The sequence below is a fragment of the Pleurodeles waltl genome, chromosome 9, assembly GCF_031143425.1.
Source record: "Pleurodeles waltl isolate 20211129_DDA chromosome 9, aPleWal1.hap1.20221129, whole genome shotgun sequence".
Lineage (NCBI taxonomy): Eukaryota > Metazoa > Chordata > Amphibia > Caudata > Salamandridae > Pleurodeles > Pleurodeles waltl.
The window spans coordinates 329,546,460-329,607,407 of NC_090448.1; the positions used below are offsets into that span (position 1 = coordinate 329,546,460).

At 41.6% G+C, this 60,948-nt stretch overlaps 1 protein-coding gene across 1 annotated transcript; it reads left to right on the forward strand.

Moving 5' to 3' along the window:
- The first annotated feature begins 775 nt into the window (after positions 1 to 775).
- TCTA (T cell leukemia translocation altered) lies at positions 776 to 54,783 on the forward strand. The gene is made up of 3 exons (XM_069206856.1): positions 776 to 1,093; positions 19,929 to 19,983; positions 52,632 to 54,783. The coding sequence occupies exons 1-3, from the start codon at positions 883 to 885 to the stop codon at positions 52,672 to 52,674; spliced, it is 309 nt and encodes a 102-aa protein (XP_069062957.1). The 5' UTR covers positions 776 to 882; the 3' UTR covers positions 52,675 to 54,783.
- The last annotated feature ends 6,165 nt before the right edge of the window (positions 54,784 to 60,948 follow it).

Here is a 60,948-nt window from a genome sequence, read left to right on the forward strand (position 1 = left end):
CGACCTAATGAAGTAAATAAGAAACCGCAGGCTTACGCTCGACCTAAAGACGCAGCATGGCATACGGCGGCTGCACTCGTAATTGTGCGACCTGCGCTAGCGTTTTCAAGCGGATTAAATATTCTGCCTCCCCAATTTTTTCAAGGCCCCCACCAGTCGATGGCAAATCTAATGGTGATTCCATGCTAAATGTTCATACGTATGACCAATGGATATATTCTGAATCAGCTACGGAGATAATAAGTTACTTGATTTCGAAAACAATTGCAAACTAATGTTTGATCAATTATCTCGGGTGTAGTAGCCCTTGGACACGTGCCATACTTCCCGTCAAAGGGAGTAGGACTAAAACCTTTTTGCGACATACAAAAGGGACCAAACCAACCGAATATCCTTAAAATAAATCTCTGAGTTTAGCCCCAAAGTTCAAGATATTTTCCGAAAGCGACTAGGTTTACCTAACTGAATAGAATAATGTTGCAAGCAAGGCAGACATCTTGGAATGGGGCATTGTATGTGAAATGCACATGTAGCGCTGTCAGAAAGTGGAAGAGGCGCCTCATTTCGTAATTATCTATATTTACCAGATCCGTCCGCAATTATCCGCAGACACTGAGAAACAAGCCATTTATTGTATTTATCTACACGTATGTTTGTGAAGTTGCCTAGATAGATACTGTGGTTGTGTCACCGCCACGCTTTCTTTCTAAAACAAACCAAAGGTGTATTAGCATTTCATTGTAGTCCTCTCTCTGTGTTTGCCATTGTCAAGTTAGTCCTCTCTTCGTGTTTATGCTAAGACACTGTCGCACTGATGGGCGTTCCTCCGTAGCAGCTGGCGGCTGGGAGTAGTGGCCCAACTGACTGCCAGTGTTGCTGGCGATGGAGGAGCCTTGGAACTTCGAGCTGGGATCCAGGATGCTGGAGTACCTGTCCTCGCTGGGCACGGAGTTTCTGCAAGACTGGGACCAAAATGATATGAGGGTTGCCATCTTCAAGTTGCTATTGGGCTGGCTCTTACTCAGCCTGCTGGCCATTCACCTGGCTTGGAGGGTGTACGGCTCCACCGTCAACAACATGTACTACCGTCAAGGTGAGCAAAGGCAGCATCCAGGTTTGGGCAATTATATCTTTCTGTTGGAACACTGTGCCCGGGGCATGTATTCTGCAGAGTATCCTAGAGGCGAGAGCTGTTTAAAAATACTGTCTAGTTATCTCAAGTATTAGTTTCAGGTTTTAGGCTGTTGAACGGACACAGCTCCAGATCAGACGCTGAGAACGCTTTAGATTTAAAAAGGAGACCATACAAGGCAGAAGCTATTTTACAGGACATTTTAGGGATTTTCTGCATTCGAGAAGTCCAACAATGCATACCAGAGTGAGCCAAGTAAGAGCTAATCTACCTGTGGCCCCAAGGGCCTGCGAAATTTGAGGCGACATGTGACAAAAAAAGTTGGGAGACCGAGGAGAAAAATAAATAAATGACAGAAGAGTACAGCTCTGCTGACAGTGGTTGGACTTTCCTTACTGTTGCAAAGTAATGCTTCTTGTCTTCTCCCGAGATCTTTAAGCTACTATCAAGAGACATAAATGTACATAATAACAACGGTATTTAGCAAGGGCAGACTGTTGCGTTAATCTTTAAGGCATTGAGCAGAGGACATGAATCAGGTGCGTTTATTCTTTACCCTGATAAATGGAAATTTATGCCAGAAATAACTGGCAGACTCATCCTGTCTGTTCATTTCTTGGCCGAGTTCAGAGCCTTAAGTCTATGCTTGTGCTGTAGCTTTATCCTAGAGATCACAAAACTGGGATTTTGGCGTAGAGATACCTTTAGTTTTACCAAATTCCAGTATTTCACAAAAATAATTAACAATTTATAGTGGGACATTGAGTCAGCTCTCTTTATCCACCAGTCTCTTAAATGTTCACTCGTATATCTCGATTCTCTTATTCAGAAGCTGCCCAACACATCAGCATAAGATTCTCATATGGCAAGAGAGGACTTAACCCTCGCATTCCCTGCTTCTCTATATCTCCATCAGCAGCCCATAATCTATTATATTAGGAAATACGTAGCCGAGCACACAACGCAATGTTTTGAAAAAATAGAGACCTATGAATTGAGCCCACAGGGAGAAAAAGTACTACAGCAGAGTTGACTCTGTTTCAGCTGGCACACCCAGACATTTAGAGTAAAAAAGTATGCTCTGAATTGATATGAGACCCGAGGATTAATCTGGGCTACATACGTTTGTTGTTTTTTGCTCACTGTACCGCTTGTGATGGCGACCAACTTTATGTAATTTAACTTAACTACCAGCCCCCCTTCTCTCTGACTGAGACCAAAAGCAATCCAGGACCAGCTAAGGCCTGTGAGGCTTCATGCGTTAAATGCAGCTAAAGTCCTCTATATGACACATGGAACCTACGTTTAGACATACCTATTGCACTTGCTCCTTTTCAGTGAGAAAAATACAAAAGTGAATAGTGCGACAGAAACGAAGGCACGGCAAAAACCTTTCATTACAATAATATCAGGGTTCCTAATTCTGAAAGAAATTGTAAATTGGAACACAAAATGCTGCCATTGAGACAGCGTGCGATCGACAGCCACCCCACACTTACTTAAATTAAGCACGAACACCAAACAATTTCCTCTTTAGAAAAAAACAAGAATACCATCAACACGTTTATATTCGCTCAGGTCAGTAAAAAGTGCTTGTTTGAAATGCGCTAAGCAGTGGTTCCCAACCTGTTGTCCGTGGACCCCTGGGGGTCCGCGGCTAATTAAAAAAAAAATATATATATATTAATAGATTAGGTCCCCAGCTTTCAGTAATGGCTAATTGGGGGGTCCCCGGATTCCAATAAAGAGTCATTGGGGGTGCCTGGACTTCAGTAATGATAAACTGGTAGTCCACAGAAGTCAAAAGGTTGGGAACCACTGAGCTAACGGATTAACTTCCTGCATGTTTTGCAATCTTTACACATGGATCACTTCTAAGTTCAGTTATCAGTTTACATGTAGATGTGATTTTCTATTGTAGAATTAATATTGAGCTTCATACCGCACACGGAGGTTCAAAGCAATCTAATTTGTAGCTGATTGATATTCACCCTTTTGATTTTATGATTGAGAAGATCCTAACTATAGTTTGCTGTATAAGGGTGGTGTTTGGTGAGGCTCAAGGACCTGCTTCAAGCATGGCATGACATGTCTCTTGCAGAATATGAATGCAGTGTTGCAGAGGGTATTCAAAGAAGCAAATTCATACACACCTCATTTCTGATTTATTATTACAATGTAATCAGACATTGTATTGTGTGATGATGTGGATGGGCAAAGGCAAGTTTTAGTGCTCTTTGAAATTTGAGGTGATGGCCAGTTCTTATTCTTGTGAGAGGGAAATCCCAGAACGTGGCCTTTTGGAACAAGCTTCTGTCAGTTGGCAAACCTTTGAAGTTTGGGATGCTCAAAAGAGGGGCCATCTTGAATCATGTTGGCCTGTTCTGGCAATACTGGAGAGTTAGTGTTATAGGCAGCGTGGCAGAACCCTTTGGATTAATTGATGTGCGATGCACCTTGCTTTGAAGGTGATCTGTCTAGCTAGGTATGGGAAGCAGCCTTTATCACGAAGGCTAATCACCGATAAGCCTTTACAACGAAGACTTTATAACGAAAATGCCTTTAAAACAAAAGGCTTTTGCAACACATTTTTTTACAACGATTATGCCTTTACAAGGATGCCTTTTTAGAACTAAAATCGTGGTAAATGTAAGTATATTGCAGGTAAGTAAACAGCTTTTAAATATATATGTGTGTGTGCCGGTCGCCACTAGGCAGTTATAGTCAGGACCATATTTTCTAGAAAAAGCGTTTTTAGACTTGCTTATATCTTTTGGCACTGTTTGACAAATCTTAACAAACTTTTTCCAAAAAAGGGCTCCTGTGATTCTTGTTGCGCACTGAAAGTTTCAGGGTGATCTGCCAAGCAGGGGGTAGGAAAAAAAAGGGCGAGGTAAAAAAAGTTGTGTTTACCATGTTAATTCCCATAGAACCTTTAGACACAACTACAGCCCGAACCACTGGACGGAATTACACCAAATTTGGCAGAGAGCTAGCTTTCGGTACGCAGATTACACTTTAGCATATTTCACACATTTGTATATCTAGGGCCGCTGAGCCTCCCTGACAACTTCATGAATAATGACGAACTTTGCAGGGAATTCACAGCTCTGAGTGTCTGTCAACATTTCAACCAGGAAGTGTTAGCAGCCATCTTGTGTCTCTGCTTCAGCTGAGGCCCTCAAAGAAAGAAAAAAAAAAGGGTAAAAAAGGGGGCCAGGCAGGTTTGAGACACTCTGCCCCCTTAGTTCTGGTGTTGGGGTCACAGACGGATCCCTCTAGGGCAAAAAGCATTTTTTTTCCTGTGAATTCTCAGCAAAACAAGAACGGGCTGGCTACCACACTTGTGTTTTTTTTTTTTTTTCTTCTTCTTCTTTTTTTAAGATCCCTGGGGGCATGTGATAAATGAGGAGGTGGTGCTCTGGGCCCCCTCTTGGGCTTTGTATAGCCCCGGGACAAACACCTCACTGGGGCTTTCATGTATTTGTATGCGGGGGGTGGAGCCCCAGGGACCACCACCTCCCCGAGCATTTATGTAATTATGACCGAGGTATACATTAAGAAAAGGAGTGTTTGTTTTGGACCCTTGCAGCCCGGAAGACCACCACCTCTCCTTAGCTGTTTTAGTTGGAGGCCCCCCCTTGAGGAGCCACAGATGGTCCTGGTGACCACCAGCCCCCTGGGCCGGCTCCTGCTATGTCCCGAGGTGCCCACCCCGGGACATAGCTGGTTGCTGTGGCTTGGCAAGTCACAGCAAGCACTCTGTTTGCAGCAAGGGAGAGCTGTCAAACAGCTCTCCCACGCTGCGAGAAGAGGTTTCCTCTTGTCTCCCTGCCCGGGGCGATGCAGGCAGGAAGACAGAGGAAACAATTGCTCTCACGTAGAGGGAGTTGCTTTAGCAGCTCCCTCTCTGTGACAGCAGTGCTGGCTTCCACAGGAGGTGGGGAGCCAGCTGGGACAGTGGAGGCCCTAAGGTACCATGGGCTCCTTCAGGTCCCCAACATTGTGACTCAGTGCCCTGGGGTTCACCCAGGTCACATGGCCGGGCCCTGTGTGGTGGGGTCCCTGGGGCCTAGATTGGCCAGGGAAGGGGAGCCATGTGGTCCTCCTTACCCACCTTCCCCCAAATTAAATGTTTAGGCCTGGCCTGAGGGGATGGGATCTCCGGGGCTGAGGTCGGCCTAGGGTGGCGCATGCCCCCCCCCTCCCAATTTTTTAAAAAATATTTAGGCTGGGTCCCTGGGGCTGAATTCGGCCTGGGGAGGGGGGCTATCCGGGGTTGGGTTGGTCACGTCCTGTGGCCAGTCCCTGCTTTGAATGGCCCAAGGCCGTGCGCAGGGTTGAGTGGTTATAGGGTTTGGCTGCAGTGCAAGGTTCTGTGATGGGTGGATTAACGTATAGTAATAAAAATTACTTCAGGTTAAAAAAAAAAAAAAAAAAAGTAATTCATTGAAAAAAATCAAAGGTTAAAGGCACGTTGTTGTTAGGTTCGTAACTTAATCATACAAACCATAGAAATTCAGCAGTTATAGTTAGAGTTCTTTCAAGTAACTATTACTCGCGCCCTAAGGTAACTATAACTCGCACTCTCACTATGCACTGATAATTTTCACAGATATTACAGCAGTCATGACAACTTCTATAACGTCCTTAAAAGTATAAATGGAACATTAACAATCATATTTGTGAGGAATAAGCTGTGTATGGCGAGGGCACAAGTTATGGTTACCTTAGGGCATGAATTTAAGTGGTAAGACAACTTGTAGGTTCTATGCTGGGTATGGGTGTTTGGGTGGAATTTTTAGGGTTTAGGGAGGGTAAATGGTTAGGGAATTTTTTGAGGGTTTTGTGTGGGTACAGGTTTTTGGGTGGTAAGGGAAATTTTAGGGTGGGTATGGGTTTTTGGGTGGTAAGCAGATTTTTAGGGTAGTTATGGGTTTTTTGGGTGGTAAGGGAATTTTGAGGTGGGAAGGATTTTTTTTTTAGGGTTCAGGGGTTAATGGTTAAAAGGGGTGTGTATGTGTGTGTGTGTGTGTGTGTGTGTGTGTATATCTATATATATATATATATATATATATATATATATATATATAATATATACATACCCACATGTATTTTTACAACAAAAAATTAACCCATTTTATGTGTGTGTGTGTGTGTGTGTGTATATATGTATGTATATATATATATATATATATATATATAGATAACCAATTAAACTTTTTCTCACCACTCTTACAGTATGGAAAAACAAGTAAGTCTGGATTTTGCTAATTTGTGAAGCAAGTTTATTATTTTCTTGGCAGACAATACAAATATATATATTGGTTGCCACTGGGTAGTTTGATGAATTTTCCCCAAAAAATGCAATGCTCACTTCAGCATCTGCCTGGAAAGTTTCGTGGTGATCTGTCAAGTGGCGGCTGAGAAAAGGGTGGGGTCCCAAAACACTTTTTCCATAGAGATGGTGAACAGGAGCTGTGCCCGAACCACTGAGGGAATTACACCAAATTTGGCAGAAATGTAGCTCTTTGTTCCGAAAGCGACCTTTTATGTTATTTGTTGTATATCTCTTCAGTAGTTTTTGAGTAATTAAAGAAAAACACATTTGTGTATACATATGGACGCAAAAGCTCTGCAAACCCTCCTGATCTTGTGCTGAGATCTGATTGACTGCCAGCACTTCCACAATGAAGTGTTGGCAGCCATGTTGGGACTCCGCTTTAGACATGCACTACTAATTACCCCACAAATTACGGCACTCATTACATCATTGATAATATCAATATAATATTTGCAGTAATTCTTTGACGAAAAAAATGTGCATATATATATGTGTGTGTGTGTATGTATATATATATATATATATATATATATATATATATACACACACATAGGTTTATACTTTTCAAATACTTAACTTTTGTGGTAAAGGCTTTCGTTCTAAAGGCATATTCGTTGTAATAAATGTAGCTGTAAAGGCAATTTTGTTATAACGCTTGCGTTATGAAGCCATTCATTATAATGGCATTTGGTTTTCCTTCATACATCGCCAGGGACAGCCAGTGTAAGCATATAATGCCTGATGTGCTCTGAGCCTAGCTGCTTGGGTTGAGGGCAGCTTTTTTCTGAATTTTCTGTAACTGTAGTATTAAGAAAGGTGTTTGTGGCTATAGTATGTGTCACCCTTAAAGGGAAGTCTTGCTTGTGAGGGGTGCTCTTCCCTTGAACACTTCTTCTAGAACAAAATTACCAGTCCAGGCCTTCAAACGCCTAAATAGGTGTACAAATTGTACAGCCAATTTATTTTTGCACTATTTATTCAGTTGTGATATGTAACATGAAATGCTCCATTCTAACGAATCAATTACAAAGAAAGATTGGTGGAGAGTAAACATGCAGTTTCTATTTATACATATTTGACATAAATGCCTAGTGAGTGTCATTCTTCATAGCAGTAGGAACACGTTCTGTATTTTGTAAACAAACACGTGCTATTGAATCCGTTAACATTATTCTGTGCAGTTAGTAGAATGGGAGTTAACCTACTGTCTGCAGCACAGCGCTGGTTTTAAATCTGGGTTCCAGTGGAAGCGCATTAAAACATTCATGGTCTAATGACAGTCAAAACCTTATTTGATGGGTTATAATGATAAGAACCTCCACTTTCTTAACTATTACGATGTAGAAGAAATCACAAGTTCTGCTTATTTAGCTTAAATAAAACGTTGTGTGGAATAATTAAACACTTACAATCAGATTTAAAGTAATACAACCAAAAGCGCCAACACTTAACTTGATCTGCATTTTGTGCAGTCTCTGTCCCCAGGAGAGATTTGGTGAGTTTCCGTCTCTGTACCAAGGATCCCAGATTTTACTGTCCAGCAGTGGCTGCTGCTATCACTACACCGGCCACTTTCCATCTCAGTCTCCTCAATGACCAGCATCTTCTGTTCCCTGTTCCAGACACTGTGGCTTTTCAGAAGCAAATGTCGCTTTTTTACGTTGCATGCCTCTAAAGTCAATTATTGAGCTGCTGGTGCTTATTACTGAACTGTTGGTATTGACAGACTAGCAGTGATAATTCCCTTCCCTGGCAATGTGCAGTCATCAGTGGACTGGGATGCATCTCATTGATCGACAGATATAGCACCATGATGATTGTTGTACTGACCACTGAGCCATAAAACCTAACAATTAAAATGAAAATCCCTAGCAACTCCACATTTCAGTAATGATAGTTGAGAGAGAGCCTTCCTAGGAACCGGTGACGTTGCTCCTGGTGTCCTCTGAGATCCATTAGAAGCATGGGTAGTAGCAGGGCCTCCTATGACTTCAGTGTGCCTGCTGTGGTACTTTATTTATTTAGATAAGATATAGAGCAAGCATCACCCTTTGGTACCTTCACTGGGGCAGAATTGGAGTTGCCATTGTCTCCTGAACCTTTGTTGCCTTCACTAAAAGGAAGCAATAGCTGTAAAGCCCACCAGGACCTAGGGCCTTATTACGAGTTTTGTGGTCGGATTGCCGGACCACCATGGTGACAGTCTTTCGAAAGGCGCCAGCCCAACGGTCCCAAGATCGCCAGATTACAAGTTCCCCCCTATGGCTGGTGTGACTAGCGGGGGAAGGCAGTGGGCTGTATGATGGAGCTACTGCCAGCCGTTCATCCCTGCCTGTTAGTACGACGGACAGACTGTGCCTATGCACCATGTCGTGCATGGGACACAGTGCGCCTGAACCCAAAAAGGTTTGGAGGGCCCCTGCCTTACTGTCTATAGGGCCCTACCCCCTGGCGCTCCCTGATTTGGGCCCATTACCTGCCTGACTGCCAGGTTTTCATGGCGGTGGGATCACCATTGAAAGCTTGGCAGTCCTGCAGGTCATAATGACCACGGCGGCCCCAATGCCGGGATCTCCAACATTGGCCGTGGTGGTCCCTCCACACTGACTATGGCAGTGCTGGTGGTGCACTGGTGGTCTTCTGGTGGTCCGAGCGCCAAACTCATAATTTGGTGGTCCGAGTGCCAAAATAGTGACGGTTTGACCAATACCATGGCTTTCTACGGACCTCCAAACTCCTAATGAGGCCCATAGATGGATAAGGTAGCACTGGCAAAGGAAGAGATCCCTAAAAGCTCTTTTTCTAGAGTGAGGTGATGGAATCAGCAAAACCAGTGTAACCTGTTCTGTAGTTGAGGTGATTGCAGCGCAGTTCTTCATTTGTGAAGTGGCTGCAAGTCACCGTGTGGGCTGGTAACAAATAAATAAGAGAGATAACTGCAATGAGGGAATCCAGTTACAAAGAAATTTCACTTTTTATATGGTTTAAGTGAAAAATGCTGTTCAATAGAAAGGTCAAAATGCAAAAAAAAAAAAGAAAATAAGCTTGCTTCAGACAGTAATTATTTAAGAAGAAAGCTATATTTGGAGTTGCATACACATTTTAATAGTTTCTAGAGTTGGATAGACGATTTAAGAAACTCAGGTCCTCATTATGACCGCTGTACGCCCATGTCTTACTGCCATCAGGCCACACGGGCTGCCTGAATGAACCCCACCGGCCCTATTTTGAGTTCCCCACTGGGCCGGCGGGCGGAAACAGGGACAGGGCAATATGTGGTGGAGCATCAACACCCTTCGTGAATTCCACTGCCCGTAATCCGGGCAGTAGAATGCACGATGGGTCTGTGCATGGGGGGCCCCGTGCCTGGGCAGTAGCTGGTGGCAGCCTGGCGGTGTCAGCGGTTGGACCGTGGCAGCTCCGCCACGGTCATAATGCGGCGGTCGGACCACCACGACTGCGGCGGTCCGACCGCCAGGGTCATAATGACCCCTTCAATATCGCTTAATTAGTTTTTCATTATCGTTAAAGAAAACCACATAAGCTCATCTTTCATTCCCTTTTGAAATGTAAACGATTATGAAGGTGCCATTGCATAGGTTTATCAATGGTAGTAAGAACATAATCACACATGACTAGAGAACTAATTTAACAAGTAAGTATTTTAATAAAGTAACAGGAGCTGTGACTGAACAGCTGCTAACCTTACCTGAAAACTATCGACTTTGTTATAGGATTTATTGTATGCTGTCTTTCTTTTTGCTTTTTTTCCTACCCAACTCTTAACTTTGAAATTCATGGTCACTTTAGAGTGTTTCAAAGGAATAACTAAGTATAAATAGGCTATACACTTATATCCACAAATGCAGATACAATTGTGACTCAAATGGATGGAAAGATGTATTAGCCAATACATTTATTGAAACGTGCAACTTATACATCTGACAAATTCAGCAGACAGTACTGTCAGTCACACTCACTGTTTCATAGTATAATAAATCAAAAGCATACCAGGAAGGTCAAATGCCTCTTAAGCACTTAGAACTTTCTTCTTATACAGTGCTTTATTTAGGAAGAAAGTAGGGGCTTAACTCCAACAAAGAATTGCATCATCAAATCAAGCCTACTCCAAAAAGAGTACTTCAAACTCACTTCCAGATATGGGCAGCTCGTTTAACTGTTGGCTGCACAGAAGACCGTCAAACGGAGGCCCCACCATCTCCTTACCTCTCCCTCTGTAGAGAGGTCAAATAAAATTCTGCTGCTTCCACTTGGGAAAGTTAAAAACACTTCCATTATTCACTACCCACAAGCATGATGGGGACAGGATGGAGTCCACAATACCTAGTTTCATTAAGTCATTATGCACTCCTGGTAGTTTCCATCTCTTGTCAAAAGACTATAGGCATAAATTGGAGGACATTTGAATTTGGTGTCTTTGAAAGAACGCCTTTTTCTGAAATGCAGCCCTTAAAATCATTTTTTGCAGGCCTTCCTCCAGTAGTAGTGCTGAGAGAGTTCTGCGGTCATTGACCTCCACCCTGCATTTCTAAGTGATGAGTCTCATTGCCTTTTCCAATGTTCCAGCTCAAACAATGTTCAAGTGTGTCCCCTAACATTTGGAATTCCTTGCCGCTCCATTTTTTTCAGGTGATATGAGCGGCAGGCATTTTTTTCAGCATTCCATTTGCTCTTTCAGGCATGCTAGAGTGGGAAATGCACAGTTCTATAATTCCGTAACCGAGAGTTATCCTCACTCATCTGCTACAGCGTCATCTCTAACTTCACCACCCTTTTTTTCTCTGCTTCTCCTACTTTATTTTGTGCCACACTTGTCGACATTTGGCCTCATAAGTGACCATCCTCTATTCCTTTTGTTAAAATTTGCTGTGCATTTCCTTCATTGCCCTCTCTCCCCTTATCATGTCTTCAACACCCACCCCAGTGCTCCAGGGTTGCTTCGACATGTGCTGATATCATCCTTCTAAAAAAGAGTTCAGGGGTTGTGTGTGGAATCCCTTAAGTTATTTTGGCAAGGTCCCACTTGCTCCCATTGTTAGCTCCTTGTGAGCTTTCCTTCATTGCCCAAAGTAAAATGCACCCATCAGCAATACCCTGTTGGAATTCCAGTGTCACCCACACCTCATTAGTGGAATGCTGCAGATCACTGGCCCATCTCCATAGGTAGTTGCAGCGGGCTTCTTCCCCTCGGTCAACGAAGGGCAATTTCTTTCTTACAGGATCAACCCATATTTCTGTGGTCCAGAATGGTGGCTGCTATCTCGATCCTTTGCATACAGGGGTAGGGTGCCTCTGCCAACCCGTATGTTATCTGCTCACCCAAGATGCAGACCTGATTAACAGCACCCTAGTTTATATCTCTACATTCGCGACAGTCGAACTATGGAGACTCATTCTGTAGCAGTAACTGGTCAAGACAATGCTACCCTGCCAGGCCCTGGATGGTCACACATCCTAGCCGCTATGATTAAATACTCAAATCAGCCACAGGAAAGAACATAGGATGGAATACAAAAGCAGCATTCATTTTATGAAGATTCATCTTCTGAAGTAATAGCTATTACAGAAACAAATTTCATTGAAATAGCTCAAATCCAATTTTTTGTGGACCCAAAAGGCATCAACAATATTTTTATGCTGTCCTAAATTAAGTTCCTAAATGAAAGCAGGCTTTCTTAGTGGATGGCCTTTGTTCATCATTACCTTCTAAAAATCATTAATGACTCACACGTTGGCTTCTTTCTATAATGAATGACAAGTTGAGTCTTATGGATTAGGTTCAGAAGCCTGAATTGACAATATCAAAGCGTTTGGCGTCACCGTTGTCAAATAATTAACAATGTGATAGTCTAGCTTTTTTGTTAGAGGAAGTGTGGTAATAAATGGGCGAATTTTTGTGTGTTGAGTCCAGCTATTCTAGAAAGAAAATCCCAAAATGAAGCAAGACAGAGGGGCTCCTTTTATGAACAGACCCCATTAGCAGCATTAAGCTGTACACTCGAAGAAGAGTGTTTTAAAATGGTGTTAGAAGATGAAGTTTGAATTTTGAGTGGTGAACTTAAAAGATGAACCCAGCAAAATATTGCTTAGTAGATACCTTTTACAAAGGGAAATTCTTTGTTGCACCTTTAAGGACTGCTGCCTTAATTTACAAACAAAAAATGTAAACCCAGCAAGATACTGTCATAGCAACAAAGTAATCAAATGAACAGTGCAAGCATGATTAGTCAGTAGTACTGGCTCGTCATGGCAGGCCAAGGAATCCAAACATCATGCACACCCTAAACAAAAACAAAAATCAATTCAAATATTATTGTGTCAGCTTAGTAACTGATGAAAGAGCACTTTCTGCCTCTTAATTGTAAGCTACATTGCCTCTGAAGTCTAACAAAAGGTCTACTTGAGTCCCAACCACCAAAACCTTATAGAGACCCAAATCTGGCAGTATATCCATTTACGAAATGTCATGGTCTTGATGGACAGGTGTCTTTCAGTGACAAACAATGAAATACACACACATAAAGGCCAATGGATTATGGAAGGGCTGACCTAACTCCCCACTCTGTACTACTTCTTATTGTGCAGTTTTAGAGAATTAATCATATGAGATCTTACAGACAGCTATATCTGTCTGTGGCCACTCCTGAAGAGAAGAAACAGTGTTTGTGTGTTGCCGTTTCTGCGCGCATGCGCGTCAGTGGAATAGTAAGTTATAACTACAAGTGTCTGCATCAGATCTCATTCTTACCAAGGATTTTCAGTCCTGACAGCCATTTATTTACACATATTGTTTGGGCTAAACCGTTGTGAGTGCCCAAGAAACGCTTTTTTCTTAAATCCTATTTAAATGGAAATGTGCCTGCTGTGCTGATTTTCAGATTCTTTTGTTACCTCTATATGAAAGGCAGCGTTTTATCTAAGATTTTGGGAAAGATCTTGCATTTCAAAGCCTGAAATGTAAATCCGTATTTAAAAAATATAATCCCCTCAACGCTTTTGGGAGTAAATGACTTTCGTGACATACAAAATAAAGTAGTTTGTGATCTGCCAGGCGGAATCCTCCTGAATTCAGTTTTTCAAATCTGAGAGTCAAACATGAGGAAGAGTAGGTATTCAGATTTTTAGGAGGCTCGAATTGTATTTTGAAAGCAGAGCGAGAAAACAGCATGGCAGAATATTCAGACAGTTTAAGAATACATCTTGGGGTTGATCAGCTGGAAGTGATATTTTAAACACACTACAGCATATGCAAAATTGTTTGCATTGTTCATGCGGCTTTTTCTGGTCTTATAACTTCCACAAATGAGCCTAGGCGAAGTGTTAAATACTGTTCACGTCCTGATATGCCGAAAGCCCTTCCCCCAGATGAGACCAACAATGTGCTTCATTGACACTTTGTATTGCTGTCAGAAATGCATAGTTTGGTCTGCGGATAATCTTGCACGTGGGTTTAGTCTTCTGCTTCCTGCCACAGTATGCAGTTACTTTGAAATATCTGTTTTTGAAAACAAGTTTTTAATCGGGACATTCAGTGACGCAAACTGTTCTATTTACTTTTAATAAACGACCTGCACATAATCCGTAAATAAGCTAAAATGTGTTAAATCTTTATTTTTTTTATTAGATCAGCTTTCCACAGAAATATTCCAAAGATTAAAACTTGAATTTTAGAGAAAGTTTCATTAGTAAAAAACACATAAAATGTATAGAAATGTTAACAATTAGCAGAATTCAAACTTTACAGTGATAAAATAATTTTAAAATATTTGTATATACTCTAGCAATTGTTAATAGAATCTGCCAATGCAATATTTTCTGAGCATCTGAAAACAAATTAAAATAGTATCTCACAAAACTCGGAACTCTATGGGTTGTTTTACAAGGCTCACAGGTCCGATCCTACGCTGGACTAAGATTGAACAAAATGAGAACTACGCATCCTGTGCCATACTTTACACATTATCTCTTTTCACCCTAAAATGCCATTCACTAATAGTAATGAAAGTGGAGGTTTTCTAGTAGGACATTCTAGATGGTCAGGAGGATCCCTCCTTGTGCAAAGTAGAAATAATAAGGGTCTCTGGGACCTAGGAAAGAACCAGACTTGCTTGGAGGGTGAGAACAGAAGGGAGGCAGGAGGCAGGCTGCTTCACTCTTGTGCTGTAAGGGTAGCACCATACCCAGCACTTCAACTCTCACCCCGGCATGTGCAAATTGCCACTCAAGGCAGTGTCTGACCCATGACCCAACTAGGACTTACATCTTCAGGAGCGTAAGAGGTAATTGGGGTGTGAACCCATTGCTCATAATTTTATTTTGGCTTTCTCCAGCCTAGCAAGAGAAGAGGGAATCTGGGTCTTGTAAAGACTGTTAGTTTCTCCTCAGTTTGTCTTGATTTCTCTTCCACTTCCTTCCTCGTTAATGGGGTGTAATACTTACTGTAAGCAGTATTCCTTCCATCTAATGCTCATGCTCCCACTATTGCCCTTTTGACATGAAAATTATGTTACTCATTCAAACCATCTCCACCTAGCTCATGTTGAAGTATGACCCTGAAGAATGGCCGTCTAGTTAAAGATTTGATGGACAAGTTTACATGATGTGAAAGAGGGTCATCCTTTCTAAATGATTGTGTTGATTTCGGAGCAAGTATAACTCTACAGCCCAAGAAAGTGAGAGGGTATCCCTTTCATCACCAATTTTATTGAGTATTTGAGGAGCACAGTCCAATCCATAAATAAATAATGGCACAATGATGTTTGTAATATAATTTCTGGAATTCAGTCGTAACTGCCTCCAGAAAAGACAGATCACAGGATCTCGGGGAGATATGGGTATTACAAAGCAGAATTTAAGGTCAAAATTACATAAAGTAGGTAACAATAATCTAATAAATTATAGGTAGCTACGTTTTAAAATTAGTTTAGTCACTGACCAATTAATATCAGCTCGCAACAGGGTGAGAAATCTTCCCTTAGCATGCCCCTTAGATACAGCAACTGCTGGGCTGGAAAAAAGCCATGTAATTTGTCTTATCAAAATCAGTAATGAATCAAGTTTCCTGAAAACAAATTATTTGAAGATCGTCAAAAAAATGAGCCGTCAGGAACTAAAAAATGTTGAAACTCCGATATGTACCAGCTCAGGAAATTCTAACTCATGCTAGTAATTATTTCCCATTGATTTTTAGATTTGAAAAACGTCATCTCCACGACAAATGAGTTGGATCAGGTACAATATAATTCAAGTGGTCCTTCGGTGTTTCTGTGATGAAACACGTTTCCCTCAGTTTTAGACATAAGTAATGTGTCTGCATTAACCTTAATGTGTTCTGAGAAGAGGAATGGCCCATCTTGAGTGAGGAACTTTGATCCAGATCAGTTCACCAAGGATTAACATTGATTCTCTTGGTATGTAATTGATCTCCAGATTTCCAAATAAGAGGTGATTTCAAGAGTGTAAAAGACCATTGAGCCTTAGAAGCATCTGCACTCCCATTTTGGAGAAAGTTAACCAAGCAAACATTCCATGACAAGATCAAATGCGTAAATAAAATGTAACACATTAAAGAGTGGCTGTCTCCTGTCTAATTTATTGGAAAGAACTGCCTTGTTGTGTGAATAAGTTGTTGAAAACAGTGACACACAGTCGTCAGACGGGTCCAGCTGATTTCCCATGCTTCTGGCCTACTCCTAAAACATGAAATTCAAAAAGATACTTGCTACAGTTCTGGTTCATAGGTTGCAGACACTAGTTTTAATAAACCATGACCAAACAAGATTCATTACTTGTCCTCACAAATCTAATGATCTGAGATTGTTTCTGGTGACACTTTACTCTTCTAAGAGTCAGTTTGTTAAGGTCCTGAATACAGAGAAGGTGTTTGCTGGTGGAAGGGCAACACCTGTTTTGCTGATTTTAAAACATTATTATAGACCCGGAATAATTTACATGGTTGGGGCTATGGCCTACAGCGTACCATGATGTACAAATGCTAATCAATGTTAGTAAATGAAATGCTGACATACTACTGTAACCAAGTGTCACTGCCCTTTGCCCCCTGTTTCTCACACATCCTTAGTCAAATATATTAAATTGCCTCCAACTTGGAGGAAAAATACATGTTTTTGTTAATGTTCTTCTTAATGGAAATTATAGATTCTGGTTCAGACGGTTAAAAAGAGGGTACATTTCTCCATATGTACCTAAATATCTTCCACATTCAGCTCAGGCAGAACCTCTGACATGTTGAGAGAAATATATTCTTTCCCACTGTAGCTTTACCACACAGTTCCAATGAAGAACTAGAATGTTTCCATTCTAAATTCATAATAGGGGAGGCATACATGCTAGACACCATATTGCTGGACCGCAAATTTTGGAATATACTGTACTTACTATGGAGCAGAGTGCCTTACAAAAGCAAAATACTGCCTATAATTGTACTGTTAATTTCTACTGTAGGTTTGAACCAGCTGTTAAACAATGTGACACGTTTATACCTTTTAGGGATTTCATGCCTTGATATCTTTTATTAAGGCTAAAAATTAGTAATGATTATCCTACATACGCCCAAAATCATATTTCCATGTTTCCCCAGTCTAACTACATTCCACCTTGGCACTTATCCATTAGATTTTAAAATCTGGAAATGAGAACATTTTGGAACACAAAAAATGACTTTTTCACTCTTATTTTGGAGTGGATATCTTGGATGTGAAGGAAGCAGCATTAAGAATGACCCCAATGACTGGATAGATCCTATTACATGAGAGTGCTTCTATACAGGATGGCCAAGGCTGTCCCCGATAAGTATACTAGGGGATGTGGGTGTCCCAGTGGTGGGGGTGGGGGAAGAAGGGTTCTGCAAAGACTATGGCACTGTCCACGACTAGTGGACTTCTGGAAGGGGGTCCAAGAGGGACCCTAGGAGGGAGCCGTACTATTGGCTCGGATCTCACAAAAAACGATCCTCCTGAATAACTGGGGGCAGATAATCCTGGAAAATACCCCAGACTGCTATCCACCCTAGGATTCGCAGTGGCTAAGCAAAATATTGTATGTAGATGGGGAGGGCCTGATCCACTGAATGTTGAGGAGTGGAAGTCTGACATGGATTGGTGCAGGAATGCAGAGCGGCAGGTCTGTGACTGTAGAGGGTGCCACGCAGGTGGGAGAAAATGTGAAGTATGTGGGGGATGTATTGGGTCCTCCTGGATGGCCAATTGGAACAGTATTAGTTTTCCGGCTGGGATAAGGCTCATGAATGACAAGAGCCTTGTTTGCTTTTGGGGAGGGGGTGGCGGATGGGCCTTTGGGGTTGGAAGGGTCAATTCGGGGAATGCCATTGAAAACGTGATGTGGTATCCCGCGAGGTACTTTGTGCAAACCTGGGTATTTGGGTTGTGTTTCCTACAAAATAAGTTTTTTTTTTTATATATATATATATATATATATATATAATCCCAGTGTAGAACATGTACATTTTGTGCTGAAATAAATATGCAGACCCAAAAATTTGATAGGCTATAGAGATTACATTTTCTTTGCATTTCCAGTTTCTACGCGTTTTTTTTTTTTTTTTTTTACACCTGCTTACATTAAAGTCATTTTTACTTAATTTAAAATTTACACCAATGTGTATTATCACATTTAAAATTGTATCTACATACAAGTGTTAGTATGTATTCCATTATATTACTATGTTCAAGGTTAATTACATAAGTGCTTTCAAATAAGTAACTGGCTTTATGAAACCAGTTTATTTGGATCACAGAAAAAATAGGATAATATTGGTTAGTTAAAATCGAGCTTTAAACCTCATTAAAAACAATACTGCTGGCGAATACTTAAATGCCTGCCATTTGCGAGGGGGATTGATATATGGTCTCTGCAGTTATTCAGTTATTTAAATGTGTAGATGGGATTATGGTGATGGTTGTGTGGCGGGAGGAGCTGTTGTACCCGGGTAGAATTGTATCTCGGAGTGGCCTTTATCACTTTTTAGGAGGCACAAGATAAGTGTGGTGTGGGCCTTGTTGACTTTTTTTTGCAATATGCAAGACTGTTGGGGATGGAAATGTTCCTGCTTCTAAAGAGACTCTCAAGGCGATTATGCAGCTAGGTTTTTCTAGGCGACATATTGTGATGACTGTGTAGGGCTATGGGAACTGATAGGTCCAGTTGACCAGCTATGGCGAGAGTGGCATGAGAAATAGATATGGGGAAACAGATGAGCGGTGGAGACTGGGAGGTCGCATGTGCTCAGGTACTGGCGGTTGTGGGAGAATGTGAGGTTTAAACTGATAGAATTTGACTTCCTGCATCACACTTAGCTGACACTGATCATATTGAACCAAATATATCTCGAGAGGTCAGCCTTGTACTTCAGGTGTAATGCAGCAAGAGCCTCTTTCCTACACTTGACCTAGCTCTTGTAGCTTTGGAACGGCTAGGAACATTTTTGTATTAGGTAGCTGTCCTATTTACAATATCCAGTATAAAAAAGAATGTGTTTTTTTGCTTATAATAATAAATATTTGTGCCATGTTTATTCAGTAATGAAAAGAAATGTAGCCTGTTTAATTCAGTATTTGAAAATAATGAGAGCTATTTGTATACTCTAAAAATAAATATTCATTTTTTTTATTTTAGGATTGAAAGGAATGTACTCTCCATTTGTCCTTACATTTATACACTGGTGTTATTAATGAAAAACGAAAAGAGACAATAACATGCGAAACTCCAAACAAGTCTATGTACGATTTCTCATTGTAGCATAGAGAACGAAGCAGGGGCGCTGCTCAAACGCCCGATTAATTATTATTATTTTATTTCTAGTTAGAAAAAGGTATTCCAGATTTGCCAGAAAATCTCAAAGCTTGCCCCAGGTCTCAGAGTTGTACAACAGTCCTTTCCAAATGGTTGTTTTGTATGTTTAACTCGCAGCATCTGTCAGGTTTATACTCTTTGAATTGGAATGAAATTGTCAAGAAGATTAATTCATCAGTTTTATCCTGGTATGTTAGTTCAAGAATCTGATCACACCTGACCAAGAATCGATAATTCCTAAATGGGCCTTAAAGTATATTTGAAAACCAAATAGCATAAATGGTGGTTAATTGTGTAGTGCAGGTAAGTTTGCTTTAGGTACGTGTGATTAAGATGAACAGTCTCATACACAAGTAGCATTGTTCATGTTTGAGCTAGAGGATTACTCTGTAATGAAAACTTGATTCAAGAAAAAAGATTAGGCAGAAAGGTTCATGGCAAGATGGGTTCTAAATGGCTGGAGAAATTGCACTTTAAATTGTGATCTGAGCTTGTCAAGAGTTTTTATCTAACCCTGGCCGTGGCGGGTATTCCATTTCAGCAACATCTGCAGTCAGTATTAGTGAATTTGTACTAACCTTTTTTCGTTTATATTTCCAGGTATGGGGGGACAGAATGGTGGGACCCCTGACTATACAACAAATTTTCCCATATGGTGAGCAGCATTGCATGCATTTCATGTTGACACCTAATGTGACGGAATTGTGTGATGACTGACTTTTTTAAAACATTTTTTCACAATCTCTTATTTATTCATAATAACATCAGTAGTGGTTCCTGTAATACTTCAGCTATACAAAATTCTGCGTTTATATTTTTTGTTTCTTTCAGCTAAGGCTATTACAATAAGGCTGTTGTTCATAATCTAAACAATGGACCTGATTTACCCACCATCTTCCTGGGTGCGTCAAAACACTCTTACTTAAGCAACACTTAATCCATATATTTATTTATTTATTTTGTACCACAGGTTTGGCCCTATTCATGAATATGGTAATTAACAGTTGTTTGCCTGTATGCAACAGAATTTGCTCTAGTTGGGTAGTTGGCTTAACTTAACATGTTTAACCTACATCTAAAATATTTTGCATTGTAGTCAAATATATTTAGCCAAACTCACATGCTAAGTGCTCGATGGTAAGACTGAGTGCATCTCCCAATTGGACATTCATCAATACTTAATGCCTCCTCAGGCTATCGGTTTTCTAAATGCTCTTCATCTCCAAAGACTGTGCCGCCTTCTCAGCCCAAGATATGTGAAGTGTTTTGACCACCTATAGAGGCATTGGGAAGGGCAAAATCCTTTCAGACTGAGAAGATTGAAATCTATGTACGCTTGTTACAAAACTTGCCAAGCTACATGGTTATGATTGAATATAGGCTATGGAAGCTATATCCATTAATCAGTTGGGCACAGGGCGAAGTAAGAAATAATGTAGGGCAAATATACCCATATTCATACTTCAAATGGTGGTAGGCAACTTTAGAATTGAGGTCTGCAAGACCGCAAATCACACATTGCTATTGTAAATGCCTCCAAGCCAGCAAAGCACACAAATATCTCACCTCAAGTGAGTACTGAGGCATTTCATAGAGACACATTAAAACTCTAGCACTTGCGTTGGTTAAGACTACTCAGATTCAATGCTAGAACAACCAGAATTCTCTTTCAGCCTCTTTTGAATCTATTGTAGAAATTGTTCAGGTAAGCAGTGCTTCATCAACCCATTGTTTCACTAGTAATAGAAGTTTCCTGCCAAACATTTCTTGTAAGAATTGCAGAAAGCTAAAAAAGTTCAAACCAAAAAAGCGACCGTTTTGACTAGTTGTATGCCGGAATATCATCAACAAAATCACAGCTACAAAAATATAGAGGACACAAGTATCGACTTTACAGGTAAAGTCAAAAATATCGACAACAAAATATAGAAGGCCACAATATTATCAGAAAATATGTACATTTTAACTATTGTAGACTATATTACCTTTGAAGCATATATTAACTTTAAAAATATTGTGATGTAAGAAAATAAATGTAAAATAGAGAAATTTATCAAAAATGTATAACTTACAAACATAAATAAAGATTATGGGCCTGATCACAACCTTGGCAGATGCGTTAGTCCTTTACAGACGTGACTGACATCCCATCTGCCGTATTACAAGTTCCATTATATCGTATGTAACTTGTAAAACGGCGGGCAAGATATCTGTCACATTTGTGACGGAGTGTCCCATCCGCCAAGGTCGTATTCAGGGCCAATATACTTCACAATAATAATTAACATAATGAAATATTTAAACAGTAAGAAATACTAATTATATTTACAAACCATAGCTATTAAAATATTAATAAAAGAAATAGCATGGCAACATTGAAATAAACATAACCTCATTAAAAAATATTACTGCAAAATAGTAAATACACTTAACTAAAGTAAGATAAAAGTAAAGTTAAAAATAAAGTAAAATTAAAAATGTATTAAACTGTTTTAAAACTTCAGATACAAAAAAGTTGCACCTGTTTTACAGTAGGTTAAGTGTTGGACTTTGGAGGGGTACGATTTACTGTTCCAGTTACAATCTGAGCAACAGCGGAGACAGTGTTTGACTTTTGAAAGGGTTTAATTAACTAGTTCCATTGCTTAATTTGTTAAATAACACATTTAAATATAGACTACAAATTACAAATTTAAAATATCTTCAAAATAATAAACATTCGCAACAACTATAAAACATGTACATTTAATTTAATGCATACAAATAAAATAAAAATTATACTTAGAAAATTAAAAATATTTTCAATCCAAACACTTATCACCCCACTACCGTAAAAAATAACACTGCCAATCAATATAAAAAATTACATTTTAAATTATTACATCAAAGTTTAATAAAACAATGAAAATCAGTAAATTTAATAAAATTTATATAACACAATTACAAAATAAATTGACCAATTAATAATCCAAATAATTTAAATTGCAATTAACACGATTATTAGTTAAAATAAATTCAATACAAATTATCAATAAAAAATAATAATTTACATATTCTAAAGTGACTATCACTAATCCCTTACAAACTCAACAATCAGCAACTAAATTAGCAAATTCTAATTAAATTATAAATAATTACATCTCATATAAAAATGTATGAAATATACGAAAACAAATTAAACAGAAAATTGATAGAATACCAATAACATGTAATGCTAATATGTATCAAACTAATTGAGAGCAGTGTTATTGATAGCAATGTTATGTACAACTATATTTTAAAAAAACTATATTTATATACTTTATTTAAAAAAAAAAACTAAAAACACAAAATTCTTGCATTCTGTCTGATGATATTCTTTACATCACAATATTAGTGTCTCTCAATATTTTTAAACATTAGTTTGTCAACCTACCCTCTGATCATCAACTTGCAGTTTGCTGGCACACTGAACTTTAATGTTTTCCTGCTGTTGAACCTTGTCATAGAAATATTTGTACCTTGCTTAAATGGGGGAGCAGTGACAGCTGTAAACACAAAAAATGCAAATAAGCTCTGTTGAAAATCATTTGCCCCCTGATTGATCGGTCTCAAAACTAATGTGACTTTTAAGAAAGTGGTGATTCTGACTCGTGCTTTAAACAAAACCCATGTAGGCGTTTATTCTTGTAATTCACAGGACAAAGTCCAACGGCTTTATTTGTATGCCACACCCTGCTGACATAATGAAGCTACAAGCTGTTTGCTTTGCATCATGCGCATCTTGTCAACGAGGGACTAAACCTCATAACACTCGCAGACAAATGTGAGCTTGACATAATTACGTCAAACTGTTTTGAGGGGAAGGACAGTGTGTTACTCCACTATATAAATCATGTCGTGAGGCAAAAATTGGGACCAGTGAAGGTGAGACCAGCCCCATCTTATTTAAACTCGCTGAAAGGTCTGCCTTACTCGGAGCTTGAGTATTAGCCATATTGTGATGATTTTTATTAACTGTACAATAAACTTTACAGTACACAGTATACTTTTAATCATGGGCAAATGCCTTGCATGAGTGCACTATTATTCTCACTGTGGTTAATCCACTTTATGACAGCACTCATTTTGGATTCATTTTACTCTCATTTCCATTCACAAAATGTATTCTTGGTCAGGGATTACTTCTTTCATGGACATTTCCAAGGTTAGAATGGGCCAAGAGCAAATTTGCGAATGCTCACTGACATACATTTGTTTGTGCTCATGAGCTTTCAAGACTCGCACGCCATGCAACGGCCTGTTCCTGTTCCAGAAGAAAACTCCTAAACATATGTGAGTCAGTCATTAAAGACCATTAGACTGTTTTGTGACTCACAATCATTAGTATGTTACATTGTTTAGGTTGATTTGCCTAAACACAGTTTGAGATTTGGCATTAGCTGTCCCCAAATTAGGGCACTTTTTGTATTCCTGTAATAAAAGAGAAATCTTGAATTCTGCATAAGGATATCAGAGGGTAGCCTATTGTTACAAGAACTCAACTGAATGTCACTTTCTGATATCCCCATTTATGCTTCTTGTTTGCTGTGGCTTATGACGACGTTTATCCTCGCTGCTGTGCTTAGTCCCTCAGCTGGATTCAATTGGACTGTTTCCATAGCTGGGCTATTTGTTCTTTTGCTCACCTCATTCCTGGATGTGCAACACTTGAAACATATTTCAAAGGTGTTCTGGAACAAGTCTTAATAAATCAGTCTGACAGCATGCAGAGGAGGCTTGAGTAAGAACTAAAACAATGAGATGGCTTGTTAAAAAAATATTCAATTTTGTGAATTAAAGCCTATTGTCAGTGTTATAATAAACATGAACTTTGTGTTTTGAGTATTGCTTAAATCTGTTTTATGGCACCCACAATATAACACAAGGCCATCATATCAGTAGTGCTTAATTTCAAAGTACAACTTCCCCAAAGCATGCCACAGCATTAGAAATAATAACACACTTCCCCCATTTCCAAGCAAAAGAGAAGGAGCATCAGTTTAGGAAAGAAAGCAGAAAGGAGGATTGCCTCTCGACATTAAGCAGCAGCCATCTTTCTTCAGCACCATCTGGTTGGTAGAAGAACTTGTGGGTCAGATAGAACATGTCAGTAGGACAGTTAGGAGAAAATACTCGATCAAGGTCATCATGTTGTCTTCACCTAGCTTCCAGGAAGTCAAAAGGTGATTGAACCTTAGTGAATAGATGAATTTTGTCGCCTTCTACGTCTTTGTTTAGCTGGGTACCACAAGGAAGTGGCAAAGATAAGGTGCATGAGAACTTATTTAATGGTCTGCTGCTCCCGTCTTCATCTCTGTGTGATGCAACTCAGCTATGGAGCCACATAAGTGATGCTGTCATTAAGCTGAAGCTTACTTTGCTGTGCAGAAGCATGGGTTTTTATCTCCCTCCTGAAAAGGGCTCCTAAGTTCTGCGATGATAGTCTTGAGTATCCTCTGACACTGAACATTTGTGGCTATCTTAACTTAATTGCGTTCGAAATTGTGAGAAACATCTGTGTCATGAAGAAACCTAAATGCAGTGTGCCAACTTCGGAAAACTGGCAAAATACCAGCATTCACATTCGAGCTACTCTTGTGATGTCATGACCAGGGAAGTGCTATCCCTGAATGCCAAATTTTGAGGTTGCTTATCTACACAGACTTGCCTTTGAGCCTCCAAATTCATGATGAGCCATTCCAGTGTCTTGACTCCTTTTCCTTAAAGTATAACTCTGTTTTGTTCACCATCCAGTCCGCACTGGCCACGGGCAGATAAGTTTTTGAAGGAGTCCATAATGAGAACCTTTCCCCTTGGGTCTGTTTCTCAAGCCCAATGGCAGGCATTAATCTAGTAGAATAATGCTGCATATGAAAAAATATTGTCTGTCTTTGAAGACCTTGGTAGTATGTTCCGATAGGGGCATAGTACATTGAATGTGAAAGAGCAGTGCTACCCAAATTCCTCTACAAATACTGTGGCACTCGATTTAGCAGGATCATACACTCTCATTTGCCTCTGTGCATACTCCCACATTCATAAATCAGTGACAGCCACCTCATCATCCTTATACTCTGTTACATTCTAGTGATACACCATAGGTGGTTACTTCTTGTAGCAAGGCTGATCACTATCCTCATGAAAAGGCCATGACATAACTAGCGGCTGTTAGCACCTCATTAATAGTCATGCTGTACACACTCATTAGGTGCATCCCTTACTCTTACTATGTAAATCCATGTTGTGTGTCATATCGGAGGCCTGGAAAGACCGAAATATGTGTGGTGTGCATGAGCACATGAGGTTATCTACCCAATATTCTGTACTGCACAAGACATTCTGTTATGGGTCAGGATCAGAGCAACAGTAGCAGGGTAGTGCTCATAGGCAGAACTAAACTTGAATAGGTCATAGAGGAGGTTGGTGTTTAATGGAATTGCAGGTGTGTTGAATATTAGAATTAGATGAGATTGTTAATATTAGCCCGTTTATGTTGTGTATACTTGTTGCTAGGAGATCAGCGGATGAAAGGTGGAGAAATCTGAGATAATTGGAGGCATTTCTTTGTGATAGACGAGTAACCTCTATGAATGAGGAAACAGAGGTGAGAGCAAATCAGTGCCTGATGGAGACCGTAGATAAGAGCGGCCTAGGTACAGCAGGTAAGGCCAAGGAAGAAATGATGGAGAAACCAGTGGAAAACACTGGTCAGTGAGCACCAAAGCAGAGCTGGATTATAGGCAGCCGAGGAGCTAGTGGCCTTATAAAAATGATTCTACATATGAATGTTGCTAGTGTAAGCTTTTCAGGAACAAGATCACTTGTAGGATAGTTGCAACATTGCTTGGAGCATGTAGAGACACTTTACCTTGTAGAGCCTTTTTTCATGGTACCACTAAACACGTGAAGGTTCTGTAAAGGCTCATCTGAGGGTGACTTACGAAGTCAAAGATCAACAAACGGGAGATTACATTTTCAGAGTTTAGGAATAGGTTTACTAGTTTGCTGAAGTAATGCTAGGAAATTAGCGTTGGAACCGAACAAAACTACAGAAATATAAGTCAGCAATCGTGTTTGTATCTTAAACACTGAGGGTTTACTGCTGCAATAGAGTTCCAGTGGTTGTATGTAGTGGATATGAATTTAGCCATCTGGGATTTTTGTAGTAGTATGGCATAAAACTGATGAAATCCTATAAAGTAAGCTGCCTGACAACAGTGGTGATTGTCAGGTGAATCGAGCATAAATTACTCATGGTCTAGCAGTGAAGATGTAGAAATCTGTTTAGCAATCTAGCATTGCCCTTAATTAGACAATGAGGGAAATGCTGTGTTGTAACTTTCAAGATTGCTTTAGACCAGTGAACCCGAAGTGGCTGCTGCACCAGGTTAGAGCAGGCATGTAGTGTGAGGGGAGAGCTTTTCACTACCAAGATCAGAACGGCTGTCATAGGGTGCTCAGTCCAGTTTGTGTCACCCAGAAGAGCCTCTGCAAACAACACTGCTGCACCTGAGTGCCTGTCTTCCTCTATATCCATTTGCCCCTGAGAGAATCTGCCAGTGACCTTGACTTTGCTTGAAGGCATGTGTACCTTTACATCACACAAGTTCACTGGGAGTGTCTGCAAGCAAAAACGAGCACTGGCAAAGCCAATAGGACTCTCATATGTAAGAGCTATTGGCTTTGCTTTTAGCCATGTTGTACACCAACGCGGCTGCTTCTCAGCATGGCCAAAATATAGTGGTGTAGAGGAGAGTGGAATGGTGTAGAGTGGAGTGCCGAAGAGTGGCGTTGTTTCATAGAGTGGAGTGGTATGGAGTGTCGTGGAGTAGAGTGGATGAGCATAGAGTGTTGTGGAGTAGTTTTTCGGGGACTGACGTAGAGTGGCATAGGGTGGAGTGGAGTTGAGTAGAGTGTCAGAGTGGCGTAAAGTGTCGGAGTAGTGTGGAGTGGTGTCTAGGGGAGTGGAATAGAGTAAAGTGGAGTGGTGTAGCAAGGAGTGGCTTAGAGTGGAGGGACATAGAATGGAGTTTCGTTGTGTGGAGTATGCATGGTGTGGTAGTGCACTGCCATTACAGACAACACATTTTCGATTGAAATGACAATTACATTTGCACATATAGTTTTAGTGATAAAACAATACAGCACCCAAACAATAATGTGTAGAAATGGCATTACCTAGTGTACTGATGTGTTTTGATCGTTTTAAAATGTTACCCCCACACTTCTGAATTACAAAAAAAAAGTACTTAATTTGTTCTTTTATAATTCTGATATATTCTTAAATATTTGGACAGTTATTTTTTTTGTTGTGTGCTAGAAAAAAACATTTCTTTCCCAGTACCCCACAAGATTGCCATGTAAATCCTTTCTCTTTGAAGTCGGAGAAAGAAAAGTAAAAACCAAGTGACCTCGGAATACATAGCCTGACATTTGACCTTTGTCTTTGAATGCACAGTAAATATGACAAGATAAGAAAAAAATGTAAAGGACTATTTACAGAAAGCAAGGACTTGTGGTAGAATACCAGAAGTGTTGGTGAACACAGTTCTCTGCAAGGGAGTGCCAAAGACATGCTGAACAGCCTAAAACAAAGTCAGAAAATGTGAGTTGCAAACCGCAAAGCCAATGGTAAATAGTGGGTGGATTGCATTCCCAGGGTCGCTTTCAGAACGCCCACAAGATGCCTTTTTGCTACCAGACAGCTGCTCTGTTTGGTAGGCTTTTAGCTAACAACTTTGTACGAGGGCTCATGTTTCTCCATAACAGCAAAAACTTGAGTGTTTTTAGGCAACTGCAGCCCAAAGAAAGGCTTGCATGCCTCCGATAACCATAATCTTTATCCCTGCAAGTAACTTTGTCCCTGCTTGAGGGCCCGTAGTACCCTCTTTTTCAAGATTGCAACAAACAAATCTCCCAGGCTGTGTTGGGAGAATACAGAAAAATCACTGCTGGTACTGACTGTGTATGGGATGCATAGCACTTCCTCCTGTTCATGACAGTAAAGAACACTTAGGACACTCTTAATTATATGGCAGAGTAAGCTATGTGACTGGTATTGCGGCCACATTAAGCAGCACTGTACTTGGCTGTGGCACTGAGACTATATCCTTCATAACTCTATCCCTTTTTTAGTGCATATGGGCCCAGAATAAGTTAGAAAGTAAGAGTAACACACGAAATAGTAATGTGTCTTTGTAAAAAGTGTTATTTCTTTAATTAAAAAAGGTTAACAGTGTTTGGACAATATATTTTTGTGAGTGATACATGTGCTAATTAAATTAGGATTTAGGAACTGCACCACCCTTCATTAGTTATCAGTGGCTGGTCTACTTTGCAACATTCCAAGAGGAGATATTTGACAATTGCGTGAGCTTGCAGTATAATCTAAAATCTGTGGCTCTAAAGACTGCGAAGGTACTTTTTTCCAAGGATTTACTAATCGCTTTAGAGTCCTACTGCCCTGGAAAACTCCCCTGACGTGGCAACTAGCAGAACGATACCCTCTTTCTCATGTGTACTGTACAGTGCTGTAACATGAGGGGAGGCTCTACAGAGTCCTGGGAAAAATCCCATATCTCATTTTGTATGGGCAATATAAAGGTGGGTTTATTTTGGGCTTCTTTTTCTTTGCAACACATTATAACTGCACGAGTCCGTCTGCCCAACTTTATTTTTTTCAGCAGGTGCAAAAATGTAATAAAACGTAGGGTTCTATAACTTTTTGGTCACACTTTTTCACTGCTGCAAACCAGTCCAGAGCTTACTGAGGGATAACTAATTTTTTACCTGAGCATAAAAGTAAATATAAAACTATGTTAGGCGAAACACCAAAATAAAACAAGTTAGAAGTCAGAGGGCTACGTATTATCGCAGGATGGTTAAGAATTGCCATAATGTATGGGATAAAGTACAGTAGACAAGTAAGATTCAGTACAAGTTATTGCTCCGTGTCCACTGTATACCTCCTAAGCATGTTTTTAGTTTTGATCAGCTCTAAAATGTATTTCTAAGTTGTGACCACAACAGACACCAACAAATCATTCTATGGATATCTTTAACATGAATGTGTTTTTTACACAGTAGTCTGAATGTCTCCACCTATTATTACCGTTGCTTTTAATTGGCAGATGCTCCCCTCCACCCACATCTACGTTCCCTTCCGCATTTAGCGGTGGGGAAATGCTGCCTTTTAGACAGCACTGCCTTATGGTTCTGCTGACAAATGCACCTTCTTGGTAGGGCTGCTCCTACAATACCGCATAGTACATGTTGATGGAGGCCTCTCATCTTTATGGCACCACAGAGAGAAACTCATAGCGCATCTGAGACCTAAAAAACAAACACCCAAATAGGAGTTGCCGTCTAAAAAATAAACCGAAATACACGTCTGGGCTGGGCTGGCCACCATGGCATAGTGGGGCTCAAGAAATTTGAGTTTTTTTCACTGAAAGTGCCCCTCTCCTGCCAGTGGATTTACGCTTGGGGAAAATTCAACACCATCTGGGTTGGAAAGTTTAAGTATGGCAGACAGACTGCTCTTGGTTGAGAGAGGTGAGGACTGACCGACCCCAGGTGCTTGGTGGCCCACCCATGTAGGGTCACTTCTTGGACACATCCTGGCTTTGATATCATGTGCTTTTTGAAGAATCACAGACGTGGTAACCTTCAGTATTTTAACCACGTACATTATTGGAGGAAACCTCTTTCTTTGCTCGTGATTGATTATGCTCACCCGAGAGTTTCTCTTTTATTTTAGTTTCTCTTTATTTTAGTTTTGTCACAGACTAGGTTGTTCTACCTATTCTTCGATAGACCTTTACATTTTGAAGGAGAGCTGGAATAGTCACGCTATTAACTAAGTCACCCTTTTTTTTAAAGTCTGTACGTTCCGTTCAGTTGATAGAAGATCTAATACAGTCGGTGCTTAATTTTCAAAAGAATAGCTGCTGGTGCCCAAAGTTTTCGTCAAGAGTTTACAGCCAGAGCTGACAAATGTCTGGATGTCTAATCCCAAAGCTCCTTAGTCTTCAATCCACCTCACACGTTTTTTACACCAGCATACACCCCCCTTGCCCTTTTATTTTACTCCTAAAGGTTCTTTTTCATCCCTTCTCTATCCAACTGTCCTTGTTTTTCTTTCTCGTCTTTTGTATTTTTCTTTCATTTTCTGTGTCAGTCTGATGAGGAAAAGTAAGCAGCAGTCTTCAACAAGCATTTATATGCAATGGGTCTCGCATTTGCTCGAGTTAGAGCTATTAGCGTTGTCAGCGCCTAACCGGATTTTTCTTGCCACATAAATTGATAATGAAAAGTAAAACAGTTTCACATAAGGGAGCCGTTTTTTGAAGGGCTATCCCATGAACGAGTGATAGCGATGGGCGTGGTTGAAGCCCAAATAGATAACATGTGCTGCTGTGCTCAACATAAAAATGAGTGGGTCGCGCCTGCACCGCCATCCCAATTCAAAATGGAATACATTTCTTAAAATATGTATTTTGCCCCAGGCACAATGGGTATTTTACATTATATAGTTTAGTCCGCTCTGCTATGGGTTCTATTTTTAAACTGGAATTTTAATGGGCTTGTGTTAAACAGGCCTTGTGACTTAATGAGAAACTTATGTTCAACAGTTACTTTGAGCAATTGGGCCACCTTCTCAACAGTAGCAATGCTTGAACCAAGAGGTTGTAAAGTTTTTTTCTTTTTTTAAAAACATGGAACAACAAATAATTCCATGTACAAGATCTTGGAATTCCACCTGCAGGTGCCGAGGAAGTATATATTGTTGCCAGGCACATGAGACCAGTTTAGTTACAGACTTAAAACATAATACTAATTATCTCGAAAGACGTTTTTTTTTTTTAGGGTCGAGCCTGCGTTGCATGCGCTCGCACATGCGTATCGCAGGGAGACTCTTTTGTATTTAGAAAAGGGCTCGGAGCCCTGTCAACTTCACGTCAGTGCTTTTTATTGATTCGTGGGCTTCCCTAATAAAATCTGCTTGCTTTCATTAGTCGAAGGCACGCATAGGTCATGCCTTTTCCAGTGGCAAGCCCTCCTCGAGCGCAGCGACCAAGTACAGAAAACATGCAAGGCTCGCTGTTTTCCATCGGGCTCGTGGACTTCTTTTTCTCTAATTTAGAGCGCGATCTCGCTTGGCAGAAGTCAAGCGCTTTACATACTTGATTTCACTTTTTCGGGTTATGTACATAAATGCACTTTTGCCCGATAGGTGAAAAGTCGGGTTAAGAGTTTACAACGCGATCAGCTCTAACATGAGCAAACGCGAGACCTGTCGCATTGTAAATGCTTGTTTTCTATATGGTGGCTACGTAAACTTTCTCAACAGTACTGTTTTTTAATGAAACCCATCTAGTATTTAAGAGCTGTTAATAGGTTAGCTCAGTTCTCCCATTACAACACTTTCCTGTCCAAGGCCTTTGCAAGTCTTCTTTTGCCAGGGCACCTGCAGTATGTTGTGTCCACAATCGGGATGCACGATATCGATTTTTAACTGATGTTCTCCTTTGGGCCCACTCCCAGTTGCTTTCCTGCACTGATTTCACCCCCCTGCCTCTTCCATCTAACCCTCTCTCACTTCAGCACCCACAGGAGTAGATTTGAAGCATGTTTCTATGCAGTGTGAACTTCAAATTGAATATACTGGACACCACTCAACACAAGTGATGATAAAGTCATTATGCCTGGCTTTAATTTATAATATCCTAGTGGCTGCCACTAGGTAGTTAGGACCTAGTTTCCATAGAAAAAGCTGGTTTTTACTTACCTATATCTTTGACGCCACGTGACGAATCTTCACAACATTTTCCCCAAAGATTCAACAGTCATGTGAGCTGCTGTTTGGAAGGTTTCGGGGGTGATCCATCAAGCGGGGGCTGAGATAAAGGGGGGCAGGTCAAAATTAGAGCTTTTCCAATGTTAATTCCCATAGGACATTTTGAACAGCGATGGCTCCAAAACCACGGGATGGAATTACACCAGACTTGGCCGAAAGGTAGCTCTTGATCCAGATGGAGCCCTTTTTGTTGTGTGTTGTAAATTTGTTCAGTATTTGTTTTAGAAATTACAGGAAAACCATTTTTTATATATATTTGTTTGATGGCATGTGTAGCTGCAGATACACATGCTATGCATATCCATTCCGACATCTAGGGTTGGGCTCTGAGTGTTACAAGTTTTTTTTCTTCGAAGAAGCCTTATCGGAGTCACAGGATCGAGTGACTCCTCCCCTCGGTTCCATTGCGCATGGGCATCGACTCCATTGTTAGATTTTTTTCTTTCCACCGTCTGGTTCGGACGTGTTTCCTCTCACTCCGATATTTTGAATCGGAAAACCTTCCTTTTCGTCTGTATTGTTTCAATCGCGTTCTCCATCTAGCATCGAACCGGGTGTACCTTCGGAAACTTACTTTTGATTGCCTTTCGGGGTGCGAGTGCCCAACTGGGGCCTATTCAGGCCTACCGCGTGGAAAGCCTGATGGATCGGACTCCATTCCGATTATGCCTTCCGTGCCACGCAGAGTATACATATACAGACCAGCACTTGGTTTGTAACTTGTGCCCTTCTCTAGACCATCGGGAGGAAAACTGTGAGGCCTGTCGATCGTTTCATTAAAAAAAGACTCTTAGAGATCGCACAGCCCAAAGACTTGAAATGGCGTCGACAAGCAGTGAACATCTCGACATCACAGAAGAAGAGCAGGCGCAGACAGCAGTCGCCATCCGAGACACAGACTCCGAACAGGAATCCAAAGATGACAAACCTATCACAGCCGGCCAGCATGTGAGTACGTCTGCCCCTACGCCCCCGAACAAAAAACATTCTAAAGCCTTGGGTACACCACTGCCAGAAGGCCATGGTTCGGCCCGAAAAAAGACTGTTGGCGAGTGTCCTTCGGGGTCGGCGCCGAAAAAGGGCACTCCCTTGTCGACTTCAGTGTTGAGTAAAACTATCAAAGGCTCCATATTGGACTCCAGCAGAAAACCGAAAATTCCAGAGTCGAAAATTCAAAAGTCTGCTTCGGAACCGAGACCTCCCACAACATTTTCGGTACTGAAAAAACAACAAACTTCGGAACCAAAGAAAACCTCATAAACAGAGGAAAAAGGACTTTCAAAATAATTAAGAGAAAGCCATAAAACCTCTGAGGAAGAGTCGGACATTGAGCCCATTCTACAAATTATGGATGAGAGACAATCCAGGATACACATCCATAAAGACACAGGAAGGATTGTTACCGCATCTCCTTTAAAAACAAAATGGAAGCTGGCTTTCCAAGACGAAATGGACACTGTACAGCCACCAGCAAAGGTGCAAAAGCAAAAAGAGAAACCAATACCTCCTCATACTTCTCCTTCTCATTCTCCACAATTATCTGTTTCACCCCACACCAGCCCTCCACCAATGCTTTCTCTAACACACTCATTTTATTCAGAAGGAGACATAGCAGACCCATGGGATCTTAATGACCCTGATCCCATCTCGGATAATGACCCAGATACTTACCCATCCAAACCATCTACACCTGAAGATACCACAACATACAACCAGGTCATAGCCAGGGCTACAGCTTATCATGGGGGTAACAATGCATTCAGAGCCATTGCAAGAAGATTTATTTAGTACATTATCTTCAACACATTCCAAGTGCCAGTGCCTCCCAATGTTACCAGGCATGGTAAAATACGCAGATCAAATTTTTAGTGAGCCTGTAAAATCTAGAATTATCACAACTAGAATAGAGAAAAAATATAAGCCTGCACCCTCTGACCCAGATTATATTATTCAACAGGTGCTTCCAGATTCAGTGGTGGTTAGCGCAGCACGAAAGAGGGAAAATAGCCAGTCTTCAGGAGATACACCGCCTCCTGATAAAGAAAACAGAAAATTTGACGCTGCAGGGAAAAGAGTTGCTTCTCAGGCAGCAAATGGAGAATTGCTAATTCTCAAGCACTGCTAGCCCGCTATGATAGAGCCCTTTGGGATGAGATATTATACAGCATCTCCCAAAAGAACACCAAAGCGGGCACAACAAGTGGTAGAGGAAAGGCAAGCCATTAGTAACAATCATATAAGATCTGCCCTCGATGCTGCTGATACAGCTGCACGGAGCGTAAACACGGCCATCAGAATCAGAAGACATGCATGGCTACGCTCCTCTGGTTTTAAATCAGAAATTCAACAGGCTGTACTTAACATGCCTTTTGATAAAAAGCAACTGTTTGGCCCAGAAGTGGTCACTACAATTAAAAAACTGAGAAAGGACTCCGATACTGCGAAAGCAATGGGCACTTTGTACACCACACCATATAGAGGTTCATTTCGCAGGCCTCAGTTTTGAGGAGGTTTTAAAGCACAATCCTCAGAGGCTTATACCTCACAAACAAAGCAACCATATCAAACCCAGTATCAATGAAGTGGGTTCAGAGGTACATATAGAGGTCAATACTATAGAAATACAGGTAATTTCCAAACCTCTAAACAAACAACACCACCACCACCAAAGCAGTGACTTCCTTCCCTCCCTTCCACTTCACACATCTCCTGTGGGGGGAAGACTACAGCAATTCCACTCTCATTGGCAAAACATCACCACAGACAACTGGGTATTATCAATTATCTGCAATTGCTATTGCCTAGAATTGATGAATACCCCTCCTTACATTCCACCAAGACATCACAAGTTGTCCCCAGAACATACAGTTCTGTTACAGCAAGAGGTTCAATCTCTACTACTCAAACAAGCAATATAATTAGTTCCAAAGTCCCAACAAAGAACAGGAGTATATTCACTATATGTAGGAAGTTGGCTCTGTATACATTATCTCAAAGGAAGAGATGGTGTGCACAGAGTCCAAGGGTTCCTCTTAGAGGCAAGATAGTGGCAAAATTTGATAATTCTAATGCTCTATTTCGTGGTAGTGTGGTCGAGCAGTAGGCTTATCAGAGGGTAGCGTTAAGCATTTGTTGTACACACAGGCAATAAATGAGGGACACACACTCAAAGACTTAACTCCAGGCCAATAGCTTTTATATAGAAAAATATAGTTTCTTAATTTATTTTAGAACCACAAGATTCAAGATTTGAAGTAAATACATAAAATGCAAGGTACTCCACACAAAATCAACAGTTCCTGGGGGAGGTAAGTAATGGTTAGTTTCTCAGGTAAGTAAGGCACTTACAAGTTCGAGTTCCTGGGCATAGGCAGCCCACCGTTGGGGGTTCAAGGCAACCCCAAAGTCACTGCACCAGCAACACAGGGCCGGTCAGGTGCAGAGGTCAAAGGAGGGCCCAAAACACATAGGTGCCTATGAAGAACAGGCGTGCTTCGGTTCCAGTCTGCCAGCAGGTAAGTACCTGCGTCTTCGGAGGGCAGACCATGGAATTTTTTTTGTAGAGCACGGGAGGGGGACAAGTAGGCACACAAAACACACCCTCAGCGGCACAGGGGCGGCCGGGTGCAGTGTGCAAAGCAGGTGTCGGGTTTTGTATAGGAATCAATGGAGGGACCCAGAGGTCACTCTAGCGGTGCAGGCAGGGCACAGGGGGGCTTCTCTGGCTAGCCACCAACTGGGCGAGGCAGAGGTTCACTTGAGGGTCACTCCTGCACTGAAGTTCGGTTCCTTCTGGTCCTGGGGGCTGCAGGTGAGGTGCTTGGTCCAGGCGTTGGGTTCCTTGTTACAGGCAGTCGCGGTCAGGGGGAGCCTCTGGATTCTCTCTGCATACGTTGCTGTCGGGGCCCAGGGTGGGTCGTGTCAGGTACTCACGAGGTCGCAGTCGCCTGGGAGTCCTCCCTGTAGTGTTGGTTCTCTAAAGCTCGAGGTGGGGGCGTTGGGTGCAGAGGGTGAAGTCTCAGGCTTCCGGCGGGAAGAGTGAGGTCTTTAAAAGTTGCAAAGTTGTTGCTATTGTTGAACAGAGCAGCTGTTCAGGGGAGTTTCTTTGTCCTTTGGTTCAGGGCAGTCCTCTTAGGCTTCAGAGGTCGCTGGTCCCCGTCGGATGTGTCGCTGTGCAGGTTCTTTGAGTCTGGAGACAGGCCGGTAGGGCTGGGGCCAAAGCAGTTGTCATCTCCGTTGTCTCTGCAGGGCTTTCAGGTCAGCAGTCCTTTTTCTTGTTTCAGGTTGCAGGAATCTGATTTCCTGGGTTCTGGGTTACCCCTGAATTAAAGGGGTGTGTTCAGGTTAGGAGGGCAGTAGCCAATGGCTACTGTCCTGGAGGGTGACTACACCCTCTTTGTGCCTCCTCGAGGGGAGGGGGGCACATCCTTAATCCCATTGGGGGAATCCTCCAATCCCAAAATGGAGGATTTCTAAAGGCAGGGGTCACCGCAGCTCAGGACACCTTAGGGGCTGCCCTGACTGGGGGTGACTCCTCCTTGTTTTTCTCATTATCCTCTCCTGCCTTGCCACCAAAAGTGGGGGCAGTGGCCAGAGGGGCGGGCATCTCCACTAGCCTTTGAGGCTCACCGCCAGGTGTTACAGTTCCTGCAGGGGGAGGTGAGAAGCACCTCCACCCAGTGCAGGCTTTGTTTCTGTCCTCAGAGCGCACAAAGGCTCTCACCCCAGGGAGGCAGAAACTCGTCTCAGTGGCAGGCTGGCACAGACCAGTCAGTCCTGCACTGAAGGATTCTTCATCTTCTAAGATGCCCTCTGTGTGCATTTTGTAATAAATCCAACACTGGCATCAAGATACAAGATGATTATTCTGAGAAGTTTGACACCAAACTTCCCAGTATTCAGTGTAGCCATTATGGAGCTGTGGAGTTCGTTTTGACAAACTCCCAGACAATATACTTAATATGGCCACACTGTACTTACAATGTCTAAGAATAGACTAGACACTGTAGGGGCATATTGCTCATGCAGCTGTGCCCTCACCTGTGGTATAGTGCACCCTGTCTTAGGGCTGTAAGGCCTGCAAGGGGTGTGTCTTACCTATGCCAAAGGCAGTATTTTGTGGGCATGACATCCTGAGGGGGTTTTCACAATCGGCAATGGCAATGTGCATGTGTTAAGTGAGGGGTCCTTTAGGGTGGCACAACACATGCTACAACCCATAGGGACCTTCCCTTCTCACAGGGCCCTTGGTACAACTGGTACCTTTTACAAGGGACTTATCTGTGCGCCAGGGGTGTGCCTATTGTGGAAACAATGGTACATTTTTAGTGAAAGAACACTGATGCTGGGGCCTGGTTAGCAGGGTCCCAGTATACTTCTCAGTCAAGTCAGCATCAATATCAGGCAAAAAGTGGGGGGTAACTGCAACAGGGAGCTATCTTCCTACACTATACTTCCTAATTCTCAAAAAAGATGGCACCCTCAGGCCAATATTAGACCTCAGGCCCCTCAATCTTTACATCTTGTCAGAACATTTTCACATGGTAACTCTATAAGATGTTATTCCACTGCTTCAAAAACAAGATTTTATGACTGCTCTAGACCTCAAAGATGCGTATTTTCACATACCCATCCACCCAGCTCACAGAAAATACCTCAGGTTTGTCATAGCAAGAAAACACTACCACATCAAAGTGTTGCCATTTGGCATAACAATAGCCCCAAGGGTGTTCAGAGTGTCTAGCAGTAGTAGCGGCATACTTACGAAGACAACACCTCCATGTCTTTCCATATCTAGACGATTGTCTAATAAAATCAAACAATAGTACACAATGCCAAAAACATACACGTTATGTGACAGAAACTCTGCACACACTAGGATTTTCTATAAACTACCAAAAGTCACACCTTCAACCAGCACAAGTACAACTGTATCTAGGTGCTATTCCAAATACTCAACTAGCTCTAGCATATCCAAATATACAAAGGATACAAGCTTTCCAAAATCTAATACCACTCATACAGCTAAATCAACAATACACTGTATAATTTATCATGAAGATTTTAGGAATGATGGCATCTTGCAAAGCAATAGTCCCACATGCAAGATTAAACATGAGGCCCTTACAATAGTGCCTTGCACAACAATGGTCACAGACACACGGTCAACTTCAAGATCTAGTGTTGATGGACCGCCAAACAAATATGTCCCTTCAGTGGTGGATTCGCAGCAATTTCATGAAGGGGCGGTCGTTTCAAGACCCTGTGCCTCAGACCATAATTACAACAGATGCATCAATGATTGGTTGGGGAGCTCACCTAAACAATCACACCATTCAAGGGCAATGGGATGTCAACCAGAAACAGCTACACATAAACCACTTAGAATTATTAGCTGTGTTCCTTGCCCTAAAAGCATTTCCATCTCTTCTCAAACAGAAGGATGTTTTCATAAAAACAGACAACATGACAACCATGTATTATCTCAACAAACAGGGAGGGACACATTCATCTCAGCTGTCCCTTCTAGCCCAAACAATTTGGAAATGGGCAATTCACAATCAAATTAATCTACTAGCACAATACATTCCAGGAATAGACAATCAATTGGCAGATCTCCTCAGCAGAAATCACCAACAGACACACGAATGGGAGATTCACCCCCAAGTACTTCAAAAGTACTTTCAAAGGTGGGGAACACCACACATAGATCTATTCGCAACAATTTCGAAAACACAAAATGCCAAAACTTCGCATCCAGACACCCACATTCCCCTAACCAAGGGCAATGCTTTAGGATCAATTGGTCAGGGATATTTGCTTACGCTTCCCCCCCTCTCCCACTCCTTCCATTTCTGGTCAACAAATAGCGTCAAACGTTACTCAGCATGATACTCATAGCACCAACATGGGCATGCCAGCCTTGGTACACAACACTATTAGACCTGTCTGTAGTACCTCACTCCAAACTCCCAAACAGACCAGATTTGATAACGCAAAACAAAGGTCAAGTCAGGCATCCAAACCCCAGTGCTCTCAATGTAGCGATTTGGCTCCTGAAGTCATAGAATTTGGTTACTTAAATCTTCCATCTGAATGTATGGAAGTAATTAAACAAGGACAAAAATCCACTACCAGACAGTGCTACGTAAACAAGTGGAAAAGATTTTTCTACTATCTATACAAGATATTGTATGTTATTTACTTCATTTACAGAAATCAAATTTGGCTTTTTCTTCCATACAAATACACCTTACTGCAATATCTGCATACTTACAAACTATTCAACATACTTCTCTATTCAGAGTTCCTGTTATCAAATCCTTCATGGAAGGATTAAAATGTATCATTCCGCCCAGAGCACCACCAGTTCCATCATGGAATTTAAATATTGTACTTACAAGACTCATGGGACCACCTTTTGAACCCATGCACTCTTGCCAAATTCAATTGTTAGCATGGAAAGTTGCCTTCCTTGTAGCTATTACTTCTTTAAGAAGAGTTAGTGAAATACAAGCATTCACTCTTGAGGAACCTTTTTTCCAAGTGCACAAACATAAGGTTGTACTAAGAACAAATCCAAAATTTCTACCAAAGTAGTATTTACTTTTCACATCAATCAAACAGTGGAATTGCCAGTCTTCTTTCCACAGCCAGATTCTGTGGCAGGTAGAGCTCTTCATACCCTAGATCTAAAAAGAGCTCTTATGTATTACATAGACAGAACTAATCCGTTTAGGAAAACATAACAACTTTTTGTTGCTTTTCATCAACCACATACAGGCAATCCTATATCAAAACAAGGTTTAGCAAGATGGCTTGTTAGATGTATATAAACATGTTATATAAAAGCAAAAAGACAACTTTTTATCTTTCCAAAAGCACATTCTACAAGAAAGAAGGGTGCAACAATGGCCTTTTAGGAAGCATACCAATGGTTGATATATTTAAAACAGCTACATGGTCAACCCCTCATACATTTACAAAACACTACTGTGTTGATGTTTTCTCTCAGCAACAAGCCACTGTAGGACAAGCTGTCTTAAGAACATTATTCCAAACAACTCCTACCAACTAGCCACCGCTTTTTGGGACGACTAACTGCTTTATAGTCTATGCATAGCATGTGTAGCTGCAGCTATACATGCCACCCTACAGGGCAAAAAGCAAAAAAAAAAAAAAATAATTTCGGTGGGATGTGCGGGCAGATCCACCAAAAATTAAAAAACAACCACCAAAAATTAAAAAACAAGAAGGGCACACGTGCTTTGTCATTTGAAGCCCTCTGGTGGGCTAAGTCCTGGGGGCATTGTTCATTCAATTGGAATGGGGGGCCGCCCACCCGGAGAGCAACCCCCCCCCCCCTTTGAGACTGCCACCTACCGGGGCGTTCATTGTTTGGTACGGGGGCAGCCCCTGGGACATAGATGTTTGCTGTGGCTTGGCGGCAGCTTTGATAGTTGCCACCAAGCCACAGCAAACACTCCGTTTCGTTGAAGGGAGAGCTGTTTGACAACAAAGGAGGTTTACTCTGCCTGCTTTCCAAGACGCAGGCAGGGAGGCAGAGGAAACAACTAGGGCCGTGGGGGCTTTCATGCTCCCTCCATGGTCCCCAACATTGAGACTGGGTGTCCTGGCTTGGCCCTTGGGGATAGGGTCTCCGGGGCCCAGATTGGCTCTGGGGCAGGAGGGCCACGCAGCCCCTCTCCAAAAAAGTAAATATTTCCGCTGGGCCTGGGAAATTAGGTTCCCGGGCTGATATCGGCCTGAGGAGGGTCGGCCATGCAGGGTTGGGTTGTTATAGGGATTGGCCGCAGGGACTGGCCACACGCCATGCACGGCGGTGGTTGGATTAATGTATAGTAATGAAAATTAAAAGAACTATAGAAATTCACTGAGAATAACAAAAGGTTACAGGGGCGTTATAGTTAGGCTTACATTTTAAACATCATAAATCATAGAAATTCACCAGTTGTCGTTAGTTATCTCAAGTAACTATAACTCGTGCCTTAAGGTAACTATAACTTGCACCCTCGCCATGCACTGCTAATTACCCCACAATTTACAGCACTCATGACATCTCTGATAACATCATTGATAATATTACTGTAACATCTGCCAAAAAATTAATGATCAGATAACCGTGCATGGTGAGGGTGCGAGTTATAGTTACTTGAGATATGTGTGTGTGTGTGTGTGTGTATGTGTGTGTATGTGTGTGTGTGTGTATATGTGTGTATATATATATATATATATATATATATATATATATATATATATATATATATATATATACATATACACACACACACACACACACACACACAAAATGGGAAGGAATGACCCCGCTGCTCTGGACAGCCTTGTGCAGCTGCACTAGAGCCAGTCCTCCGGGCTGCCAAGGGTGAGGGGATGAAAACAACAGACTGGCCCAGGAAGATCAGGACTCAAGTACCGGAATAGAAGCTCTGGCTGCTGGATAGAGACTACCGTACCCCTTCTGGTCGGGGGGCAATGGTGCCCAGGGAGAGTGAGAACTCCACCAATAAGTACTTTGACGAGGAAGACCTGGGCTCAGAGTAAAGAAGATTACTGTAAAACCTCCCCCTGACGTTGCGCCGTGCCCACCCACACGCTTCAGGAGCCGGGAGTTGGAGTGCGCTGTGAGAAATACCCTGCAAGTGGTCTGCGTGTTGTTGCAAACTGGGTGCCACTTTTTGCCTCATAAGGTCCCATCACAGTTGTTGGCCTTTGCCCTTGCCCTACCGTATTCCAGGGTTTCCTTATGACCGGTGAATGCCTTGAGGGCAGCACGGTTCGGGCAAGGCTGCTGTTGACTCGCGGATAGCTGCATTGTTGCCTGACTGCTGGTCCACCTATACCCCATCACTACCCGGTTCGCTCGCGGAGTTAGGCAGGCATGGGTGTACGGTGGGGCAGTGGGAGAGCAGGGTGGTGGGCGGGGCATTACAGTGGTGTTGAATGGCGTGGAGTGCTGCACGCTGCAGTAACTCCCTGACTAACTCCAGATTGCTGTCTCTTGTTTCCAACGTTTGTTTTTCTGCTTGCATCGCCATCATTGGCTTCAGCCGTGTGGGTGGAGGTGGCGGCTCAGTCAGACCAGGGAGAGGTAAGTTTATTATCATCATTGTTGGTTGTGTTGTACGTCTGCTATGGCTTGCCACTGCTCTCATCTCTACTGACCTGACTTTCTGTATCATCGTACTACCAGTGCTGTGCTTGTTGGACACAGGCGTGTATGTGAGATTACTTCCTGGGGGTGTACTACTCTAACTCCGCTCTAGTTGTGCCATAGCTTTGCCCTGACTTACATACGAATATAGGAAAACGTAAAATGGACAGGGAGCAAGGATAGTACACAGGATCGTACCTATGTTCCATCCAAGAGCAATACCACCTTAGAAGCTTTCTTGGCACGAGCTGTGAAGGTTGTTACAAGGGAGATAGACTTAGTAGAGCGGTGTCTATCGATGGATATGGAAAGAGGGCAGGGTTTACCTCTATTAAGGGGGACTCCATCGTTTTGTAACCAGTCTGATAAATCTTGTGAGGGGTCAAGTTCAAGCCCAAGTGTTCCTGGCCCCATAGGAGTAGATTCTACGTCTGACTTGGGAAGGGCGCCACCGTTGGACATTGCTCAGAATCTGTCTACTAGCTCGGGTGAAGCTGCTGTGAAGAAAAAAAGGAAATTGTAGCAAGTGGCTAAGGAGCAGGCCAAAAAACTAGAACCTATGCCCGCCACATCACCTGCCCGTTTACCCAATGCCATAGGCAGACGGACCAGGTTGCAACAGTGGCATGGCTGACATTGAACATCAACTCAACTGGCAGTGATGAGCCCAACAAAGTGGGCTGTTGTAAGGCCATTGCTGAAGTTGAGTGAATAGTGAAGGCAGAGATTGCACCTCTTGTAGACCAGATTAGTGCGCTAGAAGAGACCTGCAGAGCCCTAAGATCCTTAACTTACCCCAGCACCAATTCTCAGGCAAGTGTCCGCAGAAGTTGAGTCGCTCTACATTTTAACGACTGACTGTACCAAGCCAAGCAATATGCTGCCAGTGGAGTCTTGTGCTAGTGATGTTATTCCTGCAGGTTTGGATCCTGGGGGTAGAACTCCATCCCCAGTAGGATGCAGCGCACCAGGGGTTGAGAATTTGGGGAGGAAGTTTCCATCAGGGGTAAGTGGCTTGTGTAGGGGTAGGCCACCTCCGCAGGAACAAAAGCTGTAGCCTTAGGGAAGGGGCACACAGTCCAATTTGTCCCTTCCACCTGACTGCTGCCCTTATGTGGCAGCCTTAGTCGGAGTACCTCCCTTAGCTCATGGCAAAGAAGAGAGCTACATGGAGCTTAAGAACAAAGTATGCCACTGGCTTGTCCACAAGCTGACTTTTGTGTGCATGAAATTGATGAGATTCTGCTGGTGCAGAGGAATGGATGTATAGGCTACTCATCCAAAACTATAGAAGGAGACTCTGTGGCCATAAACTGCAGGTATGGCTGATTCTGTCAGGTCACAGACATTACGCTATAAGTTCAGCCATTGGCATGGTCTCTCTGGGATTTTTTTTATATAGATTTACTCAGCCCAATGGTAGAAGGCCCCAGCTACAAAGAGAGAACGTGGGGGGATGTCTTCCCTGTCACAACCCATAATAGGATTTTGCCTCTATCAGGATTGGACGCCAACAACTGACTTGTCAGTTCAAGCAGTGGGTCGGGCAATGGAGACCTCCAAAGCCAACATCAGGGATACGAGAGACAACATTGTTACAGCTGTAACATTGGGCCCCAATGATGATAGCTGCTCCCTAGCAGGGGAAAATAAGACTGATCCCGCTGCAGTCAAATGTCACGATTTACTGGTCCACAATGGCGCTAGTGCCTTGCAGGCTAACACCTTCTCCATCGTTGGAGTGGAAAATAACAAACATTTATCCTGGAACATTGCTGGTTTGATGAATAAGCTTAATTGTCCGGAATGTGTTAATTTTGTGGAGCAATTCCAAATTTGTGCTTTCCAGGAGACCTGGGCAACAGGTTCCATATTTCGAACAGAATTGGTCTGCTTTGATAAACCTGCTCTTTCAGGCAGGAGAGGCCTACCAGAAGGGGGTTTGGCGACATAGGTCAATATCACACTTGCATGCTCCTCTAGAATGATCACCCTAGGTTCCCCTGATGTTCTGTGTGTGAATTTAGTTAGTTGAAGGGCCTTCCTTGTGGCTATATGTTTATTGTAGAAATGGCAATCACAAGGCCAACCTAGCAGTTATTGACCTAGTTAATTACCATTTGGCATCTCTCCCACCTGACCCACTTAGAAAATTGCTGGGGAACTTTAATTGTTGATTTGAACCAATTGATGGAGGGTGTGGTCCCATTAATGAAGAGGATGTACTGTGGGCGATTCCTGCTGTAACCTTACTACTAATTAAGGGAGGCTAGCTGCTCTTATCTAGCTGAATATATTTGTCCTTGGCAATTGTTGGAGAGCCTGTAACGGGAGAACTTTACCAGATAAGGAGGGGAGGGTTACGTTTAATCAGCAGGGAGGTTAGAGCCAAAAAGACTATATACTGTTGGATATTAGGTTATGACCAATAGTTGTTGACATGGAAGTGGTACAGAGGCAAGATAGTGACCATACCGCCGGGGACCTCACTATTTGTTTACTGTGGCTCAAGGCCTCCACTAGTGAAAATGAACCTTTTGATAGTAGGCTTGTTCCCCCAAGTAACCGCCGAAGGCTGAAGTGGAGTGTTATTGCCGCAACCGGGTCCATCCAAAAGCATATTTATAAGGCTTTTGTCACAGCCCTGGAAGCAGTACTATCGTAGGTATTGGGGGGGTTGGGGGGGGGGGAGAGAATGTCTTGACAACGGCTGCATGGTGTGACCTAGATATAATCCACAACTCTATGTTGTGCACATTTAAAGACCTCTTAGAAAGGCTGAAGTGGCTCCATGTTACACTAAAACTTGTAAGGCTGCATGAAAAATATTTTCAGATGCCATTAGGAGCGGTGTGAGGGATTTAGTAAAGGAAGCAAGGGCCTCTTATAAAGCTTCACTCGTCAGGGAAAACACAGGTATAAGGTGGGAAATGGGAAGTCCTGCTGAATGCTGTGAAATTGAAAGATCATTGGCTGTTTTGGCACACTTTGGCCGATAGGTCTCTGGATTCAGATGCTCCGCTGAACTCTTAACATCTCGGCAGCAGCATGATTTAACCACTTTTTTGGGGCTTTACGATATAGGGTGTGTGTGTCATGAATAAGGCTAGACCCTGCCCTGGTTGTACCAAGGTCCCCATTGTCGTGACTGTGGAGTTGCGTAGTGCAGAGAATGAGCTACACAGGGAGGCTCCGCCAGAAGTAACTGTGTGCAAATTTCCCCTAATTACTGCAAGGGAGGTTACTAAAGCCATAGACTGGATCACTCCAGGAAAAGCGCAGGGGTTAGATATGGTGCCTGGTGAGCTGTTTAAGGCAGACAAGGCAATTTGGGGGTCCATATTTTGCTAAGTACTTTAATTGTATTCTGTAAGGCTTACCCACTGCCCCACCTGGGCAGGGGCCGAGATCATACCAATTTACAAGAAAGACTGATGATTCCTGCTGTCTAATTATCGGTCAGTCAGCCTTATTGACAGGTTGCAGTAGCTTTTCTGTTGCATGCTGTTGGATAGGCTATGTGAGTGGGTTGAGGGCGCAGGTCTTATTAACACTCTACAAGCAGGGTTTAGATCAGGCACCAGTACCATCGACTAAGTGTTTCGACTACAACTTATTTACTGGAAGTACGTTGTTCTGGGAGGTGGTCAGCTTAATGTAGTCTTTGTTGACCTCTGCACTGCCTTAGACCTTGTGCCAAGGGAGGCCCTGTGGAAGGTTTTCACCTAACAAGGCGCCCCAAGTAATCTGTGGTGTCATCAGGAGGTTGCACCAGAAGAATTATGCTCTGGTCAAATGTGGCAAGCATGGGGAGTTGACAACACCAATACCAGTTATAAGGGGGATAAGACAGGGCTGTGTTCATGCCCCAACCGTGTTCGTATTATATATTAATGACCAGGTAGCCCGATTAGAGAAGTGCATTCATGACGCCCCGAGCCTAGGAGGTATGAAGATCCCAGCCCTCCTGTTCGGTGACCACACCTTACTGGTATCCAAATCCCATATGGGTATTCAAAACCTCCTAGACCAGTTTGGTGTCTTCTGTGAGCAGAGGGCTTACGATTAAACTACAAAAAAAAACAGCCATACGACCCACCCAAATCTGTCTCAATACGGTACTCCTCTTGAGAGTGTCCACACCTTTGAATACCTGGGCCTCACTCTGACAGAGAATGTTGGCTGGGCTTCTGAGATCCACAGGAGCATGTTGAAGCTTGAACATTATTCAGGGGGTGTTTTGAGAGGTTTTAAGAGTTCTAGCTGTTGACCGGAATCTCCGGCCATACAACTTTTTAACCTGCAAGCATTAGGCGGGTCTTTATATGGGGGAGAACTGTGGTGACCCCAGAAGGTCACAGCACTAGAGGTGGGTAAGAACCAATCTATACGATCCTTGACAAACCTTCCTACCAGTACCTCAGTCCTGCCATTACGGCTGGACTTAGGCCAAAGGTCTGTTACCCATAAAGCAGCCCTTCAACCTTTGCTATATTGGTGACGGCTGTGGTCCTAGGTGGACCTAGTTGCGTATTGGGCAGGATTAAAGGAGCTTCTTCGGCAGCCGGGGTCCTCCGGGATTCCCTGATTAGGGCATATTAAGACTTTCCTGATAGAAATGGGGTGTGAACACCTGTGGACTAACCCTGGAGCTATAACCAGCATGTCAAAATCTGCACTTAAGGGGATCTAATGGGGGTACATTGATGGAGAGCTGAGTAGGAACAAGTGTTTGGGCACTTTGACACTAGCTTTCTTGGAATTCAAAGACAACCTCCGCATGGAAGAATATACGGACTCCATGGAACCTCCATTGGCAAAAACCTTGTACATAAAATTTTGCCTCGGGATCCTACCACTGCGCACTTTCACTGATAACTGGAGGCTTCATGACAGCGATCTAAACTTGACCTGCCCCTTTTGTCCCCAGGCAGAAGAATGCATTAATCACATATTATTTTTCTGCCAGCGCTATTACAGCAATAGAAAGAAGTGGATACTTCCGCTTAAGTCGGAGTAGGGGATTAGGGACTTTGGGTTGTTTTTAGAATCCTAAAATCTAACACAACACCCTTGATCGTGTTTGCTCTGTCTCATTTTTTAATGGGTGTATGGAGAATCAGGCGGGGCAGCGTTGGCCCCTGAGAACTGCACTGCACCATCTATTGTTGTTGGTAATGTGATCCGTAAACAATTTTAGCCCTACCCTATAATTTATTGTCCCCCTTAATGATGTGCTTCTGGAATCCAGAAGTACAGCCATTGTTTCCAGCCGCACTGTGAAATGTTAAAACTCGTAATGTTTTTTTGACTAGTTTCTTTTATAAGAAATGTATATCAATGAATTTTAACATGGTTTTAAGGATTTTACCGATTTTTTTTTATTTAAAAACAAAAACATTTTTTTTTTATTGTTTTAAAGTTTTATGTGGATTGTATCCATGTGCGTTTTTATGACTGCTTTTGCTAAATAACGTTAAAGTATATGTGTGTGTGTGTGTGTGTGTAGATGTGTAGATATATATATATAGATATATAGATTTATGTGTTTATATAAGTATGTGTGTGTATACATATAAATATATATATACACATCATATATAAGGTCCTTGTTGATTGGCGAGTTAGTGGATGTTTGAATGCGAACGGGGGAGTCAGTGGGTGGTTAGATGGATGGCTGGGCGAGTGAATCCACAGGTGAATGACACACAGAAACAGACTGCTCTACTCCCCAGCGGTGGTCCAGAGGTGTTTATCTTCCCAGTGGCAGCGCTTGTGCCTGCCAGGTCATACCACTCACTAGTTTTCAGTATGTGCTTAAATTGCCCCTTCAACCAATAACTTTGTGCGTCTTCACATTTGCACCCCCAGATCTGTATTCCTTTTTGCAGGTTGAGATTTAACTTTGTAGCTCATTCTAAATGCATCTTCAGATGTGCACTACCCTGGATTCTCCTCAGTGCATGTTCATATTTTCCCCATCACGGTGAAATGTTTGGCGCATGTTTTTTTATTCACCTTTCCTTAATAATACTCAAAAACCCGGATTTGCACGGCCTCTGAGAAATTGTGAGTGCGTGGCGTCATTTGTTCCCTCAGTCTGAAATCTTGATTACATGCTCAGATTGCATAACTGTACTCGTCGATACCGGCTCAGGTCTGGTCCATCGCTCACAAATAATGCGCAGAACAGCATGAATTCCAGGCCTTGCTCTGTTGCCTCTTCATTCTTTTTCTGCACATTGTACTAGAATGCTAAAAATGGCCGAGATTCTTTATTAGGTGAAATATAGCTGGGCGCTGTTGGCATATTAGTGTGGTTTGTGATTTTACTTTGCTTGCATTTGCTGGAACAGTATACCCTCGGCCTTAGTACAGCTTCTATCTGTTCGAAGGAGGTTTAAAAAAAAAAAAAAAAATCAAAGCCAAGTTCAACTTCTATCCAAAGACCATCAAACAGCGACATCTGGAGTCCGTGTTGTTTTTCACCACAGCAGAGAAAACGGGCATCCTGAAACACACGGCGCGTCAAGGAATGCAAGTCCCAGCTGCACCGGATGTCTCCTCGTCCGTCCCACACTAGTTATACGATTCCTTTTGGGTACAAATACATTGTATTGCTCATGCAAGTTTAGTTAAAATTCAGACAAGACAATCTAACACATTATCCAAAAGACCGAGGTGCTCTGCCATTTCTCACAACGTTTCTGTAGTGTTCAAATGCTCAGCTAGAAAAAGCAGCGCGCTTGATTTTTTGGGAAGACAGTGACATCTTAAGAAATTTTGGGGCCTAGGCCCTGTAGTTCAGCTATTCCACGCCCTCTTTGGCCAGGTCACTGCACAGGCACACTCATTTACTTTGTAGTGCGTTTACATCTAATGTTTAGGGATAGTGTCCTGTGTTTTCAGTAACACAGCAGCAGCTCACTAATATTACTTAAAATAATCTCCGAGACACCCTCTCATTTCTCATATGTGGGGTTCTGTTTTGATCTAAAAGGAACTTTTTTAATGGATGTTGCATGAAACATAAACGCAACATTTCTTTGCAAAATGTCTGTAATAGACAGTCACACATTTTCCGCACTAGATTAAATTAATTGAAAACGGTATTTAAGTATTATTCAAGGATCAGGGCAAGACTTTCTGCAGAACAGAGAGGGCCCTATAAGGGGGCCCCATGAAAGGCTGGGGCCCTAGGCCAGAGCACACTTTGCCATACCGTAAAACGTCTCTTTCAACATGGTACAGAGGTGCAACCTCGCCCACAACAGACGTTTAACCTACAACACCACTGGAAATAGCTGAATTGAAAATGGAATGTGCGGTAGCTAAACTGTATAGTCTTTTAAAGGCAGGTAAACATGGGCTGATCGATATGTGACGGATCAGCTAACCATAAAATCTCTACACAAGTCAGATACTGAAGCAATGAAAGACAGTATTCCCTGGCACTAAGGAAACCACATCAGCAAGTAGCCATAGCACAACATAAATAATCACTCGCAAATCAGATTTAAATATACTTTGGAATTAAAGTTGCTTTCATCTAAACATCAGCTTGTCATGTTCTGAAAAGCGATACATTCTGTTATGAAGTACACACTTTTGATTTCGATTCAGTAGATATAATTTCTCCCAAATAAAAGCTTGTCATTTTTATTATGAAGAAAAATTTCTCTATTTTGGAATACCAACTACAAATGTTCAGTAAGTACTCAAATGGCTTGTAATTTTTATTTTAAACTCTGACATACTATTGCGAAATGTGGATTTTGCCATGCATGATTCCGTCCACACACACACATGGGATACGAGGCTGAAGGCATGGTCACTAGCAGTATCCTTTTAATGTATGCTAGAGGGTATTTTTTATTACTTATAATGCATGACCACACCGTAATTCCTCTCACAAATCTCATAATCTTGGGTTCTTTCTTCTTTATAAGAAAGTATGCTTGCAAAAATGAATAAAAGCGAAATCACTATTGTGAAATTTAATACACCAATAAACAGTTGATAGTTGCAAAAACATCAACATTAGTTTAATGTAAATCAAATAAAAAATCTAGCCCAGATTAAGTAATATCATCCTGAACAATTCTTTCTTTTAATAAACTATGTGCAAAATATTGACAAATTGCCATGAATGTCGCTTATCCACTGATCATTGTTCATTTTAGAAAAGCAGATCATAAGAACGAAAGGACACTTTTTGTTTTTGTTATTTAATCTGCACTTGCAATGATGCTCTGTGACCGGCCTTTCAATTTGGCTGGTGGCTGTAGCAGCAGGCATTATAATCAGGGCCACTGGAATTATGCGACAGGAGAAAGACAAATTATGTGGCAGGGGTGAGGAAATTATGCAGCAAGAAAAAGCAAATTACACTGCATAATGTGGCACATTCTTTTTAGTATTGTTACTTAATTATTTTGTCATTTTTAAACTTGATAACACTGTCTGGGTATTGGTTGCACCTTGTTAGTAACCGTTGGGCACCCAAATACAGCAATAAGCAACAGAAAGGTGACCAGTCCAGCTTTGCTTAGGTGCCTTTCACTACAAGGCTATACGTGTATCTGTAAAAGTAACTTTTAAACTTTTGGAGCTAGAAACAAATATTTTTTTGTTAAAGTCTGCAGGTTATGCGGTAGGTGATGGATTACACGGCAAATGTAGCAAATCTATAAATATGTGTAAATCGCCTCAGCTGCACAGTCGCATAATTCCAGTGGCCCCGATTATAATGTCACAACTCGACTGTAATAAATAATGAACAGCTACTTAAGGTTCTTATTACAGGACTCTTTGTTTTACATTGTAGTTGTATACCAGAGACATCCATTACATGCATTCAGGCCACAATAACGTCAACCAAGCCTAACGCATGCCATGTGTGTGTACCATCATTCCAGGGATGGCCTTATGTCAGGGATTGGGTCCACAATGTAAAGGATGCCCATATTGTACTAAGAAAGACTTCTGTTATGCCAATTGAAACCATTTAATAAGACATGGGCTCCATAGGGCCAATCATTGCCAAGGGAGGGCACCATAATACCTCTAATGCCTACAAATGGAAAGAATGACCACCAATATACCATGGCTGCCATTATGCCAGAGTCTGGTTCCACATCACAGAGGATGGCCTGCATTATGCAATGAGTGGTCATCATCATGCGAGTAATGGCCAGAATTATGGCAAGAATGATATGTGGTGCTGGGGTGCCCACTACTATGACGGCCCACAAAATACAAAGAATAATTATTGTGCTAGAGGTATCCATGGTATGCCAAGAATTGCCACCATTTTGTGAAGGGTAGCCAAAATAGACATCATAATGACCGAACCAACAATAGTGCCAAAAGTGGGCACCAGCATGGCAAGGATGCCCAAAAGGTCTGCTGTATGCCAGTATTGTCATTGTAACATTGTCCAAGTTTCCTAAAGGCAATGGCACTGTACGGGTGCTTTGCTTTCCTGTTGCATCATCCATACACAAAGCCAGTAACAAGCCCTCCAGTCTTGGTTAAACCAGGTCTCCTGTCGACCCCTATTCTCCTTTCTGTCAACGATTACTGTAGAATAGGCAAAAACTGCACCCAGGGGAAGAAGTTGCACCTTGATGCAGTTCCACCCCGAGTCGATGCCACAAGCCCACGATCTGGAGTGTTAGGCAGAGGAGAAGAGGTGAAGGCTCTGATCTCGGGATATTCTCGGCCTAGCAGAATTTCCCACATTCTGGATAGTTACCTTTAGGCTGGCATCAGCTTCTGTCATTCAGAGACACGTATTGTTGTCCGCTAAGTGTTTCAACGTTCTTTTGATATAGTCTTTCTACAATATTCATTTTCTGGTGATTGTTTGAACATTGTGTGCATTGTATTTCTTTGTTGACTCTGCCTGTAAGCTATCTCTGATATGTAGTGTTTAGTGCAATATAAGTTTAAAAGCAAAACGTACTGCTAGTTTATTTTCAGCATAATGTACTTAAATTAGTCTCTAGTTGTTTTAAGGCACAGTGCTGTGCATTCATGAAAATACACTTCCTAGAATCCACGCTAGAGCTCTAATTCAGAGTGTCATTTGTTACCTGGTATTTTTTTCTTCAGAATTCTGGCTACTCATGGAACCAGTAGGTCTTTGCAGTCTCCCTTTCAGAACTCTTTCAAGGACTTTGATTGAAAACGAAACCAACTGCTGACTTATTTGTTTCTGTTTCAACAGGGAAAGTTCAAGCACTGATTCCTCAAAACGGCATCGAGAATGAGCAGCTGGTGGTGAGACGGCCTCACTTTAGGCTACACTACACTACACTATAAGGTGGTTTATTCACCATCGCCTTTACAACTCATGACATGAGCTTTGCAGAGGACACCTGACCGGCCTTGTTTATGTTCAGAGACAGTTTTTTTGTGTGGTTGGACAGGCGAAATAGGCATGGAACCGCAGATTCGGTATTTTGTGCATGCTTTGAGGGCAGTATCCTGTCAGCCTCTTTAGTTGCTGCTTCAAAGTAGGACTGAATGTAAAACCAGAAGAAGACTGGTGACGCCTCAGTGGACAATGGAAACCGGCGCGTTCCAAGAAACGGATCAGAAGAAGACTTTGGAATCTCTTCTGGATGGCCATGAAGGGTACACAATTCTTCAGTTCTGTAATTCCAGCGTACTTGAACCACAGTCTACAGTATGATAAAACAACTTCATTTACCAATAATTACTAAGGCGGCACTTGTTACAGTTTGGTGAATGAAGGAGGTTTACAGTTGCCTTGAGACTCTGAAGTTTGACTCAGTCTTTCTGGTTCGATCAGAAATGGGCTGCTTAATACAACAAAACACATAAAAAGCCTACAGGCCATATTTTGAAAATAATTGGTTTTGGTTCACTCACTCATCTAGAATTTCTATTAACTCCTTACAAGACTAAATTAATGAATTTGACAATGTCCATATTTTCTGGCAGAGATGCAGTTTCATTAAATGTATTACCAGTTCCCTTGAGACCCGGCCAGCCAGCATGATATCCGCACTCATCGCTGTCTTGTGATTAGGTCCACCAGAGCAAGTAACGCTGAAGTCCAGCAAGTCTGCCTTTGGGCGGTGGTTATAAAAACACTCTCTGCACCTCCACTGTCTGCAAGATTTTCGCCTTTTTAAAAAAAAAACTTGTTTTATTTTTTTTATTTTACTTTCCATTCTGTCAGTGTTGCTAATATTAAGACCCAGTGGGTGTGTGCTTACAAGAATAGGTGGATAAAAGTAAGCTCATTTACTAGATTCCAATCAATTGTTCTGCCTTGGCAACGATTATTGAAGAAAATAGTTAATAAACTATGTACATCGAATTTAATCATTTACCTTGTAAGATCTTATAGTAATTTGAGTATTTGCAAGAACCAAAAAAAAGTCAATTACCTCTTTTGTGTAAAAGCAGTCAAAAGAGTTAATTTTAAACACTTTTTCATTACATACTATCCTGTTTCTCAGTGCACACTCCCTTAACAGCCACAGTTCTGGAAATTGGACTATGTACCTCTAAATAAACAGAGCTTGCTCCGACTAACTTTTCCAAACTTTTTGCATAAGAAAAAAAAAATCTGATAATATTTTTGTGCTAATCTCCAGGTTTTGTATAGCGGCTATACTGCACGTTGAATGGGCCTTCAATCACCATCTGTAATTCTCAAATATATGAGCAATGCACAGGCTTGAGGGAAGATGGGATTTCTGGTGGATTAACCCTCATGTGGGCATGCAGGCTCGCCTTTGTAACTTTTGCTGAAATAGCTAACCCAGCAATTAAGTATGGGATCCAGCAGCCTTCCCTTTAACTTGAGGATCACTACAAAAGGACTGCAGCGTATTGGTGTAGATACACATAGTTCTAAAGCCTGCACTCTGGAAATGATCTCTACTTCACACAAGATGAGCGTGAACATTTACCAAGTTTATCTGTTTTAACCCAATCCAAAAGCGTGACTGTTCTCCGATTTAATTTTGCCCCACATTGCTATCACAAAGTTGCTTGTAGCTCCTTAGAATGAAAACCGTTCACATTTTGTCAGCCCACTTTAATGAAATTCAATGTAGACCGTGCCGGAAAACACGGATATCCCCCTTTTAATAGGCTTCTTTACTGTTCAGGGTGGATCTCTCATTTGATTGTGTGCCTTTGGATCTGCCTTCTAAACCGTGTCTGACCTCTCATTTACTACGAAGTGAGTCAGAAGGATTGTATTTATAGTTTTGATGTGGATTGTAATCTATTAAAAAGATACTGTAAACACAGTTCTATGGTTGTCCTTAATGTGTATCTTCATGTTCATCCCTAGTTGATCAATTCTCATTGAATAAAAGTAATATGGTTCTTGTGAATTGAAATCTCTCGTGTCAGTTTGAGTGCTCCATTATGAATAAATTTGATATCCCATGGAGAGATCTTATGTGCCCCTGGTCAGTGCCACATGGATGGCAAAAGACTATGTTATAAACCCCCTTTGAGCGCCACCCAGGTGCAAGTAAACAGCACTAATCTATTTAGCCAGATGCCTGAAACCTTCCAGTATAATACAGAGTAAACCTTAATTCAGTCTGTGGTGAAGCATAATCTTGAAATTCGGCTACCAGGATGAAGAAAGTTACTTGTCTGTAATTGTATGCTTCATGAGTATCTTCCTTCATAGAAAAATAAACAGTTTTTTTAAACACGCAGACAACCTTAGTTGAAGTGCATTTTACAGCGAAACCACAGAGTGAAGTTCTCAAAAGTACTGTTTAATTCTGATAGAATGTATTTTGCATGATACACTTCTCTTATGTTGACTGGGGAAGAGTGGGTCTTGAGGAAGATGAGCAAGATTCATATGCTTATGAAGATGACCTATTGTACAGGTTAATTGTTTTTATTTTTGTTCCTAGTCATGGGATACCTGTTGCATTCCTAAACTTTTATATAGAATGATAAGTATCACCATAAACTTTGGCAGAAGGTACCTGGTGGCACAGGAAAACCTGTCCTAGCTGGGATAATATTTACAGGATATTAATTGATCCGCCAAGTTGTCATTTAAGAAATGTTCCTAGAGGCATTCTCACCAAGAGTTCTGCTTTGCAATTTTACTCTACGGAGGAAGACTAGGCAAATACAATTTACTATTCAGTAGCATAACCTTATAAATAAGATTGTTCACATAGACGCGGGCAGCTTCGAGACTGCCTCGTCAATTCATACTATAATCCTTCATCCATTTCTTAGATATTTTCAATTGTTTACCTCTATTGAGGTAACACTACAACAGCCTTTACACCTCCAGAGAGTAATAACTGCTCACAAGATAAAGCCTAATTGGAACAAGAATTAGCAAAGCCAATAAGTTTGGTCTTGAAAAACTGGTTTGATGGTTATTTTTTTAAGGTAAGCATATGTCGGAAAAATGAAAAATAGACCACTGCCTAAAGGCGGTATGACTGCTTCTTAGCAAGCAGGTTATCTAAGAACGGGTAAAATATTGCATGACACAGGAAACCTAGGGGCATGTTTACATGCCCCTAGCGCCACCAGAGCATCACTTTTTGTGACGCTACTGTGGCACTGTACACTGCGGCATATTTACAAGGCAGCTCTAAGCCATGTTTTGTGACTTAACGCCGCCTTGTAAATATGGGCCCCTCAGACGCAGTTTTCTGCAGCAATGTGGCGTGCAGTGGTGTTGCTGTGGGCGTTCCACCGCAACACCCATTGCTTTTGACACTGCCCCAGATTTACAAGAATTCATAAGTCTGTGGCTGCGGCAAAAACTAATGCCACCCTGAGTGTGGTGTTAGCATGGTGCAACGAGGAGAAATACTTTTATTTCTCCTCATTTTTGCTTTTTCTATGTGTGCTGCATTCTGCAACACACATTGAAAGAGCAAAACACCATGAATGTTTATGTGCAGAAAAGTGTTCCTTCTGCACATAAACAACCATTCAGTAATGATGATTTGCTACTTCTATGTGTGCTGCATTCTGCAGCACAAACAGAATTAACTAATCGCCATTGTAGATTATGTGTAGGAAGGGACACCTTCCTGCACATAAACAATCATTCCCCTCAACGCAGACACCCTTGCACTATGGTGCAAAGATGCCTGTATTGGTACCTAAATTTAGCATCAGCAGAAACACAGAGGTGTGCCATATTTGTGTAAATGCAGCGCATCACTGTGTTTCAGAAGTGACTCAGTGCGACACTGCCAATTTTGGCGCAACCCCACGCTGCGCCACTTCAGTGTAAATATGCCCCTAAGATTCTTACTAGTGGAAACAAAAGGTACAGTGGCTTTGAAGTACTGTAACCTAAAAAAGTAGTTTAAACAAACAACAATGACTAAAAGAAATTATGAAAAAAAGGATAACTCGTGGAACGAAAGAGGAATTGGCTCACCGGTAATGACACTGAAGTGGGGTTCTTTCAAAGTAGATTTGCAAATTTGATATGAGGCTGTCACTCACTGTGCAAAAGAGGTAACTGCTGAGGTTAGCTGATCTATTGCCCCCATGGTCTATGGTCTGCTGGCCAGAAGCAAAATGTGAATTAAGATTGAACAGACGAATGGATGTGGAGGGCTGGCCTAAAGTCCCTTTAAATTTGCATCTGTATATATCTCATTTAATAATTTGAGGTTGGCAAAAGAGTTATAGCCGTCTGTAGGACAGACGTTAAAAAAAAAAAAAAAAAAAAACACTAATTGATTCACCTACAAATCTTACACTACATTTGAAAAATGGCCTTTTCTTGAGATCTTCTGTCAGTCTGGGTTTATGGATTGTATCTTGGGGAGGGTATGTCATTGGCCAGTGATGTTCCAGGGACACCAATCTTATTGAACTCTTCATGAATAACCAAATTACTCCATTTGGGCGCTTGATTTTCCGTCGGTAGCAAAATCTTGCAGTCTAGACTTATTCAATAATGCAGCTGGCTTTAAACATTGAGATACAGACTGGCACAGTAAACAAGCTACATAAACTCCATGTTTAGGTAGTGGCAAACCATCAAAGCAGATCTGGTTTTATTAACAGGTAAGTTAAAAAAAATAAAGTTAAAATATAACAGTCAACTGTACCTAAATTCAATACTGGTTTTTCTCGCAGGGTGGGGCAATGACCTATGTAATCCAATGTCGATGTGCACCTGTTGATTTTGAGAGCTTTGAGGACAACAGACATTTTTATGACAATGTTTGGAAACCGCCTTGGTTGCCCTACTTGGTGGGACAAACATGATTGAACCTCTTTTTCAGTGGCTGATTACTCACTGGGTTGAAACCCCTGCTGCTGAGTTTTCAGTCACAAAAATAGTAAACAGCCCCCCTTTCTAAAAACCTACCGCCCCAATAGAAAGATATTAGGACACCCATATACAAACACAGGTCTTTAGAGAGCATCAACAGTAGTCTGTTGTCTAAGTTGTAGTCTTCACAACTGCCAGACGTCATAAATCAACTTTCTAATTCCTTCAAGGGAAACCGCCTAAGACTTCGAACCAGGTCTCAATAGCTTTTCGGAGAGACCATGCTTAATTACCATGAAATATCACATTGTATTGCAGGCTGTTTAACTGAGCAGGGTCACACAGAATTCCAGTTAGGCCGTGAACCAGGACCCCAAATTTAGGCCACTGATACCCCTCACAGGGGAGGGGTTATAACATGATTATTTTGCAAGGTATAGATGCCTAGAGATGGAAAATATGTGGTAGTAAGTCATCACTCTTTGCCTTTTCTCTGATAATATTGGACTAGCAACCATAGCTGAAAAAAATGGTTTCATATTTTTGATAAATAGCATATAGATTAATCATATGTGGAAAAATAAATGTAATTCCACTAGATGGGTTAAATTCAATATAATTGAAAAATGATTATTACTTATAATAATAATTATATAGTCCTTAGCTTAATAATAAAACTTCATTGTATTACTCATATATTGATTAGGATTATATGCTTAATTTTCTCTTACAATTTCAAATAATAGTTGTCACATCTTACATAGGCAATGTATGTCATGGGTGAATATAAATACGATTTTAGCATTCACATTCGTCGTTATCTTCTGCTGAATAGGTGTCATCGTTCTTTGCATCCGTTTGACTTTCACAGGCGGGAAGTCTGCACCTGTCAGTGCACTTGAGGTCATTTAGACAGCATACCCATGTTGTCAGTTTGCAGTTCCAAGCTGCTAGATGTAACACACTCCGAGGTGCTGGCTGCCCCTCCATCCAGTCCACTATCAGTTGCTCTGCTCCCTTGTGTTTTTCCAACTTCCACCCTCTCCCAATTGGACTAAGTGTCTCTGGATCATTCAGAAGACATTGCTTGCATATAGTGTCTTGATAAGTTGCACGTTCAGCATGTTTCTTCCGACTGTCCCTGCAAGGTGGAAGTTGATTGTCTATCTCACCCTTCCTTGCACAGAATAGATGATATCTCAAGTCATTCACTTGATTAACTGAAGATTTTGGTGCATACAGCAAGCACGAGAATTGCTCCAATTTGTCCATAAGCTCTTCAGAGAGATCCCATTTGTCTCCGAACTGCGAAAATGTTTCCTATGTATGTCTGTTGTCACAGGATTCTGAATGTTCCTCTTCCCGCAAATGCACTGACTGTGTCACATTCGGTAAACGTATGAAGACCTATTATAGCTGGATAAAGATGAACATTTTCAAGCTATTTTCCCAATTTCAAGGACTTGCATGGGTATTTTAGTACCACATTTCAGAAACAATTTAGCCATGATTCTGTCATGGACTCCCAAACACATAATAAACACATTGGTGTACTCTGAGCTTATCATTACTGCCTCATAACCCACGTATGCAGCAACAAACAACCATCTGCTTCTTCATGTATACTGGTTGAGATTGGGCACTTCGTGGCTCTTTTCAGATGTGATTTTGCAGCATTTATTTTCACAGTTCGCAGTGTTTTATTCTCAAGTTTTACAAAATACTCTGGTTTTCTCCATTTGTTAACAAGAAATGCGATGAGAGTTGTTTCATTCCTTAACGTGGCTTAGGAATTTTCTCCACTGTCTGATGATCTGGGAAGGTGAGATGCTCTGTAACTGGTGTCAGAGTTCTTCCCCCTCTGATTTTCCTTTCACTGTTCTTAATAGATGTCTCATTGTACATCTCAAACACATAAATTCTTTGACTCCTTTTTCCTTCCCGCAAAGTCATGAACAAGATAGACATAGCCACTTCACCAAAGACTGACTCCTCTCCTTTTACTCTCCAAACAAGAACAATACCATCAATCAGCGTGGCTGAATATCCAGATATTTCCTCAGCAGGGGTAATGTTTTTCTGCAAGTATGTTGCGAAAACAGCTTTGTTTGTCTTTTGCAACAGCCCTGGAGTTGCTAGGGCCCATTGTAAAGGTCCTAAGGAATGAGAGAGTACATCCGCCATTTGAAGGTTCCGATTCAATGCTGTTACAGTGATTCGAGCAAATATTGCTTTATCTGTTTTCATGATGATTGTCCTGCCATTGCTGTTCACTGCTTTCTTCTGGGACATGTTAATAAAGGTTTTTAGTTTGTTCATTTTCATTGGGTCATGAAACTTAATAGGTGGATTATTCTCAGATGGCTCAAGTTTGAACTCTATATAACACTGTTCACCTATTTCATGCACCTTCATCATGTTGGATATTATATCTTGAGATGCTTTTTTGCAGTGGAGAGACTAATGCGATCATGTGGCCCAACAAATGGGTTTATCCAGCTTCAAACCAGACTAACAGCTCTCATAACAGTATATTTGTCTTTTTCAATTTGTGACTTATGTATGTCTGCGTAAGATCTGATCTATTGTTATTCACCATTCCCTTATCTGACCCAAAAAGGCACTTTTGCGTTCAGCCGTAATACAATAACTTTTCAAAGCACCTGCCTTGAGGTTGAACCTTGTCGTACGACCTGGAGTCTGTGTCTGTTGACTGTTACCTCTATTGCTTGATCGACCGGAATTCATCCAAACAGTAACTGAAAAGCATCTGTTGAAGTTGTGGAGTATCTCTGGATGTTTCACTGCAAGTAATGTAATATTCGCATAGTGTACAAGAAGATATCTAGCGCAGTTCATTATGTCAAATGCAAAACACCATGGGATCTTAGAGCATATGACCGTAAGATGTAAATGCCCATTTCCTTCTTGAGCAGCACACAGCAGAGCCAGCAAGACATTTTCAACAATATCCACAAATGACATCCAAAATGCAGAGATATCTCCATTGTCATGACGAAGATGTTCCAGGAATACATCACAAAACTGTTTTACTTCGGTAAGGGCAGCATTCTACAAGAGGTTGTCTAATCTCTGTTGACATAGGTCTTTTGCAAAGTAATTAACATCCTCAATGAAGGAGTAAAGTACCTGAATGTTCTCTCCATAATTCTCCACCCATGGGATAAATTCCAACCAAGCCAGTCTCAACAAAGCTTCATATAAGCACTTGTATACTCTAACTGCACGATTGTACATACAACCT

Excerpts from the sequence above, each read along its gene's own strand:
- TCTA (XM_069206856.1), top strand. The coding sequence starts at position 883 with ATGGAGGAGCCTTGGAACTTCGAGCTGGGATCCAGGATGCTGGAGTAC. Across the intron at positions 1,094-19,928 it reads CAACATGTACTACCGTCAAG|GTATGGGGGGACAGAATGGT; the intron begins GTGAGCAAAGGC and ends TTATATTTCCAG. Across the intron at positions 19,984-52,631 it reads ACAACAAATTTTCCCATATG|GGAAAGTTCAAGCACTGATT; the intron begins GTGAGCAGCATT and ends CTGTTTCAACAG.